The 72,089-nt window shown below is 33.2% G+C and overlaps 1 protein-coding gene across 1 annotated transcript; it reads left to right on the top strand.

Moving 5' to 3' along the window:
- Positions 1-31,482: 31,482 nt before the first annotated feature.
- On the top strand, positions 31,483-45,070 carry LOC133182589 (uncharacterized). The gene is made up of 7 exons (XM_061317438.1): positions 31,483-31,908; positions 36,860-37,031; positions 40,184-40,324; positions 41,326-41,667; positions 42,779-42,919; positions 43,281-43,403; positions 43,686-45,070. The coding sequence occupies exons 1-7, from the start codon at positions 31,819-31,821 to the stop codon at positions 43,907-43,909; spliced, it is 1,233 nt and encodes a 410-aa protein (XP_061173422.1). The 5' UTR covers positions 31,483-31,818; the 3' UTR covers positions 43,910-45,070.
- Positions 45,071-72,089: the final 27,019 nt, after the last annotated feature.

Here is a 72,089-nt window from a genome sequence, read left to right as displayed (position 1 = left end):
ACAGAACTATTACGTAGAATAATTTAGCGTTCGACATTAGCTGGATGTGCTGGTGTGTTATGTTGTGTGTCGATCAAAGTCTAATTCCTGTTAAACTCGTGAATATGAAATATTGCATCATCGTTTCAAAGACCCACATTAACAAAATAAATATTTTTAAAATTATCTTTCAAATACCTTTAAGTTTAAGAGCAACAAAATATAAAATTCAAGTTTAAACAAAAAATGTGCGTAAGTACATTTAGCTCAACGGTACAAGCCCCTTTTATCTAGTTGATATTTGTTCGGGAGACCTTGAAAATTAAGCAAAGACAAAGAGAATATTGTACTAAGATTTTGAGATTAATTGTTGTATATTATCGCACCTTTAATGACCATGACTGATTAAAAATCACGTTATCTGTTATTGTCATTTGAAATATTGGAATTAAAAGGGCGGAATGCACTTCTGTCAAAGCAATGTCAAATCTTCTGTCTGATCAGATAACAATTCATCTTCCTTGGTTAAAAATAAAAATTGCGTAAACAGCTCAACGAGTAATTTAAAGACTACATACAATGGAATGCTACATGCACATGGTTTGCCCCAATGCGTACACACGGGTCGTGCTACCCACATTATAAGTGTTATGTTGATGACGCGAACTTTTATGTTTAGAATGCCCCCCCCCCCCCACCGGTTTTTATATACCATTCTGAAAAGCTGTCTATATGTGCAGGTTTTAAAACATAATTATACTTAGTTGAAAAAATATTAGTATTACATTTTGTTTAATATTTTAGAAGCCGTGGCAACACATTTTATATATTTAAAAAAAAAATTGGACCAAAATTGTCCGAAGCGAAAGGTTTTGAAAGATTCAATGTTTCTCCAAAGTTTTGAATCAGACATGAATTTTAGTCTCTCTGCCAGAGATTACTTGATCTTGCCTATATGACCTTGGTTAAAGATCTTTATTTTAAGTATGAGCTTCAATTTTCTCCATTAAAGGACATGACAAGGACAGGAATTTTACATATTTTTAAAGTAACCTTGAAATTGACTAATTGACCATGACACATCCTCAGGTCCTAAGTTACCTTTGTGTAAAGTATGAACATCCAATGTTTCATCATTAGAACGTTATGGACAAGACATGAGTTTAACATTTTTAGTGACCTTAAACTTTCCAAAATGACTTTGGGTTACGGTCAAGACACACTCTCGGGTTATAAATTATCTTTGGGTCAAGTACGAGCTTTCAATGTTACTTAGTTACAAAGTTATAGCTCGGGCATAATTACACTGATAGACAGACAAACGGAATAAATTATCGCCAAATTAAAAAGCTTCTCTATTAATTTTGCAAACTATGAAGTCCCTAACATTGTCTTCTACGGTTCAAAAGTTGCTATAGGAAGGTTAAAGTTTATGACAGTCATACCGAATAACAGGTCTTTAGACAGTACAGATACTATTATACTCCTTTATCTACGATTTGGGAACATAATAAAGATGAGGAAAAAATTGAAGATAAGTTGTTTTCTATAGATTTTTTTTCAATTAAATGAAAGGGATTTTTTTTAAAGAAATTACAGTCAAACTTCGTTATCTCGAACTCAACGGTATCTAGTTTTAACTTCGAGATCTCTGATGACTCGAGATAACCGAGGTTAAAAACATTTTTAGAAAAATAAGTGGCTGGAACAACCATCTCACGACATATCCTTGCTATTCGAGATATCAGTGTTCAAAATAAATTGTACATAAGTATTTTTCTTAAAATACTTATAGGAATATTGGGAAAGAAAGTGTTTTGGTAGACATCACTTGTTCCATCTCTTCTGCTAAAAAAATCGTATGATTCAATTGTAAAATAAAACTTCCCTGCATGGTTGTTTTGGTAAAATTGATCCATCAATATTTATATGGCATTTGCCGACTGTTTTATCAACTAGGTAAAGTGCATCTTTCGATATTAGTATTAAGATTTTATTCACCTTTTACTATATTGTATCCGAATTAACACTTGACTATCAAAAATAGTCAAATATGTTTATACATGTATTTGGCGTTTTTGCATCAGTTAATCTCATTGAAATTACAAGCATTCTTTGTACTGCCTCATAACTGTAATGTTGTAAACTTGCAGGGTGGCAGCAAATGCAAAATTTACAACATGCACGGAAATGTGACTTGAGTGTTTTGCCACCTCCGAAATGCGAATTCGTGTAGTTTTAATAGCAATTTGTGCCTTAGGAATGGGAATCTACATATAATCATACAAATAAAATGTACTTGTAGAAGGGTTCAAGTATTTGTTACAAGCCAAATCACAAACACGACTTAAAAGAAACATCTGTGCGTGATCGGCATTGTTTTCACATGAATCTTGAACCCGGTTGTAAGCGTGTTAATGGCAATGATCAGGTCCTGCTGGCTTGCAAGTTGCGATTTAAGGTGCATTGACTGTCGTCAATGCAAAAACGTAATAAAGGTTAAGTTTCCTAACATTAATGGATAATATTATAATATTAATGGATAAAATATAATACATATAATATAGTATTATATAATATTATATTATAATAGAGAGAGATATACAGTATTGGTTCAAAGCAGTTCTAGAAAGCATATGATCATATAACTGTGTAGCAGTAAAATTCTTAATTTAAGTGCGGATCGGTGTTTTTTTATTCCTTTTCAAATTTCCTTTCTTTTAATTTCAATTATAAGGTAAATTCTTTCAATTATAGGAAAATCCTTGTTTTTTTTGTTTTTTTATTCACGTGTTGTCAGTTACAAACTGTGATTGAACTTTTTTTTATTTGAATGAATAACGTTTTACATTTGAAATTGTTACTGCAATGATAACAATAAATTAAATTTGACATAATCTTGATTTCGACTCTTATTTCAAATTCGAGGCCACTTTACAAAAACCGTAATCCTGCCAGCGCTAGCGCTATAACCTGGGACTCATGGATATTAATCAGTTTTAAACTTCCTTTGTTGTTGTCCACACCAGGCAAAAAATAATAATAATAAATTCGACATAAATATGTTGAATATAACGAGTCAAATCTTATCCTCAGTTATCTGCAACCTAAAACTGGATATCATTCAGATGATGATCACATCAAGGTGCTTGATTTTAGTAAATATAAGATATCAAGGGCAAGGGGACTTTTAAAGGACTGTGGAGAATTTTCTATTCGCAGAAAAGTTACAATTAGTGCATTAGTTTAATAAAAAAAAAAATCTACTTATATTTTTGTTGATGTTGACAAAAAAATTCTTACTTCACTTTTTTGTATTTGATGAATGCCAGAATAATGTCTAAAAATACCCACCCCAATCGAATGTACAGAAAATTTGTTTAGATATTCACCTTGGATTAAACACTACACAGCCTTGGTCCAGTGCACTCCAGGAATGAAGTGTGAGTCAAGCTTGTCTAAGGGCTTTTTTTGGTTTTTATAAAGAAATGTGCTTTGATTGATTGTATGTTGTTTAACGTCTCATTCGAGAATTTTTTCACTCATAGAGAGACGTCACTATATACCAGTGAAGGGCATCAAATTTAGACCTATCCATGAACTCGGCATTCAGGGCTTTTGAGTAGAGAGGATTATTTATCGTGCCAACGCCTACCGTGACACGGGACCTCGGGTTTTACGGTCTCATCCAAAAGACTCGTGCGGCTTTCTCTTCTAATGCCGGGTGCTTTGCGAAGGAATAGTCACTACCTATGTTTACGTCTTAGGTTTTGGCTTGGCGCAGCGAACGAGAATCGAACCCGTGCCTCCCGATCACGAAGTGAACGCCCTACACTAGGCTACTGTGACATGTCCGGAAATATGTTTTGACCTTCATATCTTACCATATCTTTGATCAAGGTCAGTACAAACCCCTTGTTATATAAAGCACCCTTTAAGTGATGAAATACGAGTAAAATGGGGCCAAGGGGAGTGTTAATATGTTCTGAACAAGAATTTTACAGACACATGTTTTGTCCTTTGACAAAAATGCATTGATCAAGGTCACTGTATAATGTAAAGCAAACTGATCCGACGGTAGAAATTATATACGCCATAAATGAATTTTACACAAACTGCGTTGATGTTGACCTCTGACCTTTAGAAATTTGGTGATTTTGTGTCACTGAATCCGATTTATTTAAGTTAAAGTATAACCATAAGGTCAAAGAGATGGAGAAAAAACTATTCCTTGGAATGGATCTATTATTACCACCCTTTATGTAGAAACTTGAACCATGGTTAGGCTTTACTTCAGGGAATACTGTCTGTGAAGCACTGTAAGCCAGATTGTGCCAAGGGTTCTGATGGCAAATAATGTCATAGTCGACAATAGGCACCTAATCTCACTTCACATATTGTTGATAAACATCCAACCCCAATCTCCCCCCCCCCCCCAAAAAAAGACTCTTAGCTTCAAGAGCACTGTACATCCTTTACCCAAAGGCTCTCTGTGGATTAAGTATGAGTCAGACTGGGCAAAGGGGGAAGGAATTAAAACCTGTATGTTGATAACCGTGGCATAATATGAGGTACGAACGTCATTTGTGTATCACGGGGATATATGAGGAGGATTCATTAGTTTATTTTACTTAACATTAAATTCACTCTTGAGATCAACTTTTGCCTTGAAATGTTTAAGGAATGCGAATGAATCTTACACTTTGAAATTATATTAATGCAAAGTTTACTCGTATAATAAACGAAAAATATTTGTTTGCTTAGCTTATCGGATGAAATGTTATTTACTAACGCAGATAAACCTGAATTTGTCAATGAATCTATTTAATTTGTCATTGATATATCATACAAGGACCTCAATAATACACATTATATTCTGCAATGTATGAGGTTGTTTAACTTCCTAAATAGATGAACATGTGTCCTAAGGAATGAAAATTACAGAAATGCTCTAAGGATTACATGATCCACAGAATGTTATCGTGATGTGGAACTACTTTAATTTGCAATAAAAGTTTTTCAAGTATAAATCAGTTGCAGGTGTCGCCCGCGTGGCGCAGTGGTTAGAGCGTCTGCTCTAGAGTCGCGGAGTAAGGAGTTGATCCTTATGTCGCGGGTTCGAATCCCACTGTGTGACGTGGAGACCGGTCCGTCGGATGAGACCGTATAAACCGAGGTCCCGTGTTTCAGTAGGTGCTGGCACGAAAAAGATCCCTCACTGCTCAATGGCCCTAAGTGCCGAGTATAGGTCAAAATTTGCAGCTCTCCACCGGCAAGTGGTGGCGTCTCCATATGATTGAACAATTCTCGAGAGGAACGTTATATAAGAAACAAAAACAGTTGCAGGTAATGAAAACTTCCGCCAGATTAGGATTAATCCTTGTAAAGATTGCGTCTAACATTGAGCTCCAACATTTTCTAAAAAGGTACATAAATTCATGTAGCACGTTCAGGGCTAAAATCCAGAGTGTGATAAAACTTCACCTCATCAGATATATGTATAAACACGTAAGAAATACTCCTGTTAGGAAAAAAAGCAGTTTCAGAGTACAAAGCATCAGATCTAGATTTGGAATTATCTTCATGTTTAAATTCATTTGTCTACAAAAACATTTATTTCTGCAGTTAAAACACATGTAATATTGAACTTTACAATAAACGTTTTTGAAGGAATAAAAAAGATCATTGCTGATTTTCCAGTATTGTTCGTACAGTAGGTAATAAATAATAAAAATAATTGGTAAAGTAAATATTATTATAAGATTACAACTGTTGAGTATCTGTGTGTTTGTATGTGTGTTAATGTAAAAAATAAAAGTATTAGTACGTATAAAATGCACAAGATTGTTCATGTACATGTAATCCTGACATTGTCTCTACATTTACAGAACATCGGTTGAAAAAAAAAATCCAAATGGAATTTCGAAGCGTTTTTTGATGCATGATTCACAATTTGTCATACAATTTAAATTTTAAAATGTGCAAGTACATTCTAGGCGTTTTTTTTCTATATGTATGATTATAATTTGCTTTACATTTTGTATTAGAAAATGTGCAAGTATATATTCTATAGGTAATTTAAAAATAAGCAGTACATGTACATATAAGAACATATGTCGCCAAGAGCCCCCCCCCCCCCCCCATGCAGTGAGGGTTCTGAAATGCGTGTAACTAAGTAGGTCTGAATCCCATCACACTTTTCGTCAGTCTTTGGTTTAAATTCGTAATATCTTCAAAACACGTATTTTCGATTCAAACATAAACGAACCTTTAAACAGTTACTATATTTAATATCTTAAAAAATTCCAAAATGTACATTTCACTTCAATAGTCAAAACTTTAAAAGAGTAAATGAGAGATTGTTATGAAACTGTCAACTATAAGAATATTTGAATGGCTAGCAGAAGATTTGTACACCGTAATTAAAAGTGCACGTTTTTAACCTATAAATAGAAATATCTTTAATGTAGACATCACAAAGTTACAAGTTAAGGCTGATGTAGACATGGGGTGGGAAAGGCGATTTACGTAGGTGCTATAGCGTTCCTCAACTCCGATAGAATCTCGGAGTAACAAAGGGACCTCCCAACGCTGTTTGATGCATGGATTTTCAAAAGAATTTGACTCTTTTGTTTTAAAGCTTAACATGTTTTCCGTGACTTCCGTGGTTTTTATTTTGTATTGTGAGTAATAGAATCACCTATTAAACCTGGACCAAGTTTTCCCTGAAAGGTGTATGTGAAATCGCAATTTTTTTTCCAGGAAATCATTGAATTCAAAAACTCTAGATCCTTTCAAATGTATACGATTGTTTAGCAATGCTTTGTCATGCGGTGTTAATTTCCGTTTATGTAAGATGTTTATGTTTGGTAAACAAATCCGTAATTGATTTTATACTGTAGATGGCTTTGACCGAAAATGAGAACATCAAATATATAAAACGTGTACATATAAAAAATGCCTTTGATAGGAAACATCTGAACTTGAAAGCATAATTTCAGTTAATGAACCTTGTCTTTTTGTACCAGAGCCCTTTGCTTCAATCAAAGACAATGCATAATCCTAGTACATTCAAATAAACAAATTGCATATAAAATAATTAAAATTACGGAGGTCAAATATTTGCATTTTACGCCCTAAGATGAACTTGTGTATAAAAGTTCCAGACAAAACAGTCGAGTAAATCATTTACACTTGACACCCGTAGCTAGCCTTGTGTAATACACATTTTTAATCTACAACAAGGGAGAAAAGACATAACAACAGTAAAATCCATTTGAAATTTAAAAAAATATTAAAGGGCAAATATTATGTCAAAGAAGATCAAACTATCAAGGACTTGACCTACAAATGAAGTTACTATGCGGAAAACGGGGCCGCAAATTGATAGATGTCAAAACTATATACACGGTAATTAATTGCCAATAATTATTGAACCTGTTCAATATTTCTATACATCCGATGACATTTCCAATCCATACTGTTGGCCAATTGAAGTACTGCCAGGGAACCTGTCTCTTAGTGTGAAGGCCGCTGTTCGAGTTCAAAACAAATCGTTAACATAGAAAAATGATATACATTGTCAAATGAAAACCACAGTTTCCTAGTTCAACAGATCAAATTGCAGGCTCAAAGTCTGATAATAATAATTTGTAGCGGTTGTAAATGATGCTGGCTGCGACATAACAAAAAGCCCATAGCAATGTTTATGAATACATAGACATCTTCCATTGCAATATGACCTTCTAAGGGACACTAACAAAGGAATCCGGAAAATGCTAGACTAGGGTAAATTACCCTGTAGTCTACAAAGAAGACGCCATATCAATAGAAATGTAAAGAAATAAAAGTATAAACTGATGCCAAGTGCCAACATTTTCTTCTTGGTGAATTGTTAATTTGAGTTTCGAGTAACGCGGATGCAAATTTTGTTTGATACTACGTTAAAGTTGCATACATCCATTTCCTCGTGCAGTGTGCCTTAATTATGTGCGCATATCATAATATGGCGTTTTGTCAACAAATGGCATCACCCTGGTACTAGTGTGTGTTTTGGATTACAAATACGCCGAAATAAGGTCATTCAAGAAAAAATTTGAACAGATGCGATAAACATGACCTCTCACTTTATCAAAAATAGTTGAAAACATGAATGAATATGTGGAATTTGCACCATGCTACGTGTAGGTCGTTTCGATCACAAGTGCAGATTTGTTTTTGTGCAGCCTTCACCCATTAAATCATAAAATCATTTGAGAAAAATCATACGATACATTACGTAATGTTTAAGATGAGAATTACGAGTCTGCGAGAACAAATCCCCGTTTTCCGTAAATAGTGTAAAAGATGTCTCTGGTGCTACAGCAAAAGCCTGGAAAAAATATACTATTTTAATAAAATAAAACTATTCCTCATTCTTCGTATATGAAAGTCCGAGTTGATTTTACACCTTAATCCATTTTTATGCCCCCGTAATCGAAGATTCGGGGGCATTTAATTTTTGCTTTGTCTGTTTGTCCGCAAAAACTTTAACCTTGGTCATAACTTTTGAATGGTTAAAGCTATGGCTTTCAGGTTTTACAGGTGTTTTCCCTGGGACAAGACCTTTCTTTTGGTACCAACATATTTGACCTTGGAGTTTCACTAACTTTTGCAAAATTTACCAAACTTTAACCTTGGCCTTAACTTTTCAACAGTTGGTGAGAGGGTTTTCATATACTTCACATTTGTATTCCTTGTGACAAGAAAGACCTCTTTGGTTACAACAATTTTGACCTCGACTTAGGAGTTAGACTTGCTTTTGAAAAAAATTAACTGTGGCCTTAACTTCTTTCACGTGTCACGTGTATTTCTTGTGTAAAGACCTTTCTATGACCTTGAACTTTGAGTTAGACCTACCTTCGAAAAAACTTTTAACCTTGGCCATGCGGTTAGTACTAGGACTTTGATATTTCACATGTACTTGTGTTTTTTCTTGTGACAAGAACTTTCATTGAGTACCAATAACTTTGCCCTTAGAGTTTGACCTACTTTGGAAAAATTTTACCTTTGGACAAAACTTTTTAAAGGTTGGTGCTGGGGCTTTCATACTTCACATGTGTATTCCTTGTGACAAGTGCCAGAGTTTGACCTACCGCTGAAAAAATTTACCCTTTGCCACTTTTGAATGGTTGGTGCTATGGCTGTCATACTTCAAGGGTGTTTCCTTGTGATATGTTCTTATACCAATATTTTTTTTTACCTCATGACGTTTACCTTGGAGTATGATCCACTTTTGGAAATTCTTTAACCCTGACCATAATCTTTTAATAGTTGCTGCAAGGTCTTTCATACTTCACAGATATATTCCTTGTCTGTCTGTCCGTGTTGTGCTTTTATCATAATTTTGTAATGGAGAAACATTGGAGGCTCATACTTGACACAAAGATTGTTCATGATCTATTGGATCGCCATGACCTCGAGCTAAGATCATTCGCACAAGTTCTAGGTCCTTTCTGATAAATGTATCATCATTATCTTGACTATATTCTTGTGATGGAAAAGCACTGGAAACTCATACTTCGCACATAGTTTGCTTATGACTTGATGGAGTGTCATGACCTTTACAAAGAACATTTGGAAAAGATCACTGGCAAAAAAAGCCATAACTTTGTAAGGGATAAACATTGGCTGCAGCAATTAAGAAACCAATTGCAGTAGGAGTGCTCGACCGTACTGCTGGTATTGAAGTATTGTGCCTGAAAAGTTGCAAAATGTTTCAAACCATTAAAATATCGGTACAGTTTGTATATGTATCTTGCGTGATTTTTTCTCTAAGATATCAAGTACATGTCGGTTTACAGCTTAAATATGTCTATAGCCTTTATTGTGGAAACCCGGTTATCATCTGATCTGACTTCTTTTTTTTCGTTAATTACTTCCTATTGTTCAAAGGAAAATAGTTGTTGATACCACTAGCTCGGTAGTAGATATGAAAATGCTTTGAAATAATTCGTGTCCTGTTGTGCCATACCAAAAGTGTCTCCTCCTTTTATTGTATAACCTGTTAAAAAAGGGCGTCAAGTGAACTGTTACTACACGAGAGGCATTATATTTAGAACTACTGTGTTACACATTCATACTCTTACAGCACCGGCCGATGCACCTGCCCCATTTTTTGCGTGCGTGTGCATCTTTGTCACCTCCCTTTGCAACCAGAAATAAAACGGTAATTTAGAACATCTCGAAACGTTTAAATGAAATCTAACATTAATGCAAAAATATCTTAAAATTCTGAGCCAAATGCCCTGGTAAAATTGAGATTTTTTTGCCCCAAAATCAGTTATTATGACTTGCAAACTGCTTATGCAAAAATACCATTATTCAATTCTGTGCCTTTGAAATTTAACTTTTGCCAGGCACTGAACAGCTAGTGACATTTACGTTGAAAGTATGTTACTTAGTTTCGGTCATGACACACCACAAAAAAACTAAATTCTGTTTGCTCTTCTGTCATTTTGTATGTGCGTCTACATACCAATAAATGTGCGGCCTATATGTGTTACTCAAATGATAAAGTCTCATGACTTAGTTGGAGTTTCGATCTTTATGATCATAACAGATCTTAACTGGAGAGTGAAAGTCATTTTTCGGCAAGAGTTGCTTATTCAGGTGATCGTTGGTCTAAGAGGAAATGTGTCAATTGGATGGATACAATTCACTTTTGAATTCACAGATGACTGTCATAGATACCTTACATAATCGTTACATGCTTTTGAGTAACTGATGTATATAGACTTGGCCTAATATATTTTTAAGGACCTTCGCCAGAATGAAACTAGCTGACCTGGTAACACTTTTAAATATTTACACCCACTGAATATTATTTTCTTCTTCATTATTTATGAAAACCACTTTCCTTAGTGAGTCAATTTATTTAACTCTAATCTTGTTAGAACCGATTTTTTGCCACCTGTTTGAAAGATTTCATAAGCAGTTGACTCTTCCATGAATGAAACATACCGTAAGGTACGGATCAATAATAATTAGTGATGTCAATTTTACTCGGACAGCTTAGTCGAATAGTCGGAGGCTTTAGTCAAATGATAGTCGAGTATTCGTTGAATTTTAATTTAATTTTTTGGGCGTCATTTTCACCCTGTCTTTTACATACTGTTTGTACGATAATTAATGTACGCTATCGGCATTATACAACACTTACATATCTTTGATGTTCCACCGCAGAATGCGATCTCAGTTTCAAAAAACATGCTAAACTGTATTTCCATCGTGACGTCATTTAAAGTTACATAATGAGTCAAAATCATGTGTTTCTTTGAAGACAATTGTATCATAAAACAAAAGATTTATGTGAAATATGAATAAAGCGAAATTTTGACAACTCAACTGCACTGTAGAGCAAGAAAAGAACTGCAAAATGTAAGTGCCGGAAAAACAAAGGTTGTATCTATCGCTTAGTTGTTATCGTCAATGTCAAGGTCACGCGTATTATTTTTCTCCATAAAAGTAGATTTTTTAGGTTCTGAAACCCGTAATTTTCTGAAACCTAGTATCTTCAAGAATAGAACAAAATTTGCATGTGTCATGCAAAAATTCTACTTTTGTCAATTTTTCCCTTTTTCCGTCACAGTGTCTCTTTAAAATATATCCATACTGTAGATTTCAAAGGCATTTTGTCGATAAAATTTTTTTCCACACGCCAATTATTTCCTTTGAACAATTAACTCACGAAAACGATGCGTTTTTAAATGAATTTGGCGAATCCATTTTATATTATCTTGAATTTAAGGTTATTTAGGGCGAATTTTAACGAATAACCGAGTAAAAAATATTTAGTCGATAGTCGGTGTGATCAAACGATAATCGAGAACTCGAATATTCGGTGTGCACTATAAACACTCGAAACCTTGTCACTGCGCGGTAGAATACACAGTAGGAACTATATGAATTTTCAATACTCTAGGAACACCAAAATGTATATTGTTGTGGTTCAATTTAATTTAAAAAAATTATCCTATTAAATTATTGTTAAGATATAAAATTGTACATGTAAAATTAATTTCTTGTTCTTTTTTTTCCTCGCAATATTCATTTGCGTTATTTAACCTTCCACGTTACAACAGCTCTTACGTTTATTCTGCACACCAGTTCTGAAAGGCGCTAAATTCCTACTAAAGATTAGTGAAATTAACAATTATGAAGAAAGAAAATAAGAGAATGTTAATATAAGTACTGAATTCTTATTTTTGGATGTCGTCGGTCCTATATTAATTAACATAATATTTGAATTCGCCCTCTTGTTACGGGGGAGAAATTTCCCTTTATACAGTATTTTCTTAAACATGTTAACAGTAAAATGTGTTCTATATCTTTAAGACACTCAAAATATACTTTCTTGTAAATTTCTTAAAAGAAAATTAAAGAAAATGGGCGAACAAGGCGAGCGAAATGCCTATAGTGCGACAAACATGAAGGTAAAAAATTAAATCTCAATTATATAAAGTTTCTTTGATATTTCATCTAACATTAAAGTATACTTTATGTATAATCACCACAATTTCCAAAAATCTCACAAAGATAGAAATTATTTGCTTAGGAAATAGCATACACTTACTAAAGAGGGCAAAAAGGATCATCTTCTCATACTATAACACAATTTTTCGATATGAATGGGTCTTTGCTCCATTTTTTTTTTTTTTTAAAGTTTATCCTCAAAGTTTGCGTAAAAATATACATTAATGGGTTAACAAAAACATGGAGCAAAGACCCACTATATCTTAAAAATACACTTTTATGACACAACATTCGCATATTTCCAAGAAATACTTGTAGTCAATCTAGTCAAGGGTCATATCACAAACATGATTTAAATGCCACTATTCATCAGGAGCTGTGTATCGTAGTGGTTTGTGCGTTAGTCTCAAAGGAAAATCATACTACATAGTTTTTAAATAACAGAATAATTTTTGCCGAAAAATTTCTCGTCAAAAGTTTTATCATCATTTCATAAATTTCAATAATGAGAACTTTACTCTAAATACTAAATTCACGAATTGAATGAGATTTTTAAATATCTGAATCTATATATAGGCACTCTGAACGCCTTCTTCACCCATATCCTTTAAATGCCAAAGAATTTTGAACTTCATGGGTAAGTGTTTCAAGACATTAAATCGTCATCAAAATTATATTTGAAATATATATTGCATAATAACAATTATAAATATTAGCATATAATGTAAATATTAGAATATAATCTGGTCAATTTTTTTTTCAACATTGTGTAATTTGGTGTTAAATTGTTTTAATAATAAATTCCATTTTTAAGATTTAATACGCATGTGTGCGATTTAAAATATTTTTATTTTAAGACAATGATTGTAAGTGGGAGATACTTGAAGTCGAGATATCAAATTTAATAGATAGTAACCTACTCCAGACCTGTCAGGATAGTAACCTACTTCAGACATGATTAGTAACCTATTCAAGACAGGATGATAACCATATCTGGAGTAGGTTTCTTTCCCTTTGCTATCTCGTTATTTTAATTAAACAGAGTTACATGAACGAAACAACGAACTTGTGTAAACGATTGTGTCTACCGGTACTTCTTTCTTTTGGTCAGAATTTTTCTTAATCGGAATTTTTTGTTTGCATCAATGATCATGGTGACTGTTCGGAAATTTACACAACACCTTGTATATGGGTCATGAATTGAGAATTAAGTGATAAATTGACAAATATTTTTATTCACTCTGACATGTTATGTAGCATGAATGTAAATAAATCCTGTCGATGCTGTATTACATTATTTACGGTTCTTCTAACTATCTGTCCATGAAATGGAAAAGAATTGTTGGAACCGAAATTGTGATGCTATATTATTCCTTTAAGTTTATGATGCAAGCTATAATCTTTCATTCGAATCCATACGTCAACAATTGTAGAACAACTACAATATTTAGGCTTCTGCAATCAGTATGTCAAGTTCCGGTCATTTTAGGGCAAAAACAAGTGAAAGTCGATGACAGTTCTCAAGCTTCTTTAGCTTTTTTTGCCAAGTTCTAAATTGTTTACTTTACTGAGTGGTAGTACATCTAGAGCAAACAATTGGTTCGTATTTTACTCCCATCCAGTAATTTATTTGTTTCATAACACTTTTCTAAAATTTTCAGGTTCGCGTTGGTACAAATGCAAGAACGTCCACTAATTCTAGAATAATGATCCGTTTCAAGCTTTAAAATAGTAGATACGCCTGTTGTTGATGTGTATGTTATGCTATCTCATTATGAATGAATAATTTAAGACATGAACAAAAATGTTAATATGTAACGATATATCTTTGAAATATAATCAAATAAATCTGTACATTTGAGAGATAAGATTGATATTATTACACTTTAATTCAGAAGTGAGGATAATGGAGAGATTGTGCCAAAACTTCATATTGAAATATAAATGACATGTACCACTCCCAAATTTAACACAACATACCGTACGGTGGACAATTCCACGGTTCTTTTCTACCCAAGACCACGGACATATTTATACAATATATATTATATTGTTCCTGTAGAAATTTCTTGCCAAAAGCCTATATTCTTACGCAAAATTTATTTAACAAAGAAAAACCTTCTCATGGTAGTTAAATTTCATACAATTAATTAATTACCCCCTTATGAATCGGTGGATCTAACCTGACCGAGGCTAACGGACAAGGATAGGTCACCGATGTGTAAATATCAGTTCTTTATTAACTTTGAGTTTTACAGCTCATCTGTACATATTGAAGGTGAAACGTTCGGTCATTCGATGATTTCTCTGTGTTTGGTGCCCTCATTATAATGATTATTACAGTGAAAACATTGAGTTTATTATAATATCGATGAATTAATGCCGAAAGGGTAACATGAATTGAAATTTCTTAAATATAAGTCTTTATTCATCACAAAGCACGAAGGTGCTGTGCATTTCATATCATATCAAAGATATATTTGGCAAGGATTAGACTCATTTTTCAAGAATTTTCATAATAGTAAACGAAATCAAGTTGCTGAAAAATTTGCTGACCCCACTTGATTGCGAGTTCAGACATTGCAACAAAGATGAAATTAAAGTAAATGGACAAACCAAAGCTATCTTCGTAGGAATAATTGAAACTTTATTCTAGGTCGTTTATATCACAGACTATGGTCTAATTTGCCCATTCTACGATTTTTTTTTCTTTTGTCTAAAGGAAGATTGATTTAATTTGTTTGCAAGCCAATTTATTGTACATAAAGATTTTTTCTCGTGATTTAATCATGACGTTTATGTACGTTGCTAAACGATCCTTGATTTCTACATAAATACAATTAAAAAAACCATCCCATTCACAACGGCTTGAAAAAATCATGAATGAGTGATGAAACCGGAGTTTTATGTCGCTTTCGAGAGCAAGTTTATTTTCCAATTGATAAAGATGCAGAAGAATGCAATATATTTTTAATCTGTCAGGCGGTGTTTCCTGAAGATCATTTATTTTCGATCGCTTTTGAAAAAAAGAATCATCCAAATATACCCATTTTGCCCGAGAGAGAAAAATAAAATCGTTGTATATTTAGATTTTTCCGAGAAACATTGAAAATACTTTTTACATGTACATATTTTTTAAAACCGTAAAAATAAATGCAATCTACAAATCACTTTCACCTGGACATAAAGCACTATTGCATGATTTTAATAAGCAACTTGCCCTTGATAGGAATAGCCCCTTGGGTTTGGGGTTCAAGGAAGCAAATTGTGGGCATGGTTTAAGTATGCAATGTGTCCTCCAAATTCATGACCTTGGGGTCACGGTCCCAGGGAGGGGCTAAACGAGTAATATTTCAAAAGTGCATTGAATATCTTTTAATATAATATTTTACAACTATAATTAGCGCTGAGCAAAATCCGTGCCACCCGGGTCCATGATTTATATGAACTGCCATTTGTTAAAGTGTCAAATGATAGATAGCGGGCTTCAAGCAGTGGTCCTAATCAACTCAAATTTTATCAAGTATAGCTTTAAAAAAAACTTTTGCGGTCTTTAAACCAACGTTAACAAACAGTTAATAACTGGCAAAAAGTTATCGGGCTGTATTATTCGTATGTAATTTCTGCAACTTTTTTTGATATTAGAAGGATCCAGCCTCTATTAGTAATGTATAAATAATGACTTTTAAATATAAACTGTTTTTACTTTAAGTAGTTCTTGACTTTTTGGAAAAAACTTCTAAAAAAAAAACAAAAAAAAAAACAACAACAACAATCGCAGCACGACAGAGGACTGTCAGCTATTCCAAAATATTTGTTGTGATCTGAATTCATTTTTACCCATTAAATGTCAATAGATGTCAGCTTTTTTTTAATCTGTAAGTAGATTAAGATATGTGAATTTCTTGCATGCGCAATATTTTAGCCTGTTGACCTTCATCTTCTAATTCTGGACGGGTCAATGCAAAAAATCCCAAATTTTCACGTCGCATGCCAAAAAACCCAAAATAAACCAAAAAAAAAAAGCTACAACAAAACACCATTTTTTTTAAATACGAGTATATAAGGAAAAACAAAACACATACGTACGTCTTTCCTATGAGGTGTAAGAGTGACAAGAAATCTTAAAATCCACTTTAATCAGTAAGCATCAGTGTTCATTAATCAATTATTATTTCAAACTTTCACCAGAAGTACTTCGATTTGACTTCACATTTACTTTTGCGGAATGCTATTTAGAAAACGAAAATTTCAGTCATTTCAAAGAGGAAAACGTGTTTTGTTTCGAAAGTTTTTGCATTCCTTTTCCAAATTTTAAATAGACGACATGTTTTGATTTCTTTTTCGATTTTGAAAATAATGGATTGCTCGCTAGTAGGGGAGATTAACATTGTTTCGTGCGACGTTTTATTGCAAATGATAAATACAGTATTTATTTGCTGCATGTCAGTCGTACATGTCAAAGCCTGAATATTTTATTAATCTTTTTTCCAGTTGGGATTTCAGTGGCGAGAATTTTTACACTTGATGCTCTTGCATGCTGGAGTAACAAGCTATGCCCTTTACCATGCAGATTTTCGAAATATTATACCCTATGCTGAGGCCTTAGAGTGGGGCCTAGTTGGTCACTCTATTTTTTAAAAATCTTTTCTACTCTGCATTTAACTACCAGGAGAAATCTTCACGAATATAATAGTGAACATGGACTACTCACTGATTGTAATATTCATAGTACATAAAGATTTCGTGTGTCAGGCGAGGCTAATTTTGTCATATTAAGACAAGGGTTACCGTAAAGGCCCCTGAACCTCTAGCTTTTCTTATCAAAGAGTGTCCGGCGTCCGTCAGTCGTCTGTAAACTTTTCATATTTTCGACTTCTTCTCAAGAATCACCTGGCCAATTTCAAGCAAACTTGCCATAAAGCATCCTTGGGTAAAGGGGATTCAAGTTTTTTACAGGAACAGCAGTGTCCTCTTTCAAGAGGAGATAATTAAGAATTCGTGAAAATTTGGTGGCGTCTTTTAAAAATTTTCATCTCAAGAACCACTGGGCAAGAGATGATAAAACATGTGAAAGCTTCACTACATACTCTAGATTCAATTTTTTTCATATCATAACCCCTGGGGTAGGGCGGGGCCACAAAAGGGGGTTGAAGTTTTACATACGGATATATAGGAAATGTTAAAAATCTTCTTCTCGAGAACAGCAAAAACTTGATTAGTCATATTATAATAGAGGTAACCTCAGGTAGTGCAGATTCAAGTTTGTTCTAATAATGACCCCTGGGGGTAGGGCAGGGCCACAACAGGGAGGTCAAAGTTTACCAGAGGAATATATAGGAAATATCTTTAAAAATATTCTTCTCTAGAACAGCTAAGCCATTATTAGTCATATTGATATAGAAGTATCCTCAGGCAGTGTAGATTCAAGTTTGTTCAAATTATGACACCCGGGGAGTAGGGCGGAGCCACAATATTGGGTCAAGGTTTACATAGGAATATATAGTTGTAATAGTTAAGGGGCATTTTAGTAAAACGCATTGAAGACTTCAGATAGTGGAATGACCTGACAACCCTTGGAATGGATTAGCTAAAGGGAATATAAACTAGCTGAAGAAGTTGGATGTGAACCAGCAATAAAGAAGTTTAGGTATTCCATCCCAAAAAGCAAAATGAAGTGAAATTGAATACATAACAGGCCCCAGGATCATGAAACAGACTTAGACTTAAGTAAAATTTTCAATCGCCAGTAAAATGTTTATTTATCGTTGAATTAATCTCTAAATTTACAGATAACAGCACTTTTGTGAAGCAATATATATATATTATTATAACAGTAACTTGATCCGAAGAGCCGTATCACGTCAAGTTGACAGGCGCGGATCATCAGATCTAACGAGACGCGAAGCGTCGAGTTTGATCTGATGATTCGCGCCTGTCAACGAGACGTGATACGGCTCTTCGGATCAAGTTATTGTTATAATGATAAATTTATTATATACCCCTTTATAACTAGCAAAGTAAAATAAAAGGAAACTTTTTGGATCAATTACATAAGTTTTATCCATTAAACAAACCATTTTGTCAAGGAACTTTTTGATGCGCGAGAATAAAAACGTCATTTATCTGTGTACTACGTCATCAGTTTCAGAGAGGGGTGATATGGATTCAGAAAACCACAGTGTGGTGATCCGGAACGTCGGATCACACCGTCACGTGATTGTGTGAATTCAACAGTAAAACTGAGTGACAAACAGTTGGGTATATAATAAAGAAGAATATTTTAATTTTGGTCTGTTTGACTTCTACAACATTGTAGCACAATATAAAAATTTTAACTTAAGCTTAAGACGTTTCATGATCCCGAGGCCAGATGTGTTGGTGTTGAATACTCAGTATATTTAGACGTAATTCCCATTTGTAAGGGTGGGATGCATGTGTCCTAATTTATGACCTTGAATTTGGTAAGAGTTATCGCCCTCTGTTTTAATTAATAAAAAATCAATTTTAAAAAAACTTATCTGGGAAATAATATTTTTAGCTCTACTGGTCAGAGACCAGAAGAACTTATGCGATAGTAAGGTGTCCGTCCGTTTGTCTGTCTAGCTGTCTGTCTGTAAACAATTTTTCAAAATGCTGCTCCTCCTACAGTTTTAGTCTGATTTAAATATAACTTGGCACACAGGTAGACTCTACTAAGATACATAATTTAGAGCATCGGTTTTTTGATTTCGATGAACGATGTTGCCATGCTTACTAAAAATAGAAATTTCTGTGAAATTCCTTTAAAACACTACTCCTCATACAGTATTGGTATGATTTCAATATAACCTGGCACACAGGTAGACTCTACTAAGATACATAATTTAGAGCATCGGTTTTTGATTTAGATGGTGTTGTCATGGTTACTAAAAATAGAAATTTCTGTGAAATTCCTTTAAAACACTACTCCTCATACAGTTTTGGTCCGATTTCAATGAAACTTGTCACACAGGTAGACTACTTTAAGATAAATAATCTAGTGCATCGGTTTTTGATTTTGAGGAACGGTGTTGCCATGGTTACTAAAAAAAAAGAAATTTCTGTAAAATTCCTTTAAAATACTACTTCTCCTACAGTTTTGGTCTGATTTCAGTATAACTTGGCACACAAGTAGACTACACTAAGATACATAATTTATTGTATCTGTTTTGATTTCAATGAACAGTGACGCCATGGTTACTAAAAATAGAAATTTCTGTAAAATTCCTTTCAATCGGAACTCCTCCTAAAGTTTTGGTCTGATTTAAATATAATTTGGCACACAAGTACACTACACTAAGATACATGATTTAGTGCATCGGTTTTTGATTTCGATGAACGGTATTGCCATTGATACTAAAATTAGAAATATCTATGAAAATCCTTTAAAACGCTGCTCCTCCTAAAGTTTTCGTTTGATTTCGAAATAACTTGACACACAAGTAGACTATACTAAGGTACATAATTTAGTGCATCGGTTTTTTATTTCGACAAAAGGTGTTGCCATGGTTACTAAAAGTAAAAAATTTATGTGAAATTCCTTAAAAATGCTACTCATGCTACAGATTTGGTCTGATTTTTATGTATTTTGTCATACAAGAAGACTAAAATAAGATACATAATTTATTGCATCTGTATTTGATTTCGATGAACAGTGTTGCCATGGTTACTAAAAATAGAAATATCTGTGAAATTTCTTGAAAACGCAATTCCTCCTTCAGTTTTAGTCTGATTTTAATATAACTTAGCACACAAGTTACACTTAGATACATAATTTGATGAAGTGTTTTTTTTATTTTGATGAATGGTTTAACCATGGTTACTAAATATAAAAATTTCTCTAAATATCCTTTAAAACATTATTCCTGCTACAGTTTTGGTCTGATTGCAATCTAATTTGGAACACAATTAGACTACACAACGATACATAATAGTGTATCGGTTTTTGATTTCAGTGAATGGTGTTGCCATGGTTACTTGAAATAGATACTTCTGTGAAATACTTTCAAAATGCAACTCCTCCTACAGTTTTTGTTTGATTTTAATATAACTTGGCACACAAGTAGAATACATTAAGATTCATAATTCTATTTATTGCTGCATGTTGCAAAGATTCAAATCCAAGTGCTACTTTTCCTTTGTTATACGTACAAACCAGTAGAGCTACAGTCTCATCAGAGACTTCTGGTTTCAATTGTCATTCTATTTCTAATGTGTTTTAATGCATCTTTCGACCACAGTATTAATTGATGTTCATATTATTTGAATTTTTATTTAAAAAAAATGGCTTGTCCCCATAGACTTCAATGCAATCTTTTTTAAATTAATATACTGCTTAGTTGATTACATTTTTCAAACTTTCTCTTGGTAAATCCTTGTCCACTGTAAAATGCTTTAAATCAATATCAGAGTATTTTGTAAGTGTTGGCCATTTAAAGATAGAGGATGGAAAACCTTAAGGGTAAGAGCAAAATAAAAGTTATAAACACCGGTGGCAAGTATCCCAGGGAATTGATGTTAAGTTCTTGATCATACACGTTACATAGAAACTATCTTTGAAATCTTCTTCTCAAGAACAACTAAGCCCCAGGTGTAGGGGGCACAACAGAGGGTCAAAGTTTTGCATAAGAATATATAGGAACCATCTTGAAAAAATCTTCTACTCAAGAACAGCAAAGCCATGATTAGTCATATTATTATAGAAGCATCTTCGCCCCGTTCAATACTGAACTGGCTCCGGGGCCATAAAACTTGGATGATCTCACTTTTGATCTCAGTCTCACTTTCCCCTTATATATTTCTTTAGTAAAAGTGAGACCGAGATCAAAAGTTAGCTTGTCTAAGTTTTATGGCCCCGGAGCCTGGTTACTGCTTCTTGATAGCCAGTGTGCTCAGGTGAGCGATGTGGCCCACGGACCTGTTTTTAAAACTATTTGTCTTAGAGTTGGAAAACGGACATGACCCTCAAAATGAATTTGAATTCCCATCATTTACCAGAACTTTGTGACATGTTTGTTTAGAATTGGTAAAATTGAAAAAAAAATTAAAAGCTTTCACAAAATAATGGTCAAAAGAACATGTCAAATAGATAACCTGGGTGGCTTACTTGACCCCCAAAAATGAAAAGTGCTGCTTAGCTTATATCAGCGCGGAAGAAAATATGTAGATGTAGCTTTAAGTGCATTTTATGTAGGCCAAGTGTAATCAGAGGGTTTTGATGATAGATTATCAACACTGAATGTCAAGATGAACTTTTGATTTATTTTTTTTACACTAACACGCCTATATTTTTCTTAAAAAGTGAAGAGAATCATTGTGATAAAGAATATCAGGCCAACCATCGCCCTTCCTATCACGTGGTCAAGGAATGGTGATTATTTCTGGTGAAAGACTGATATCCTCAAGGTATCATTAAATTATCAGAGATGAAGTTGTAAACAGGCGTATTATATATTGCAGAACATCGTTTATAAAGCAGGGTAGCGACTGTCAAAATTCACGCCTGTTAATAGGCTATCTTGGGTTTTTCTTTGGAATATTATCGAAGTTTGCTTTTGCAATCAAGGACAGAAAAGTTAATAATCATGCTCTTTTGAAAAATGCAAATTCGGACATTTTGCGATAGAATTATAAAATTTGTAAACATATTCTATTTATAATGATTCTGCGACACTGTCTAGTATCATTCAATCCGTCTCAATGCGTTGATATATAACAAATAACACATAGTGGGAAAAATGATAATTATTTTTTCTTATGATTGATATCTACCTTTTTTAATTAAGACTGTATATACATGTAACACGCTCACGTTGGGCGTTCTTTCTGGTGCAAGGTTATGTAGCATGTCATGATACTCTGGTCCACAACTCATTCTTTCTGTCTGTCAGACTTAAAGAATTAAGAGTTTATAAATTTTCAACACTGCGGGTCAAAATAAACTTTAAGTAATACTTTCTTGCTCCAAACGCCCATATTTTCTTAAAAAGTGAAGGGAATAATTGTGATAAGGAAATCAAGCCAACCGTCATCCTACCTATCACGTGGTTGAGGAATGGTGATAATTTCAGATGAGAGTAGATATTGCATTAATATCCTTAAATTATACAGTATTGAAGATATATAAATACTACACGTGGTACACACATGTATTAAAAGAGAAATCGATTCGGTTTAAATTCGTAACCAGTTGTTAAGATACGTAAGTCAGTTTATCGGTTTTTAATTTTCGACGAACGATGATGCCATAATTGTTGAAAACTATAATATTAATTAATACAATAATTATTGAAAATAAACTATTGAAAACTATTGTTTCTTAGGAACTCTTTCAAAAAGCTACTTCTCCTATAGATTTGTTTTATTTTCGATTAAAGTCGGAAAGTAGGTGTAATACATGGTTCATGGTTATATTATTCATGTTGGAATTTTTGTATATGCTATTCCTGCTGATAACAAGGTAAATTTTTTGTAATTTTTTTTGTTTTGTTTTTGTTTTTTGTTTTGATTTGTTTGTTTGTTTTTTGTGACCAAAAAATTGTCCTGGTGTACATACATTTAATCAATACAATGACGCTGTGGTAGTCCTTGATGAATTCCGTGGGGATTGAATTCGTGATTTTGACAAAAATGAAATTTCGTTGATATGTAAATTCGTGAACAAGCTTTACTTGTTTTATTCTTTGTAAAATTTTTAATATGTTGATTACGTTTTTTTTCAATGAAATATATGGAGATAACGAACAGTATTCAAGCTCAAAAGTCCATTAATCAATAAAAAATAGGAGCAGAGCAAACACGGACCTCCAAACCTCAGAGGTGGGATCATGTGCCATGGAGGAGTGAGCATCCCTTGTCGACCGGTCACACCCGTCGTGTGCTCCTTTTCATGATCTGAAAATAACGGAAAAATCCGTCGACAATTCAGTGTGTAAATAATGGCCTAACAATTAGTGTGAAAAACGTCAGTCAGCATTTGACTCAATGATAAATTGTATTTGCTGACAAGGTCATTGTATCGACCATAGAACTTACGAAATGATGACTTTAAACGAGACAGCTGATATTCTTGTTTCATCAACTTATTTGTCAATAATTTACCTCGTTTTAGAAATTGTACATACGTAGAGCATGCTCTTGCGTATCGAATCAACTGAGAGAGATATACCCCGTATGCAGGTGATGAAGGTATATTGCTGCATAAGTAAGGGAAGTTGACGATTGAAAAGTTAAAGTCATCACGTTTATCATAAAGCTTGGTTGTTAGATTACCATTAACGTCTTTTTCAAGTAAAATATCCAAATATGAAACAGATGTGTCAGACTCTGTGGTATCTTTTATCTCAAGTTCACAAGGATATATCGTATCGACATAAGAATGGAAATAGCCATTGTTAATTGACAATAGGTTGATCAGACTCAACTAAGAAATAACGAAAATTGATGTTCAACAAAAAAAGGATAAAACCATAGTACCTTCTTGTTATTCTGAAATTAAGGCCATTTTTGCTGTATTTGAGGAAACTCAACCATCTGGTGAAATATGTGATAGTTACAATCAAATTGGATTTCTTTCCAATACAGTTCTCTCCATAATCAAAGGGGTCCTGCTGATTTTCTTTACATTGACCTTTTTTCTATAGACGATCTCCGACGTCCAAAATTATATTAAGAGATATGTACTCGCAAACATTTCCTAAAAAAGCACGGACATTACTATAAATAGATTTATTACATATATACGGAAATCCAAATGATAGCCCGGATTCCCTGTCTTGGTACATGTATATGACCGGACTCGACGATTTGAAGGACAACTTGACACTTCATAATTCATTTAATGATTCCAAAAATAGACGTAAACCTACATATATTTAGCATGATTTCATCCCAAGGAGGTCAAGCTATCTATTCTTAAAAAGTTTCTCAACACTGTATTTAGAGAATTAACTAAGTTGTCGTATACTGTTCCATTCAAAAAACTTTCGGATAATTTCTAAAACATGAAATGGTTTGCGTTTGGGTCTTTTTTTTGTATACAAGTTGATAGTAAAAAATTGATTATAAGTAAGAAGATTATATTCATTATCTTTCTTAAAAAGATACGACTATTTGTCATTTAAATTAAAATTATGTGGAGGAATGATATACACCAATTCCTCTTTATTCCTTTCCTTGAAACTAGAGATATAGCGCATACTTTGTCCGTGACAGTGATAACGTTTGTCTTAAATATTCGAAGTCCCTGTTGATTTGAATGACTTTCTTATTTCTGTTGTTCTGTTATTTTTTTTTAACACATCGAACTTGGAAGACCTTTTTTTCTATAATTGTAGCCATCCTTTTGCGTTGATGTCAACACTAAGTACGCCTCACCCAAGAAACGATAAAACGAGCATTGTCATCCTTCCCAATCTAGGAGATCATTTTATTACTAGTATTCATTCCATTCCAAAAGAAATAGTTAAAAATATATGTTGTATGTTAATAAAATATGTGTTATATAACTATTTATTTATTCACAGCGATGAAAAATGAAGCTCCTCGATTAAATTTCACAAAAATAGCCAAATTTTGTGTCTGATAACCTTTGTTGTTAACAGCTGGTATTAAATTAGTCAATTAAACGCATATACCCTATCACATAGATCTAACTGCACTATTATAACAATTCTGGGCATAATTTATTGTGTTTGCATTTAGTTCCACATAATTCTTTCAGTTTAAAAGATATGAAATTCTACATGTAGAGTACATTTTTTGGTTATCAAAATTTTATGGCTTCGGGGTAATCGACTTTAAAATAAGCTAACTCCCGTAAAAGTACAATACAAAATTAGATTTAAATGTTGTCATTGAAAATGTCATTTGAATTCAAGCACAAGAATTATTTTGTGCTACTTCCATCATTGCTGTGTTCAGTGTTACTTAAATTATGGGAATTCATGAACAGATTAAGCAAAGGAAGTCGCCATACTTTTAAAGTGCACTTAGGCAATCTATAAAATGTCGATGTTTTCAACAACGAAAACGAAGTCTTTAAGGAATTCAAAAGCTTCCTCATTCATTTCGTACAATATTGATTTTTATTAAGCCATTTTCTTAAAAATCGTGTTTCCGGAGCGTTTGATTTTTCCTTTTAAAGGGTATCAATGGTAAATAAAGCAAGAGGCGTATAAAAGAGCAAATATTTCCCATCAAAAGGACAGGAGTTGTTTGTACCACCCGCACCCGGAACTGATCTGATCATTTCTTTTGCCTTGAAGAAAGTCGTAATCTTGTGGTGGGATATCGCCCTGAATATCCAATATATGGTAGGTGGAATATAGTCGGCAGCGAATCGGGGAAAAAAATCGTCTTTCTGCTTATGAAATATTTCCCTTATTTGGTCACGTAAACGAGTCCCATGAATGAGATAACAGGCAATTTTGATGAATGAAAATATCTTGACCAAATTGATAAGAATTGTTAGCAATCATATAATAACTGAGCTTTACTGATGATTTTTTGATCATTTCTTTGGAGCGCTTCGTGTTGTAATGACGGAAGTGATGGATTTACTACGGGCATTGTCTGTACACGGATTTGCTGTTATCATTCTGAACAAGAGACATGTTTAAAATTATAGCACAAATCACGACGGGTGTGACCGGTTGCCAGGGGATGTTTACACCTCCTAGGCACCTGATCCCACCTCTGATGCTTCCAGGGGGTCCGTATTTTTTCCATATTCACACTTTGTATTGTATAAACAATTTCTGAGATCGATCACTGTTATCTCCACCTTTTTCATGTTAAAGTAAGCACTTTGATCAACATATATATATATATATATATATATATATATATATATATATATATATATATATATATATATATATATATATATATAATTTTACATTAATAAAAACTACTTACTAACAATGTTGGTCATGATTCACCTTCTTAAACTGGCTGGAGAATTTGGCAGTTAATCAAAATACGAGACTTGTGACTTAACACGTTTTCTTAATGTGCACATTTTACGATATACAGATTCGAAAATGTTTTTCTCATGTGCGCAAACTGACAGCAATATGTCTTTAGTAATTTTCTCTCCAATTCGATGAAATCCCATTGCGTGGTTTTCTTTTTCTGTTTCCAGATTCGTACCATGACATATCATGACTTTAAAAATGGTTTTCGCTGGACGTATGGCTAATTAGCAATAAAAAGAAATTACTGGTAATAATTGTACAAAGTTAGATCTGTTATAGAATGCTCCCATTCAATTGATGCAATCTATGATGTCTCGCTCTAGTATAAATTCCAAAATAGGTGAGTTTCATCTGCAAAGTAAAATTTAAAACTGTTGATAAAATTAAAAATGCGTTAACAAAAAGACTAATTAGGAAAAATACAAATAATCGTAATAAAATTCATCTAATTTCTAATAATATATTAAATGAAACCGACATTTATATTCAATACTCGAAGATATTTTAAGGACATACGCAACGTAGTTTGAACTTAATTGTTTTTTCCCTGGAATTGGAGAGTTCCAATACTAAAGGAACTGTGTGCTACATTTTAATGTCTATATATGCTGTTGTGCGCTTCTTCTAAAGCAAGTTTAGATAAACAAAACATATCGGATATATGTTTAGTAATTTTTGTATATTTTTCTTTGAATTATACAAGAATTTTCATCAATTGATATCTTTTCAAAACCCCTGGTAATGCATGCTGATTTTTTTGTCTACGAACATCTGATGGCATTGTAATCTTAAATTAAGAATATCTTGAAAAATTATCAGTAGGTAAGATACGCTGCGTATGTCCTTACGGCGAATTTGAATTCATATACTAAATAATTTGAATTTATCGTCGTATTTTTTTTTTCCCTATGTGTAATGATTTTTGTGTCAATAACTGTTACTTTTACTGAACAATGCTCAAGTTATATACAAGATACCTCTGCGTCTTATCACGGAAATACCTTTTATTTTCGTGAAGTTTAAAGAATATTTAGAATAAACTCTGGTTATGAGGATTTAATATCCACGGTCATGTACTTTTTTCCCAAAATGAATGAGTAAGAAGACAGATTTTCTCTCATTGAAAGTAAAAAAGTGATGACCAGATTAAAAAAAAACCCCTCACTTCATTAACGTTTTTGCTTGTAGGGATCTAAAAATATATTACATGTACCGGCTGAAATGACGCCAAGCAATATATTTTGGGGAAAAGGAAAACGGAAAAAATAGAAATCTTAACCATGTGTACTTTCAGTTGGGAGGTAATGCAACACGAGCGGAACGACCTAAATCCTTGGTGCCGTAATCGTATGTAGACATAATGTATCTGAAGCGTATCACAGCGGATTAAAGGATTTACTCAGCATCTAGATTGGACTAGATTAATGAAGTGTAATCTCCATTACTGAAATTTAAATCGTCAAGTCACGATCATAAATCAAAATCTCTGTCAAAGGAATCTTTATAAAATGAATATTTAAGTAAGGAAAAGAGTTTTTTCTCAACCAAGAAAAATTAACAGTATCAGAAAGAAGGTTTGTGTGCCTAGCTTAAATGACCAGGTTATGAAATTTACTTTATCGTTTTAAGTCTAATCATTTTCTCCTATTCTGTTCATCAAAGTGTTAAAAAGCCATATCAAAGAGAAGAATTCGTATTATGATGGAAAAAAAGTTTAAGAGAGTTCAAATGCACTGACATCTGAATAAGTATATTATATCGAGCAAATTAAAGGAGGGAAGAATTCTTTTATCCTATAATTGTCTTTGTAAATATATAGTCTGTCTCTTGTTGCACTTCTTAATAGATGAATAAATTTCCAAAGTAATGTTTTACTAATTATAAAGGAATCTCTTTGATATTTATCTTATTCAGAGGAAAAACTGTGTGTGTGAAATAATAAAGTTCAACAAGTGTTAGTTTTCATTTTCTGTGCTGTAGACTATAAATTTTAAAATCCTTAAAACAGACATATTAATTTTCTTCTTTATTATTATTCTAGTCATAACAATATGCTATATATACGTATGCACAATCTGTATTTTATTTCACAAAACATTGGTAAAATTAACAAGATATAATTTGAGCTTGTTGTATAGTAGAGCATAACTTTCAAATTTCCACGCTCACAACACTCAATCAATTTTCAATGTACTGCCTATGGTATAAGTTAGGCGGATACGTTGCATTCTAGCCAATAAAGGGGGGTTGAAAAATGTCAAGGTCATAACTTTAAGTTTTCCTTGGATAAGTTGGCGATATCTAGCTCTTCTTAGTAGGCATGAATCCCCATGTAAACTTTTCTCTTGTCATTCTTCTCAGTTTTTATCTACCGTTCCATAGACTCTTTGACAATTAGCCTTCATAAAAGTCATACCTTGGGCAGAAATACACGCTGACCGATTTTTGTGAATTTCCGACATGTTTTATTTTTAACACTCGATTTACAAACATTTAATGTTAACACGAGTCAATAAAACAGAATTGATATTAAGTACAGCTAAGGACTCTCGCTTTAAAATATTCAAGATATCGTATGTGAAGACAGAAAATTAACAATTATTTTCATTTGTAAAAATAACTATATGTCATTATCATTATCAGTAAGGAGTGGTATCAACTAACATTTGAATAAAAAATAATCAGCTTTCGCATGAGCGCTGATAATTTAAAACTCAAAACATAAAACTGAATGTTCTTAAAACATATTTTTTCAAAAATAATAAAGAAATGACATAAACATCATTTTAATGGGGTATCACTCATCTCCTATCACGTGTAGACATGTGAATAAAAATAGCAGCATAGGTATGTCGGAAGCAAATTTAAAAAAAAGGGGGGCTAAACCAACTAACGTTTGGGGGCTAAGCCCCAAATTACAATGCCTATATTATCTCTATCTTTGCAAAAAAAGTTGGATGGGGTGGGGGCTAAGCCCCCTATCACACCCCCCCTTTTCCAACGCCTATGAGCAGTACAAGGGAATATTTGTTTGGACACTTAGGAATCTGGCTGTTCCTCATACCATCTATAGATGTACCTGCTTGAATTGAAGGTCGATCACTCTTAAAGTCATGGTAAGCAAAAAATGCACTCCTTCAGTAAGGAAAATAGCTGGATGTTTTATCATACTATGTTATAACAGCAAAGTGTTGACAGTGCAGATAACCAATCTAGCATTTCTTGGGAATGAATTGGGTCAAAGAAGCACACCCGAAATTGTCCAGATTGTCATTAAAATCTACGATCCTGAATTCATACAGTTGACGTGTTGTGCTAATTACTGTTTTAAACTGCAAGCATCATTAAAAAATGTTATGGGGGCTGTAGCTCACCGATATTTGCGTGATTCACGACAAGACAAAAACACAAACTTGAGTTACCTAGTTTTCGTTTTTCTCTGCCATTTACATTCATTTGCATTGGTATAACGATTAGCTTTCTTTTCCTTTAACTTAAAGCCCTAGATACGAATACATGTTGACCGAATTTTCCGTAAATTTAACCCGACGTGTTTTATATTCTCATTTGATTGTCGATTTTGGACGCGATTTTGTGCCAGCTTTGAGCATGCAGATAAACATCAGTGGCACGCGATGCACAAATTCATATTCTGCCGTCAGCAAACATGGACAGTGTACAGACTAAGATGTGCTCGAGTTACCGATTTATTTCTTATGGAACACTACATGTATGTTTATTAACGAATGCCATAGTTATTGTTTATGCATTAGTTATGCGAGAGAAAAAAATACTCTCGAAAGAGTGATAATTTCGCAGAAAACTATGTTTTGACATTTTATCGGTTGTTATCATTTTAGCGTGTTAATACGTTAAAAGAAATTTAGTGAAGTAAAATCCATTTGTGAAGTGAATTTTGTTTTGAAGAAAAGTAATATATTACTTTGAATTTTAAAAAAATCATAAAAATGAACAGCGTATTGACATGAACTTTTCTACACCTCAATCCGTGTTTTAATCAAGTAAATTTTTATTTCATAAAATTCTATAACCAAACTACCAAGAACAGAACTATAACGAAAATATTGAATATTAGTTAATGTTTTGTCGAGAACTGATATTAAAGAGAATTGTTGAAAATAAACAAAATTAAATTCATCCCATAGCCCAGTATACAGGCACGTTATCCACGGGTATATGTAAACCTCTGATATGTTAATAAGATACATGCATACTGGGACAAAATCGTCAAGGTTATGACAATTGATACACATCTTAATTTAAAAAAAAAGACTGCAGAACCTGCGCAGATTGTATCTATTGGATAATAAATCTGTGTACATAGTGTCAGCTTTTATCAAAATTCAACAAAGACCTGTCAGCAACTGAATTTTCCTTCACGCACATGTTGCTGCACATGTACGAATTTTGAGAGGACATTCCAAGTCCCGAAAGGTCGTAGGGGTCAGTCGGCTCCACCCCCCATCACGTGGTATTAATTTTAAACCTTCTGTCCAGTAATCATTGGTAAATTTGTTGTTATGTAATACTCCTATGGAGATGGTTTCCAAAAGTTTAGCATATATTAACAGAATTCAAAAGTTCACAAAAAGGTCATGAGATGATTCTAATTTTCGCCCTCAGCATATTGTAAATTTAATTAATTCAAGAAAGTGATTGTGGCAGAGCTAAAATGATTGAAAATCATGACTTGTAATTAAAACGTGAAAAGTTGATGTTGAAATTCTTCAATTTGATATTTTATATTCATCACATGCGCTTTGTTTTTACTTGTTGATGATGCGTTAAATTAATCGTAAAATGTTCGCATGTTTTGACATTTATATATTACGAAAAAGAGTTCCGAAAGAGCTATTTTGTATTTATATATAGTATACACGATGTGTATATATAGACCACTATGACAGGGAACCTGCAGGTCTAAGCTAATATATCAGGTCACTGACTCTCGTGGTAAAATTCGGCTAAATGGACTACGAGAGAAAAGGGGCGTGAGCTTGCATTTATATAGCTGCGTTCTGGGAGTATAAGACTATTGTTAGCGAACTCGGTGGATATATGCATAAGTATTTAAAATCAATACTACGTCTATTGTGGGAACTCTACACTTGAATGAGAGACACAAACAGCTGATTGGTTCAATTCTGGGTAAAAGGGTACCCTTTCCCTTATAAGGGAGTTCATGACCTAATTTCACTACTATTATAAATGAACGATCAGCTGTTTCACTGAGCTATCAGACTCCTCACGCGAAAGCACCTCTTCTGTATTATCAGTTTTGTGTGTACTACTGTACTACAGTACCAGCATGACAGAAGCGATGACCAGTTTGGACGCTCATTCAGACCCCTCTGCAGATCCCATTATGGACATAATTGCAGGGGCCACTCGATACAAGGTAGGCCTTTTTTGTTAAAAGCTTGAAAAATTTAAATGGGTAATTTTGTTTTATTTGCATAAAAAACTTTGAAGGGTTACACGTGCCATGCGTGCGTGTGCGTTACACCTGTCGCGTATGTTTTTGCAAAGTTCGTACAGATTTATATATATCTTGACTTCATACCTAAGAAGAATCGAGATGTTATGTGCAGAGCAGATCTTGCACATGTGTCCCTGAACAAATTGCTGGTATTAGCTCTATGCATTCAATTTTTTATTCATTTTTTTAGGTGGGGGTTCATTTCTGAAAATATTGATTCTATTTTTTTATTTTTAAAATAAATACAGCACATCAAAATCCTTATTAAAATCCTCTAGATTTGCAAATACCCGAAGAACGTGATTTTCATCGAAAAACAAATATCATAACATGCTATTATAAAGGGATATAAAAGAGCGTTTCTATCAGGGTATTATCCACATTTGATTAATTATTTTTTGCTTTAAAAACTCTCTGAGACAAAGTTCTCAACTGAATTTGTGCATGCTCACACACCTGTCTCAATAATTTGGAATGAAATAAAAAGCATTGAATGTCAAAATTAAGCCATTCGAGGTCTAAAAAAATTGTACTGGGATACATTTAGTGCGTTAAAATTTGATAAGTAACAGAGCAGTAATAATTCCCAAGTGTTTCAGCGAATGGAAAAAAGAGAGATCTGTGCATTAATTTATTGAATAAAGTTTTGAGGTGTCAGATTTAGTAGCAAATTTTCCAACACATTTTTTTTTCTATTTTTTATTTTTTTTTGGTTGGCTAAATCTGCGTCATACCTATTGTTTAAGTGTTAGAAAAATCTACATGGAATGGTTGTTTTAATTCATGTCATAAAAACATTTTCTGTCTAAATTCGATATTCATTATAGAGTATACAGTGTATGCTAAAATGCTTTCATTTAAAAAAAATAAGTATCTAGTTTAATGCAAACTATTTTACTACTATTTTACAGCTAATTAAGTGCACTCATAAAACATGCTATACATTGTGAGCGTCTTTGAAGATTTGTGGTTGCAATTTTGGGCAATTTTAAATAAAAAAAACAAAAACAGTTTTCACACCTTTGAAATTTCATGCCAGCTTAAAGCTTTGAAAATAATTAAGAAAAAAGGTTCTTATTTTTTTTTTATAAAGATATTGAAAATGAGAAATGTCAATTTTCTTTTCATTTCAGAAATCTGAAGAGTAGGGTAATTATTTTAGTCAACTATGGATGAAAAAAAAAATGTTTGAAATCTTCAGTTGTTTAGCCATCATATGGTTACCATTTATCTACTTTGATGAAATGCAGACATTTTTTAGCATCAGAAGAAATTCATATTTGGAACAAGGCCGTGCGTCAGAATCGAGTTTCGTTTTGAGAATATGGTAAATAAGAGATAAAGCTCTTACTGGCCGTACTGAAAGTTGAAGGTCGATGTCCTTCCGTATCTGTTGATTCAGCAATGACAATACTTAAAATTGAAAAACAACGAACTCCTGTATTGCGGGTTGAAGGTAAAGTGTTTAAATCTTTCGATGTACGACCTTGAAAGGGAATTATTGGGGAATAAAGTCCCGGTTTATGTCCGCCTTTTGTTTTTCTGACGATGCACCGCACTGTCTGACAACAAAATCAGTCTGCATTGATATGTATACTGAATTGCCTAAAGTGCACTCATATGCAGAGGATCTGTTTACTTTTGTCAGGAATCTAAATAAACTTTCATAGTTCATCAAATTTAATGGTGATCTAAATTTGACAGTAAATCTGTAAATATACTGCCACTGAGCATCAGTTTTCGAAAAACCTCTTATTCGGCAGGACATGTACAGATCGCAGATATCAATCGTATTAAATTTAGAGAGTCTTATATGTATATTCCTACTCCAATAGGCTGTTTTATCGCTAGTTTGTTGATATAAACTCGGTAATCTTTTGCCAAGGTTGTACTGTTCGTTATTTATTCGACATTCGCCGAATTCTTCCTGGTGATAACATAAATGACACGAGTTTTGTCGTTTGTTTAAATATGACGTCACTTCGGACAATGAGAGACCAAGAGTAACAGTACATTCACGTGATGATCTAGTCTTATTAATTCAGTACACCCAATTACAAAAATGTTTTCGGTGTGGATTAAGCTTAAATTCTAAAAACACTCGAACTTTGCTTGAGTGTAGTAACAGCACCGGGGGAGGTTTAAATATGACCCACGGTGTGACTTAAGACCATATAAATTACCACGGGTTTTCTTAAAATAATTCCATGGGCCACAAATTTGTAAAAAGACCGGCAATTGCATGTCTCCTGATTACGGACGGTGATAAAGACTGTGCCGGTGCTAAAAGTAATTTTGTTAATAATTCTTTCCTACAAAAGGCGATAAACTAGATACATATGTAGTGGTAGGTGTATTTCGAACCTTAGTTTCAGAATTTCAAGGATTTTGTCTTTAGCGTAATCGGTTTAGAGTTTCCTGGTGAGAATACCTCATTGCAAAATATACCTCCCTGTCAGATTTGTTATAATTTATTCATTTTCAGCTTAAAATACCTCGACGCATCAATTTTTACTCGTTAACAGTGTTACGGGTAACACTATATCTCTGCACCAGTAATGCTTAACAACGAAAAACCGATTTTCTTGTTAATTATTGACAGGACATGACAGAGAAAAAAAATCTCTAATTGGAAGCTTAGAAACATATCCCAGCATCCCGTAAAGTGTGCCATAGGCATGTTACTGAAAGTGTAAACGTTATATATACTGGATTTTCCATTATTATTTTTGACAAATAACGAACGATGTATGTTTTTGCGCAAATTCTTTACGTCCGTTAAGCGCTAATTTAAAGGGTCACAAAACTGTCTTGTTCGCAAAATGAAACAACCCCGCAACTAACATCCTATAAATTTTAAGTAAGAAATGTCTTTTTTTCATATTTTTTGCTTTCAGTATGCAGAGAAATTTGCAAAGACTTCAGTAAATGTACATTTTTAGAAATATGCTAGCTTGCTTAAGGCTCTCTGCCTCCTAAGTTGCTGCTTAACAACATACACTGGTATTCAAACACAGATGTGTGACATTTATTGAATCTGATAAACTCCTCTGTTTGCGAAAAAGAATTTGAAATTTTTATTAGTAAATTTGCGTCACTTTTCTTTATTATTATCTTTTTTTATTTAGCTAAAAATAAAAATAATCTGTTAAATATTTATAAATTATTTCATTTTTTATATATGCGAATAAAGAATTTAGAATTATGATAAGAAAAAGGTGCGAGAGGATTGTGTTTAAGAATGATTTTCTTTCACGTCAATGCGCTTTCTAGACGAAAACATTAATCAGTTCATCAGATAGATTGATCATTTGATAGGCACTGCGCGTAACTTTGAATACAAGGATCGTGCGTTAACTAATCTTGTTATGTTATATTTATGTTTTTGAAATTGTAGATTCTAACACATTGATCTTTTTATAACCATAGGAATTACAAGCATCACCCTGTTCCTCGCCGTAAACCGTTAATTACCATTCTAACAGGAAAATCACGATTTGCAGGAATTGGGCTAAATATATAATCGGGGACGTGTATATTCAATTTTACGCGAACGATTCTAGTAAATTTCTGACGGGGTAATAAATTCCATCCAAAATACATATATATTTCACATTCAAAACCATAACAAAGAAAAAATACAGATGTTCAAGGTCATGTAAATTACACATCTCCTACCGACGTCAATGCATTCAACGCCGTGTTAGTTTCACGTAAGGAATTATTCTGACGTCACAAAATTGACATCATTATTTATGACAGAATCTGACACATAAACTATTTTGACAACCCCTGTTTTATTAATAGGTTAATTTTCTTTTCTTTTCTTTTAACATGAATTGGCCAATTGATTCGATACAATAACTGTCAAAGATTGGGTGCGATAACTGGATTAACTAAAACGGCGAAAAAGAAAATAATAGAATACGTTTACCCCTCGTGTTATTTTTACTCACTTTTCACACAAATGTTGATATAATTTAAGCATGGATTATTTCCGTTTCTATTTTTCATTAACTTTGTGTCAATTATTTTATTTTTGGTTGCCAGTAATAGATAAGTTCCTTTATAGCACTCAAATAGACTTCTGTAATTGGAAATTTGAAATATAATAAAATATTGCCAAGAAAGTGTATTGAAGACAAGAAATAACAAATTTTATATTCATTTTAGAAATATCAAAAAGCTACATATAGAAACCAACGGGCGACATGAAGTGCCATTTATTAAATCTTATTCTAAATAAAATATAAAGCCGTTTGCACGGATTGATTGTTATAAATCCCAGTGTTTCATCAGTACTCCAGTGCCGAGACATTTTTGGCCCTATAGTACGATGCAATATATAATTTACAAGCCCAGAGGGTAGCATATTCGTTGATGAGCAAATCGTCATGTACGACTCTTCGGTCATCAAGCACAAGTACATAGCTCATATATAACTATGACCTGCGTGGGTGTCTCGTTAATTAATGAGAGATGTATAAGTTCATTGATGACAAAAATCATCTATTATTTAACAAACACATCTCCATATCAAGAAACTTCAGATTATCTTAATCTTAGCACTGGCATAATCGATAAAATTTTATAAATAACGCTATTGGAGACCATCTTTTGCCTCGATCAAGCGATAGCGCTAAGCACGGAAGTGAGTCCTCCTCAACCTTCTCAAGTTTCTGTGTACCCGTTCCGGTCGATCGAGAAAAAAAATTCAAATAGTTTTTGATCCCACTCCCAGTTAACAAATTTATATTTCAAAATACGATATCATATAGGGCATCCAATTCTAGTGTTGGCCATCTGTCATGTTTCGTAGTGTGAAGAAATATGATTAATTTTTAAAGAATAAGTTTATTTTATTTTGTAGATAATGATGCAATGTTTAGAAATTGGCTTGTTTGATGAAATTGAATCCCTTGGTGAAACCTGCACAGCAGAAACCATCGCCAAGAAATGCGGGTATGACGTATCTGTTTTGGAGCGATTACTTAGTACCCTTGCAAGTTACAACCTTTTGCAGAAGGACTGCAATAGAAAAGGTACAAACAAATACATTTGTTCTCCCTATTTTATTTATTTATTTTGCATTGTCAAGTTAATGTGTGATACATTTGTGCGAGTGTGTGATGTAATATAAGGATGTCACATGTAGATTATTTTTATTGTATTAACCACCCGAAAGTTTACACAACCTCAAATACAGAGTGTTTGTGAAACATGAGAATATATAAAAAGATGCTTGTGTCACCGGCCTTGATTCCTTGTCAAGGTCACTTCTAGGACACTGTATTTTTACAACTGTCTTCATAAAAGAGCAGTGAAATTTTGGTATAGCACATTTTAAATCTGCTTCAAAGAAAATACGCTTTTTTTTTAAAAAAAAGGTCTTTTTAGATATATTCTTTATAGCTACCATCAACAAAATAACAAATTTTAATGTCTACAAATTGAAAATATTATGTAAAAAAATTATTTAGCCAACATTTCCTCAGATTTTTAAATAAAATTTATTTAATCATTTATTTTACAATGTTTGCTAATTTAATGATTTTTTTCACTCTTGTATTACAAAGTACCTCATATTTCTAATACTAATAGTTTAAGCTATTGTGTGGAGCAACATTTGATAGTCCAAACATATTGTATTGAATAAATTCAGTAAAGTTTGGGAAACAGGAATATTTTGATACAAGTAATAGCGCAATTAAGAAAAAATAACAAATCATGTTATTATCCATCAGGGATTTTTTTAGGGTCTCTCTGGGGCCGAAATTCGGCCCCATTCCCAATGCTGAAAAGTGCATGTTTTTCCCAAAATCATACCTAAAAATTCCCAATATGAAAAAAAGTATTAAGTTGTAAATTATTAAAATAAAATAATGACAAAAAGGTGTTTATGTTCACTATGTGCGATGTACGAGCCATCCGAGGACTTCCGAGAAGTTATTCGGAATACTACGGATGTTTGCATGCATACTTTTTAAAGTGGGATCGATGTTTAAAAATTAATGTCGGGATCGTTATCTAAAAAATAAACGTGCATCATGTCAGTCTCTCCAGTTTGCCTAGAACGGTAATTTTCAGGCTGGGTTGAATCGCTCTTATTCTTATAAATTGGTCAAACAATACCGATTAACCACTCATCTGGAACAAATCCCTATCAAATGTTATTTTAAAGAACTTCTTACATAAAGGTAAAAAAGATGACAACGTATGAATATGTTCATTTACAATGTTATCATACCCTGCGGCTTTGCCATTTTTAAGCTTCTGAATTTCAACAGCCGCTATTATTTCATATCACTAAAGCTGGTTTTAGCCAGCTTCATACTATAAAAAATAAGAAAAATGATTAAATATTTGACTTTTGCTTGTTTTTTCCTATTTATTTGTATGAAGATATTTTTCCCAATTTCAACCAAATATCGCTATTTTTCCCAATCTTGACGGCCCCGGCCCCTGGAATCAAAGGGTGAAAAAATCCCTGTCCATCATGGAAAAGATAGGTGAGGTTTACAGAAGAGAACCGGATTGAAATAAACTTGTAAAAAAAAAAAAGGCACGGATTTAATTTCCTATTCGAAATTGATTTGAAATTAATACAGTATGATACTGTTATACCGGGGTATTTCTTAGTAGCAAAGAATGCACTGGTACATTGTATTTCATTGCGTTCACGATTGACAAAAAAATATTGTTCCCATTTTTAGAAGAACCACGTGGCCATCCTCATAGTCAAACAATCCGAAACATTGCCCTACAACGTGCTTTTTGAACTTGCAGCGCTTAGGAACAAAATGTATCTTAAGTCTCTTTATTTTGCTGAAATACTTAACAAGAATTCAATTCTTGAGTTGCGGCTAAGAAAATTGTATGTTGGCAACCCATGAAAATTATCGCCAGATATTGAGTGTTTTGAAGTATTCTCAATTTGGAGTTGATAGTTCCCTGATGTACCGTATGCTTTATCTTTCTGTCATTAGAGTGGGAGGATGGTTACTCTAGACATTGACATTAAGTTTAATTGGATAATGAATCTGTTTACCCGTTAAGAAAAGTGTCAAGTAATCCATGTTTGCAATATTTTTGCGACTTTCATGCAAGTGTCTGAACGGTTGACGCTAATTACAACTGACGCTTTTGTCAGTGATAAAGTTTTTTTCTTATCATCTTGCATCGCAGTCCTACCGAAACAATTTTTATTACAGTTTCACGAAACACACGACATTTAATTAGAATCAAACTATCCTAAAATAATCCTAGTTTTTGTCTCGACTGTTTTTGGCTTTTTTATGACCGTCTAATGTCCAGAGGGCATTTCTGTGTCCTTTGCATCAGAGGAGGCCCAAATCCGTCATTGACGATATTTACAGTGTTGTAAGCACAAGTCCCTGACAGGGGCGTTCATTAATTAAATAACCATTTCATTAGTGCGTGGGATGAACAACAATTGTCCAGATAGGGAGGAGGGTTCATTATCAAGTTCCTTTACGAGACGCAAATGGTACACAATTTGGCCTTATCAAGCCTTGCCATCTGTATCTCTTAACCCGTATCTGTCATATCTGCCATGATAAATGAAACACGGGGGATATATAGTTGTATGAATGAACTATTCTCTGGATGAATGCTAAGATGTGACCCCTCATCTTCAAGGTCAAGTTAGCGGAAATGCCCATCCCTTGAGATGTATGAAGTTCAAAATAGGGGCCAATATATTACACATGATTTATATTTCAACATTAAATGCACCCATTAAGTAGTAGGAGAGAAACTATGAATGAAAGTCCCATAAAAACTTATTTCTCTGGGATCAATGAACGTAATAGTCTACACTGGCATACTAGTAAATCATTCAAACGCGCGTTCTCACTCAGTTAATATAATATATTTTCTATATCTGTCGGTTTCTTCATTTATTTTTCATTGAAACAAAAATAAATAAAATTTGAGAATTATGAAGAAAGCAGCATAGAATTTAGATGAGGAATAACAAGTCTAGAACATACATGTATAGTCCAACAAAATGTACACTTATATATGAGGATGATATTTAAAATTCGTACGCACATAACTTTGTACATATGAAGCTTTTACTAAGCAATATGTTGCGTCTTTAAAGCTTTCTGGATTTAATGAAAATATGCTCATGCTTTCTCCTGAAAACTGCATTGCTTATTTTTGTCTTCAGGTATGCCTTCCTACAGGAACTCGTCAGGGACATCTAAATATCTTACCAGATCACGAAGACCAACAATGATAGGCCTTGCAATGTCAGTAGATGCAATGATCAATCCATTGCTTGATAATCTCCCTGTGCTTCTGAAATCAGGTAATTAGTCTTATCTTCAGTAGTAAACATACCGAGCTTTCCATATCTTATATTTTATTTATAACACGAGGAGGAAGATAATCGTCCAGAAGTCTTTGATGAATTCTGAGAAAATGTTTGGCATTGGAGATTCATTGTAACCAAATCATTCATCGTGGGCAGCAATACATGATTGAATTAAACATGTAGAAAGCTGTATATTCCTATCTTCTCTCGTATTTGATCTTTATTTCCCGTATGTATTAAATTTTGAAAAAAATAAAAACATGGACGAGAAAAATTTCGGTGTATCTTGTATATGTTGGTTCGTTACTACATACACTCTCTAAGTACGAGGTCAGAAGAAGGTGTGAAACAAGCGGAAATGTCTAAAACCAAGTTGATAATTGCCTTGTTAATTTTGTTAAAACACTTATTCTTAAACTGTCAACATGTGCCCGAAGGCAGCAAATGATAAACTCGACTATTTGACATGAAGCTGTTTATTTGAAGATTTAATGATGCCGGAAGAAAAGTGTTGGTTTCTGAATCATTTAAAACAAATTTGGTAAACGCGTTGCCCCTGTAAAATTGCAGTGGACTAAACGTTTCATCTTCATTACTCAAGAAATACCTATCCATTAAAAGCATCTAATAAGCATACATATATAAAAATATTTTCCTGCGAAAGTTCCTTCATAAGTACATTCTATATATAGACAAGTTTATAATACAGAAAGAATGGACTCCTCATTTGAAAGTACAATTGAGAATAAATATATTCAGCCGTTCTAAAACATCAAAACAGTTTTCCTTGTAATGTTTGTTTGAATTTTCATATGAAAATTGTTTATCAACTTAAGAACATTATGAGACCACTTTCAAATTATAATATTAGCATGACTAGTTATATATTTTATTGATTTCTAATGAGTTTCTTAAACAAATTTTATTTTTAAATGCACGAGGAAACCTTGATCGGAAAATGGGAATAACCCATTGTTGAATTTCTTTTTATCCAGGTAAACCAAAACTCGACATTAATAAAAACGTAGCCGATAATGGCAATATACTGAGTTCCTCACCAAACCACCAAAAGACACCAAACAACATAATGGATAAAGAAAATAACATGGGCCCAGGCTCTCCCATCAAGCAGAACATGTCTAGTATGCCTCATATTCCAAAAATGCCCTGCATGCCCAAAATGCCCCCAAACTCTACCAAAATGCCCATGGAGAAAAACGGCATCGATTACCAGGCCAAATTCCTCATGGCAATGGAGGGGTTCTCTGCCTCGTGTGCATCATCTATTGTCAAAGCCTTCGACCTCAGTCAGCACAGATCTGCAGTAGATCTTGGGGGTAGGTATCCTTATCTAGATTTTTTTTTCCTATAAAAAATATATTTTTGATATAGTGCAAACGGAATATATTCGAAGTTTTAGCATTTGGAAGTTTTAAAGTTGAATTAATGGCTGATTTTGGCTTACTAAAAAAGACATTTTGGATGGATATTTAATTATTGGTCAAGGTCCCTATGTAATATTCGATCAAGGTAAAATTAAAAGTACCAGGGCACTTAAAAATTTTATTTCAGTTATGGGAAAATTGTACATTGATAATAAAAGGATTAACAAAAGTGCGAGAAGTTAAAAAAAACGTTTTCCGTGTCAAAATGCAATATTTATTAACAGAAATTTTGTATAATATTGCACATAAATATTTATTAAATTATCATTAGCTGTACGATATTTAAATATCAAACACAGTCTTCCCACACATCAAACATCTTTGTGATCTAAAAATGTGTGTCAATTAAATTACTTCAATTATAAGAAATATTACAGAAATTCATATTGTTCGTTTTCGATTTTCGCAAACCACAAATATAGTATTAAGCGTAATGTAAATATAAGCAGTGGTTTGCAATTGCGAATTCGCGTTCACAAAACGCACTTTGAATCGTAAAGAGGATTGATGTTACGGAAACAAGGAAGTAAATTCTCTCTTGATGGCCCACTGACCCTTTGCGTGCACAAAGTGCCACAGAAAAAAGAAATCTCATTGGTCAGATATTAGAAACCCAATTTTTGTGCACGTTTTATAAATAGCATGTCTAATTATCAAATTTATTGCCAAGACATTGTTTGGTGTTAAACCACATCGTCTGTCATCTCTGTTTTTCGACTTTCATGTGTGGCGGGGGAGAATGAATCGTATGGTTGCTCTTCCAAAGACAATTTAACATCAGCCATAAATTTGAACAATCTTGACCTTACCTTACCTATATACTAAATCTAAGTATTTAGCATAGTAAACATAACTTATTAAAATTAAAAAACAGATCCAAGTGAATTAAAAATCAAATAAAAATACAGGAAAATATGCAATAATTTTGAAATTTGTGAGTATTGAAGAATCTTTGAATGTCATTCGTGCCATCATGTCTTATATCTGTATGACTTCTATTTAGGTGGACCTGGTAGAATCTCATATGAAATGGCCAATACTTATCCTCATATGAAGATCACCGTCTTCGACCTTCCTCCAGTGATTCAGGTGGCGCAGAAGATGCAGCAGCCATGTTCTCAGGGACAAATCTTCTTCAAAACTGGTGAGTGTAATCGTCTGCTTAAGAATCCTTATTGTTCTGAAGAGTTTCATGTAAAAAATTAAAACACATAACATTTTGAGAATTTTAAGAACATTTACTATGAGTTGTAATAGAGGAAAAGGATGGAAATCAATACCTATGTCGTGCATTTCCTGAATACCATATAGTTAAACATAAAAGAGGCTTGGTTTCTTTCATTAGAAGAAAAAGAATTTAAGATATTGCATTATTCTGCTAAGTTTTAAAGCAGCACAGAAAATGAACCCTGTATATTTCATTTCATTTTTAGCTAAATGATACTAGTATTAAATTAATCACAATTTCTGTTTTAAATCAAAGTTTTTAACTGTTCACCATTCAGGAAACTTCTTTGAAGATGAAATACCATCTGCAGACCTCTATCTTTTGGGCCATGTCATTCATGGTTTTGACCTAAAAGGAATTGACAGACTTCTTCAGAAGGTGTACTCTAAACTTCCACCAGGTGAGAAACAAAAACAGCTTTTCTGTGCGTTGTAAGCATTCCAAGTTTTTATTGTGTGGCCTCATGATCAACTCCTGCATAGCAAATTAAACCGTTTATTTATTGCCATTCATGAATTTTGTTTTTGACAGATAATATGCATATCAAATAAAGTGGCTTGCAAATAACAAAAAAACACACACATACACTAAAACACACCTTGCATTGTCTTATTTAAATCAAATTCTGTATTTAAAAAATTTGTCATCAGATAATTTGTAAGCATCTGTCCTTATTTTATAGGTGGATCTGTTCTAGTCATGGAAAAGATTCTTGCAGAAAACAGAATGGAACCAGAACTTGCTGTCACCAATGACTTTGTGATGACCCTTCTTTCACAAGGTCAGGAGAGAACCTTTTCCGACTACCAGAAACTCTTTTCTAAACATGGTTTCGTCAATGTGCAATTCAAACACATAGATGGTCTGAATTATTATGACGTCATGCTCCTGAAGAAACCATTTTAGTTTTTTTTTGTACTTGGAGACTTGGAATCCACACTGCATTCAGCCAATTTTTTAGCAGATCTGTTCTTTGTATCCCCTAACTGATGGATTGTCCCAAACAATATGCAGGCCAGGAATTTGTACCAAAGATATGGGTTTATGTAGTCTTGTTTCTTTTTTAAGGAAGACAAATAAACCCTATCAATTGTAATCGCTCCCTTTTTAATCGATGAGCGCATATTTATGTCACCAGTTATAAATTACGTGTGACACTGAAGTAAAATTTAAATTTCTTGACAATTTTGTTTTCGTGCAAATTTTTTTTATTGTCTGTGAAGTACAGCTGTTTTTTAAACAGTCATCATGTCGACTGTGTGAAGATTGTAATGTAATATACTTTTTACGCAAACTGAATATTTTTATTACTGATCTCATATCACGGCACTGTAACTTGCAATGTAAGTAACACTATCATTTAACCTTAATAGCGACAGATCACACAGTTCTTGGTTTCCATTTGCCACGTGTATCATAAATCAAGTCACGTGATTTTAGGGGTGGGTGGTTGGGAAATAATTTTCAATCAAAAGAATTTATCGACTAGTTTTTTTAGCAAGATTTTTTTTACGAAATTGCTGTGAAATGACAAGGCTTGTTCCAAACACTACATGCTTTATTAGTGGACATCTCGCAACAATAACTCATTATAAGTCAAGGAAACCCCAGGTCCCAGTGACTTTGAATCTCAAAATTCTAAATCAATTTTTTGGCGGTCTCTTGTCATGAGATTTTCATTTAATCAGTAATGCAGTATTTATGAACGATTTTTATCACTTATGTGGTGATATCTTACTTAAATTGCATTTAACCATGTTGTTTAATATTGTGATATTGTCTGTTTGAAATACTTTCATCACATATTGGCAAAGATTTTGTAAATACTTACAGACGCCTTTTGCAAGAGGTGATTTAATTAAAGGGATATACACATAGTATCTCTGATTGTTTTTTTCCATACTCATGTTAAAATTAATCTGTTATGTGTTGATGGACCAATTGTAAGTGTTTAATATTAATGTAGATCACTGTTTTGTTAATTATTTATATTTATCTGTTTCAATTTATTGTTATGATATATGATAATTAACTAACTTATATCCAAATAAATGATTAAACCTTGTAGTAAGTTTCTTTCTGTCTTCAAAATTCGGCATAAAAATAAAAATATATTCTAGAACTGGATTTACAGGAACAGAACTTATGACTTAGTGTTTTATAAAAGCAAAAGACGTATGTGGAATATAATGCTTGACTGCAATGTACTGCTTGTTTCAAAAATCGATTTAGAATAGATACTGTGCTGCCCCTTATATTTTTCATTGTAAGAAAAAATGGGGTTGAAAATTACTTTTGACCCCCTTCCCCCATTCAAAAAGTGGACCTCCTAAAGCTTTATGAAAATAGATGTATAAAGTCGCTTTCCTCCTAGGAAATGTTAAGGAATGACGAGTCATGCAGCTAGCATGGTTTGTCCTTGCAGCTGAGGAACAGTGGGCCTTAATAGGTCTTATTTTCCTGGTAATACTTTCATATTGTTGTCGGTGAGTTTCAATACTGAACAAACAAGCAAACTCAAGAAATGAGATACTATGTGAGCTCAGAACGTATACCATACATGTGTCTACCGACTGAACAACTGAGATGTCTCGTGAGAACAAGATGTGTTTGTGAAACACTGACGCCCCCGTATGGCAGCGTAAGGCGAAGGTTAAAGTTTCTCAAATGCAAGTCAAACTCCAAAGTCAAGGTCAAGAGATAAAAAATGTTACCCAAAGAAAGGACTCTTGTCAATGGATATACCTAGTAAATATGAAAGCCCAAGCACCAACCATTCCAAAGTTATTGTCAAGGTTAATGTTTTCTAAAAGTGGATCAAACTTCAAGGTCAGGGTCAAAATTTATGGTACGCAGGGGAATACCTTGTCATAAGAAATACACATGCAAAATATAAAAACCCTAGCACCAACTGTTCAAAAGCTATGGCAAAGGTTAAAGTTTTCAAAAGTAGGTCAAACTCCAAGGTCAAGGTCAAAAGGTCAAAATTGTTGGTACCCAAAGGAAGGTCTTGTCAAAAGGAATATATCTGTGAAATTTGAAAGCCCTAGTGCTAACACTTCAAAATTTATGGCCAAGGTTTAAAAGTGGGTCAAACTCTAAGGTCAAGGTCAAAAATATTTTCACCCATGGAAAGTTTTTGTCATGATGAATACACGGGTGAAATATGAAATCCCTAGCACCAACTGTTCGAAAGTTATGGCCAAGGTTAAAGTTGGGTATTTTTTTTTTTTGCAAAAGTGGGTCAAATTCCAAGGTCAAGGTCAAGAGGTCAAATATGTTGAAGCCCAAGGTAGGTCTAGTCACAAGGAATACACATGTGAAATATGAAAGCCATAGCTTCAAGCAATCAAAAGTTATGGGCAAGGTTAAAGTTTTTGCGGACAAACAGACAGGCGGACGGACAGGGCAAAAACTATGTACCCTCGAATCTTCGATTACGGGGGGCATAAAAACGTGTGTGCCATATAGTTGGTGTCTATGCCGACTGAAAAACTGAGATAACATACGAGAACTATCTATACAGAATGAAGAACCGATATAGCGTATGCGAGCAACACGTACATGTATGCTATATAACTGGTGTATGTACCGAGTGAAGAACTGAGATATTGCATAATAACAACATTTATGCCATAATGTTGGTGTTTGAAACAACTGAAGGAACTGAGAAATCGTATGAGAGCAACATATATTTATGCCCTATCGTTGGTGTCTATACCGATTGAAGAACTAAGATATCGTATGAGAACAAAACGAATGCCATGTAGTTGGTGTCTTTACCGACTGAAAGACTGAGATATCGTATGAGAGCAACACGTATATACCATATAGTTGGTGTCTATAGCGAATGAAGAATAATACAGATACACCTTGCAAATATTGATTGATTGTATAGAGACGTCACTATATATCGGTGAAGGGCTTCAAATTTAGACCTATCCTCGGCACTTGGGGTCATTGAGCAGTGAGGGTTCTTTATCGTGCCAACGCCTACCGTGACACAGGACCTCGGTTTTTAAGGTCTTATCTAAACGATCTGGGACTTTCATTTACAGTGCCGGGCGCTTGGAGAAGGAACTGTCATTACCTATTTTTACGTCTTAGGTCTGACGAGGCGCAGCGAACGAGAATCGAACACGGGCCTCCTCATCTCGGAGCGAACGCCCTACCACTAGTCTACCGTTACCGGTCACCTTGCAAATACTATGTATTTACCAGTGCATTAACTTATAGTAAACCATATTTTATTATTTGTGCGAGAAATATCAGGGAGTTTTGCAACCCTCTTTTCACTAAATCGCCGCTAATCATTTATTCTATTGTTTGTTTATGTTGAATGCTTTATCATTTGCAAAAATTTAGAGATGGATTTCGATTGCGATATTCAATGAACATTGTCGCGAGCAATAGTTGATTTGCAATACTTTTTGTCTTGTCATAAAAGTTTACTTTGCACCCCCTCCCCTCCCCATAAGAGAGTTGACCTAAGACTTAAGAGAAAAATGACTTGTATAAAGAATAGTCGCTATGATTATATGATTAAAATATGATTAAAACTATAAGATTAGACACAGTACGGCGTCAAAAAGTACAAAGTTATCTGGCATGACGATAATATGCACAATTGCAGAAGTTGTGTTACATGGAAGAAACATCTTTACTCCCTTCAAGTTCTTGTAACCTTTTAGTCCCATTTTAAAACATCTTACTGCCTTCTTGCTAATTTATCGATATAAAAATCAGGGTAATATGCAAAGGGCAAAAAAAAAATTAAATTGATTACTGAACAATTTGTCATCATGTCTATTTTAATATTGCTATATTTATGCGTTTTTACACACAACATTTTGATTTATTCGAAAACTGATTATCATATTCACATTTTGTTTAATATTGTCTAGAATGACCTTAGTTTTATAGATAGCAGGTTTGATGCATATTATGAATTGTCTAATCACATATTTCAAAGGATTAAATATTTATATCGAGAAATGCTTTAGTATCATGACTGGAGACAATCAGACTCTCGCATAATGCTACACTGTACTATAGACAGTCTTTTTACCAAATTCTGCATTGATCATGGAGATTTCTGAAATTCTAAAATCTGGAAAATTTTCTTGAAATAAGTAATTATATGTAACACTGCATGCAGTGGTACATTTGTTCGTTGATTTGAAATTTATTAATAAAAAAAGAACTTTTTACAATTGATTTTTGGCAATTTTGTACATTTTTTTCGAAGAGCAATATACAGTATTTTCGTCTAAATTCCAGTATGTTAAAGACTACTTTACAGAAATTATCACATGTATGTTTTACACACATGTATATAGTCAAACAGAAAGGTCTATCTTTTAACACGGAAGCTTGTTTGAGTTAGATTCAATTATTAGTCTCAGCAGGGGACTACCGGTTTCCTATCTCCCTAACTGTTTGTCTGTCCGTCAGTCAATCTGACCCATTTGGTTTTCTAGACACTCGCGTATTTTGAGCTGATTTTTTCATGGTCTGTAAGTCCATTTTAATGAGTTCCGCTTCGATGATTTTTAACCAAATAACGGTCCACACCGGTCGGGGACTCAATGATGATTATGCTTCTTAGAATACCTATAAATAGTTTATTGTTTTGAGTGCACTTTTAAAAGTAGACAATGTCATTAAGTAGGTCCCAAACTTTAATATCTTTTAATATACTGTGCGTGAACATAAATTGGCGTATTCAAAAATTTAGCGCAATCACTGGGTATGGAGTTGTTGGCGAAACCATGAATTAGCGCTATTCATGTCCGTGCCGTATATTGTATTTATAAATGATTTCTTAGAGGTATTCATGAATTGGCGCATCGTTGTCTGCGCCAAAGCCGCTAAAATATGAAGCCCGCTTTTTTTAAGTACACATACAGTAGATCAAAATACATAAATGTTGCTTTCTACTGAAGTTTCAAGGTGAAACATTAAACGAATTAAAAATCCTTGGTTTCATCTCAGAAGTAGTATAATACGCCTTTGGTTTAAGAAATAAAGTAAACAGTATTTTGAAGTTCCGTCTAAAATCAGGTTGACATACATGTAATTGTGCAAGATTCTGTTGCGTAGTTCGACCGACAACATTCTAATAAATTTTCATTTCAAATTCGGTCAAATAAGAGGGGGTTTTGTCTCGGAACAATCAAAATGCATGCAATTTCTTGATATTTATTTTTTTTTTTCCCTGGTAACAAGATTGCATTGATATTCCGTAAAGGTCGATAGGATTTTTTTTAAGAAAAGCGGTCGCTTGTATTGCGGAAAAAACCCATGAGTATCGCTTTTATCACACGAGGTTGATTGCTTTGTAACAATGGTCTTGAGGTACTCTGAATTCAATTAGAAAGTATTTTAAATTAATATGCATGAATCAGTTACATCACAGATTAGCTTGTTACGAAGTTCCGTCAAATTTCTGTAGGCCTATCGTTAACTATAATCTTCACCGGCAACAAAGTGTGAAACAAATGTCTTTTCCTTGAAAGATTGAAGGTGTTTTGTTACCATATATAAAATTGCTGTTAATGCCAGCGTTTAAGATGGACTTTTTACGTCCTGATGATAATAACGAAAGCAATTAGAGTGACGTGAGTCTACTTTTATTGGTTGTATGGTTATCCGAGAGTTTTATGTCACTGCTGCCTTAATAACTCGCTATTACGATGACGCTAATTAGCATATCTTAAATGGTAGAACCATTTTAGGAAGCTTGATACTCATTGTGTTTATTTGACAGTTATAGATTTATCCTAATACTTCTGTTACTATGTGACAATTTCAGTGCATAGGTTTTATACACAGAATAAGCTGAGAATACAATAATGCCATAAATAACCCACAGAACACATCCTTTTAGATAATCACTATCGAAAAGTGTTAGAGAATTGACTTTTTGGAATGAGAAAAAAGAGATAAGGGAAATTCGAGAGAATATAGCTTAAAATGTCTAACATTCCTCAATTTATTAAGTCATTTTTTTTTACAAGTAAAATTCGGGGGGTTTTTTTACCAAATGTTTTAATACCCTCATTTTTGGGAGTTGAACTATGTTCAATCTCCCTTGGTCATCACGGGCTTTCTAAGCGCAGTAATTTGTATTGATTATATAGTGGCCGTCCGTGGGGCTTCTGTGTCGACCAATTTACTCCTGTGATATTCAATGTAAACTTGCATAAACGTCCGCCATAAAATAGTCCATTTTCTGAATTTATCTAACTTTGATAAATGACATGAAACTAAATGCAATTGAATTTCATTTAACTTAATTTGAATACTATATTTTGATTAAATTAAAATTGGTCTATACAGAACTAATAAAAAATGTTGAAAATTGTCGTCACGAACCTCCCTTGCAGCACACACAGCGGCACCTATAAACAATGAAATGGAAGTATTAACGACAACTCTGCACATGTAACTACATGACTGCGCGAAACCTCTTTGCATTGACTAACGCGTGGTAAAAATTATTTCACAATCAATATTATACCTATTTTTTAGCCATAAATATTCGAAGTTTTCAACAATATTTATTTGGTAATACAATAAACATCAAAAGAATAAACAAATTACATGTTCATTGATTTGGATATAAATGTACAATTGTTCATTTAATATTGAATACTAATACGTTTAACATCGAAGAGGAAGAAAATCGAAGAGAAGGTGATTAACGTAAACAGAAAGGTGAAACTTTAAGATAAATTACTAGAGTAAGCTTTTTGAGTTTTCAAGTTGTTTTCATGCTGTGGCATAAAATTTATAAGCATTTCACATATATGAAATTCTTGATAAAATAAATCGGAACAGCCGATTCAGGCATTTGAACTACATGTACATGTAAATTTTAAGTGGGAAAACAACAAATTATAACCGTTTACGTTAGATTCGTATAACAAACTGAAACTGCTTTTTTTATTGTTATTTTTCAAACTTCCAAACAATTAATAGTCATGTGAAGAAGGAAATAAACCATGGCAAAATCTCGCAAATATTTCACCTATACTTCTAAGTACATTAGGACAGAATACAACTGTAAAGTCTACACAACTGTAAATGAATTTACCGTGCAGTGATTTTCAGGGCAGAGTTGTCAAAATTTTTGAATCACTGTCAGACATTTGGTATGACAAAGTCAAATGATCTGTTAGACTGGACAAAGTTTTGTCAGACATGAATCTTATTTTGTACGCTGAATCGCTGATAAAGGGAAAAAATAATAGCACTAAAATAAGATGTCTTTTAAAATTTATGATATTCGCTCTCACAAAAAATCCAATCTTATGATACAGAGTCTCTAATCAGAGACCTGCTTTAACAATTTTGATCGACAATCGGCACCATACGTGCGTTTTCGGCGTTTTGTGGCCCTTACCTAGGCACAGCGTTTTAGAAATTTGCATCACGTTCAATGTTTTAATTAAAGGGTCGTTTGGACCACAGTTTTCTTGTACGTTATCGGTCCAGAAAATTCCTTTCCGACCTTGCCGACAAGACTGAGTGTTTTTGACCACTCTGCAGATAAGAATTACTTATAAAGAAAGAAGTAAATTTGTGACAATTTCAGATCTCATTAATTTTTAATCTTAAATTTCATGAATTTATCAACATTTAGTGGGTCACGTGTACAACACTAGTATTGAACTTGAAAAACGTGTGTTACATTAATTAATGCATTTCAACATGTCTGCATATAAAAGTGTATTGCAGTAATACGTTATCATTAAAAGTTTCATTTGATTTTATTAATAAAACAATTAAAATGAATGAATACATGCGTGTGCGGACACAATGGCTTATTAAGACCAGTGATCGATGTGTGAGAGAGATCGATCCTCATTATTACAACAGTTTTATTTCTTGCAGTAGCTCGTTAAACTACATCTGATTTTTAAAAAATCAAAACAGATTCAAGTCGATCGTTTTAATTCATTGAAAGTTTGAAAAACTTGTCCAGCTCAGCTGTATAGTATACCTGAAATTCAATTACACTGAAATTTGTATCAAATCAAAATCACAAATAGTAAATGTCACTCGCGTTGCACAGTTGTTCAAATCGTTTGCTCTAGAGATTCAAAGTAATGTGTTTATCATTACGTCGTGGGTTCGAATCCCACTGCGGTATGCATTTAGAAACGGACCCTTCGGATGAGACCGTATAAATCGAGATTCCATTTCGCAGGAGATGCTGGCACCAATAAAAAAAATCCCTCACTGCTCAATGGTTTTGTGTGTCCTGTATAGGTAAAAATTTGCAGCCCTAGCCTCCATTGGCAAGTGGTAGTGTCTCTTTATGAGTAAAAATTCTCGAAGAGATGTAAAACAAACAAAGAAAAGGCAAAGTATTCAGAGATACTTACTTTTATATAGAAATTTCTTCGCATGAAATTAAAAATTATGGGATGTTAAAAAAATACATAATGATTGAGTTATAAAGAAAAAAAAAACATTTTGATAGAAAAATTAAATACAAAAATTCTATAAAAATTAATTATTGTGTCCGAAAAGAACCAGTTATACCCAAAAGATAATATCAACTGCTTGTTCCAATCAGAGGAAAAAAAATGACGATTTAGTGTCTGGTGATGGTAACATTGAAAATAAAAAGTGCCAGTTGGTTGTTGGCACCAAGGATCTTCTACATATTCAGAAGAGAGTAGGGAGGGCGTCGTGCTTCAGATGCTTTCATAGGTATTTGAAATAAATTATCAATGCTCGAAAAATTAAAGAAAGGAGCCCAGAAGATAAAGATTTTATTTTCAGAAATTGGGATGAGCTGTATCAGCATGTCCATTAATATTTTGCTGATTCATATATTACATCCAAATGACTTAAAAAGTTACGCTTGTTTTGAGAGAACTTTGCTGCAATAGAACCATTAGAATGCAAGCGATTCAAAGTTGTGTTGATTCAGTTTGCTTAACAAATTAAGACCGCGGAACAATTTGGGTGGGTACAATTTGACACGGACATCCAAGAAAACATTGGATTGAAATTCTAGTTTGAAATTCATTTTCAATCCACCTCAGCTACGCAAGAACGTACGATGTTACTGATTGACCAAGAAGACAAATAATTTCAATTTTGGAATAGTTTGAAATTTATATAAATCAGAATTTTCTGTCCAGTGTATTTAAAGAAATATAAATGGACAAATATTTGATTTCTGTATGGTATGTGTATGTGTGTGCTGGGAGGGAGGCGGCCTGAACGATCTTGGAATAAATATGAAAATTTTCTTTTAAATTGACAACCCCTCCCTGCTTTTGTTTATCAAACAGTTTTCAGTGAAGACAAAACTAAAAAAAAGCTTTTGTCATCCTAGAAATAAATATATTCTATCATGTGAAGGCATGATCTGACTCGACAATTTTTGACCCCCCCCCCTTCTAGAATCAAATGGCCGTTCCCTGAAAAAGTAATCCCCGTCTTCTTTTACTTTTACGTATCCTTAAAATTATATGCTAAAGTAGTCATAAATATGAATGTCAAACAACATGTATTTGGGAATTGAAATTATTTGTCTTTCGGATCATACATTCACACTTTAGGTTTGAAATCAGCTCAGGTGGATTGAAAATGAATTTCAAACTAGAATTTTAATCCAATGTTTTCTCGGACGTCCATGTTGATTGTACCTGCCCATTTCATTGTCTCTCTTTAAACATTATGATTGTAACAGATGAAAATTTAAATAACGTAAGCTGCATATTTCTAATTTCGCCAGTTAATGTTCTGTGCTCTTATATTATATGGATCCTATGCATGTGAAATTGGCTAAAAATGAATTTTGGATATTTAATAAATGAAATAAATTAGGATTTAAGTTGAATGTATGTGCACAGGAAAAAAATCTTCATAATTGCAAAACATTGTTGTTAATATTGTGTAGATTTAGAGACCCCTAAGAGTTTGATATCGCCATATTAATTTATGCGGACACATTTTTTTCATGACAGGCACGTAGCATCGGGGAGGGGAGAGGGGTCTGCCCCCCCCCCCCACTTTTTTCCAAACATGAAATTTTATAAAATTTTAATATTGTAAATGTTCATTGAAAGTCCGCCCCCCCCCCCCCCGTTTGTTGCAGAATATTCAAATAAGGGTGATGTAGTAGTGTATGAGTAAAATTTGATACTGAAAGAAGTTTAAGACCTATCCCCACACCCAAAAAATAGAATTTTCGAGTTAATTTTCGAGCCCCCCCCCCTTTCAAAAACGATGCTACGTCCCTGCATGGGAATATTAAGTGGTAAAAGTTTTTGAAAATCTGAATAAGAACAGCACGGTTAAAGTCATTAAAGTTACTCAGGTGAGTATTGTGGCACATGATCTTCGTTATTCAAATGTTTTTGAAATTATTTCTAATGTTTGGTGTTGTACATGTATCTCTGTCAAATCTGCAATAGTTGACTTATATCTAAAGCATGAAAAAATGTTCCGACACTATAGCTCCTTTACTTCCTATTAAATCTTTCACATTACTATGTTCAACTCCCATGAGTACTTTCAGTACTTTGATTCTTCACTAGATCTTCTTAGACTTAAGCTTTAAACATAATCACCCCTAAAGTTCATACATGGGCCACAATACTCACCTGAGTCACTTGCTTGCCTTCCTGTTCTTCAACAGATTTTTCCCTATATATATATATATATATATATATATATATATATATATATATATATATATATATATATATATATATATATATATATATATATATATATATATATATATATATATATACATGTATATATATATATATATTCCTTCGTAAAACCATGGCCGTAGGAACCGGGGGTGGGGGGGGGGGCAAAAAAAAAAAAAAATTGCCAATATATAAGATACTATAGAAAACATAGCTACTATATGCTTGTGCCCCCTCAGTAATAACGTCTGATGACCTTTTTTTTTTTTGCTTGTCAAGGAATTTTGGTAGTTGATAGTCCCCCCCCCAACTGAAAATGTATGGTTGTGCCCCCTCAAAATGAAATTGTTTCCTACGGGCTTGAAAACTTTGACCATTAGTACCTCACCTTTTCCCTTGGTCATGATTTGAACATACTTAAATCTGCTCTACCCGAGGATGCTCCATTTCAATAGGACTACGTGTAATCATGCACTTATGTTCCTGAAAAGATTTCAAGATTTTTTCCCTATGTATTCCTATTTAAAGCTTCGATCGTCCATTGTGGCCCTATCCCTGTAGGTCATGAATTTAAATAAACTTGAATCTGTACTACTTCTGAGGATGTTTTCATATCAGTTTGACTAATCATGCCTTTGTTGCTCTTGAGAAAAGATTTTTTCCAGTATATTCCTTTGTAAAACTTTGTTGTCCATTGTGACCCTATGGGGGTCACAATTTAAACAAACTTGAATCAACACCATGGAATGAAGCTTTCGTATAACTTTCAACTTTTCCTGGTCCAGGGGCTCTTGAGAAGAAGATTTTAAAGATTTTTTTCCTAGTATACATTCCCATGTGAAACTTTGATCGCCTATTGTGGCCCCATCCTACCCCGGGGTCTTGATTTGAATAAATTTAACGCTACACTATGTAATAAGGCTTTCACATGAGTTTCAACTTATCTAGCCGAGTGGTTCTTGAGAAGATTTTTGAAAGATGCCGTTAAATTTTATTACTCATTCTTAATTATCACCACTTGAAAGAGGGCGTGGCTCTTCATTTGAATAAACATGAATCCCCTTCAATCAAGGATGCTTTGTGGCGAATTGGCCCAAGAGTTCTTAAAAGAAGATGAAGTTGTGAAAAGTTTAAGACAACGACAGATGAGCTAAAAAGTCCAAACCTCATCTGCTTAACTAGCATCTTTGACTATGGCGAACATTTGCTGAATGGAAGAATTCACACTGAATTTGTTCTATATATGAAACAGTCGCCCGCGTGGCGCAGTGGTTAGAGCGTTTGCTCTAGAGTCGCGGAGTAAGGAGTTGATCCTTACGTCGCGGGTTCGACTCCCACTGTGGGACGAGGAGACCGGTCCTTTGGATGAGACCGTATAAGCCGAGGTCCCGTGTCGCAGTAGGCGATGGCACGGAAAAGATCCCGAGCATAGGTCAAAAAATTTGCAGCTTTCCACCGGCATGTGGTGGCGTCTCTGTATGAGTGAAAAATTCTCGAGAGGGACGTTAAACATCAAACAAACTAAATATAAAACCATTAATTAAGGGTGTTACATTAGCATAGTGACACACATTTCCCCTAACCATTAGGTTGAAAAGTGACAAGGTGCGTAAAAGGGTGAGGGCGATAAGGAGCGAGTGCGTGAATGCGAGGAATCACTTTCAACTATTAACTGATATCACTTTTATATCTTCATTCATCGAGGACCAGAAAAACTTGATGTTTTAAATCTTGGGATTAAAAAATCCGACAGATGCAGCAATATTTATCATGGTGATGTACTGTCTATTTTGGCTAAATCTGAATGAATAGAAATTTTTTAGATAAGCTTTTGTGAAGGGGGAGGCAAAGCACCTGAAAGCTCGTTTTTGTGTTTTCAAGGGGGATGGGGTGGGGGTGACTTAAAATACACATTCACCAATGTCCCATTTACATCCACCAATATTTGTTGCTTTCATGTTGTCGGTCCCTGTTCTAAAGTTGAAGCGTAGAAAAAAATGACACTATCATTACAGGATAGCCGAAAAAACATTTTACTAGCAGTTACAAGTCAACTTACTATGCAGTTTTTCTGTACAACTATATGATAGGACATATCGAAGATATGATTGACACTTATTCAAAGGTTTTCAAATCTTCAATCTTTAATTCACATTAATTGATTAATCAATTCCTTTGTTGTAGCATTGGTATCTTTAGACTTTAGACTGTGTTTTTGTCATTTACATTCGATTCAACCGTTTTTTTTAAAATAAGTGTAACTTTTGATTCCTTCATAGTAGAGAATTGATATCTTTACCATGAAGGTCAAGGTCATATTTAGAGGTCAAATATTATGACATCATCTATTGATTCTTTCAATTTTTTTGCTTTGAAAATCACCAAAATATCTGAAACCGCTGGTTAAATTTTCCTCAATTTGACATATACTAATATTTGTTCCATTTCAATCATTCTTCTTATTTTTTGTAAAATTTGAATGATACATGGTTATCTTAAAGTGTAGCATATGTACATGTGAAATTGCAATACCCGAGCTATGTATGTTCAATTTTTTACATCATAGTGTACTCATATTTACTGGTATCAATACATTTTAATGAAACTAAGTAGCCAAAAGGTTACTTTTATAAACAGCATCACAAACATGTGTTATATATTAAATGGTATTTTTGAAATACCGTTCAATTTGACTCATGTAGAATGTTTGATTTCACCGTCTTCTTATATGGGTCTGATAGGATATATTTCAAACCATGTGGGCAAAAAATGTGTGGTTGAATTTCTTATTACGCTTAAAGGGAAATTTTGTATCTTAGAAAAAAACTCTCGAAGTTTTAAAAAATGAATATGAGGGAAAAATTGGCCAGTCTGTTTGTGTAATTCCTGAAAGCAACAGATGATACAGATATTCGCAAGGAATTTCGTTCGCTTTCAGTAATCCCACCCAATTCAAGAAATGCATATAATTTTTTTTACGGTTGTCTGCAAGGTTCGTTGAAAGTTAAGACTTTCAAAGAATTAATTTCAATAAACATTTGAATTTAGTTCACAAAATATATTTTTATGAAATTCTTTTTGCATACCATAGTTTGACTTCATTACTTTTATGAATTGTGCTAGACGTTGGGCGAAATATGAAGAGGAAAACCTGAACACTTTGTCAGAATGAATTAAGTGTTTAAGAACTATTAGCATATTGAAGAATCGTTTTTGAAAGTTTAAAGACAATATGAAAACCGAAAAACCATCTATCCTTCCGTTTTCACTAAATCGGAGGTGATAAAAGAATATTAAGAAGGACTACATGAGCAGTATGTTATGGCTTCAGCGGACAAGGCTTGTAACAATATATTGTCCTTGTTTGTAATTAAGACTCATTATTTTAACTGTATTTTGAAGAACTTGCTTTTAATTCTACATGTGGAAATCCAGCTTATACGCACAGTTCACTTGTAAAGGATGGAATTCTTCAAAATCACATTTCAGTCTTGAATACTTTTAACATTCCAGTAATAAGGGTGAGTTCGATCCACCCTACCTATACTAGATTCCTAAACGTCATAAAATCCCTACAAACGTGCATTGACAGGTCCAGCAAATGCTCTACAAAGCACCTATCTTTACTCTTTACAAAAATATCAACTGCTGTAAAGGAGAAAATTCAGACGTACAGTGCAACAGCATATTCTAGAAGTGGTGTAAATCAAGCGTGGATTCTCAAAAACTAAAATGAACTTTTAAAAAATTAAATTAAAAATCATCATTTTTTTTAATAGTCAATAACAAAAACAAAATTTCTATACTTGTGATTGGTTGATTGATTGATTGATTATACTCAACATTCAGTTATATCGTCGACGTTTTATCTATTAACAATAATGACTTCCATTCATATATCCCAGTAAACTCGAAATAAAAGACACCGCCACTTAAGTTTCATATTTGGATATTTACTGACTAAAGACGAGAAGGGCCAACTAACAACTAAACTGTAAGACAAATAAAATGACTTCAGCTTTTCCATCATCAACTTTCCTTATTCATTTAGAAATATTCCGCTATCAGATGCATATGGTATTATGTCTGCCAATTTATTCGATATTAAACAGCATATTCTAAGTAAGTAGATTGATTTTAAAACGATGCAGGCTTCTGTCAAATAAATTGATGTTACAGAGATTTCAGCAACCTCGTTTAAAATCTGTATTTTGTAAATTCTATGGTCGCTATAATGACATTGTTATCAAATTTAACCGATCATTGGGTCATATATTGACTGTCATATTTACAAATTGTTAGGTCTTTGGTTTTTTTTTACTTTATTTGACTACTGAATATTCCGTCTACCTGATCAATATTTAGTGCTCACGGCAGTTGTGGCCGGTCATCAGGGGAGCCTACTCCTTCAATGCATCTGATCCCACCTCTTGAATATCCGGGGTTCTGGACGTGATTTATGCCCTGTTCACAGATTTGTATTGTTTGTAATTTTTTTTAGATCGATCACTATTCGTAACATCACCTTTTTCATTTGAATAAAATCTACAATAAGGGTCTCCCAATGTGTCAAGAGAGAGAGAGAGAGAGAGAGAGCTAATGGGGCATATCAAATTTTCAAAATAAAAAAGGCGACTTACTTCTTAAATTAGATAGAGAATGCAAAGAAAAGTGAATGAGAGTAGTATGATACCGTACGTTGGAGGTGCAAATTTATTTAATTATTTGGTCGCTAATTGATTATTTACACTACAAGAAGATGCTTGAAAATGTGATTTTAAGGACATAAGGAATTTTAAGAATATAAATTTTAAGGGCATTTCCGACATATTCTTATGTAAAAATCTGACACCCTCTTTTGGCTTCACCCTAACACATAATTTGCACAGTTTTAAATATACACTTCATCAAGAAAATTTTACTTAAAGTTTGTCTTTTGGGCTGATTAGTTCTTATGAAGCTTGGTTTTTGAATGACTCCACCATATTTCCGTATTTCTTCACTGTCTCCCATTGATAAAGGCTCCGTCCAATTCTCTCAAGGATACTTCGTGACAAGTTTGGTTGAAATTGGCCTAGTGGAACTGGTGAGGAGGACTGAATTTAAAAAATTTAGAGAGGATAAACGACAGGGCAACCTATGTAGGATAGATTTAAATTTGTTCAGACGAAGACTTCATAGGGCCCCATTTCTCATGGGGGAAGGGGGGTCTGTCAAAGATTTCAGTGGGAATATGTAGGATTTTTTTTTTTACAAACTTTCCTAAAAGAACAGAAGGGATATAATTAGTCCAAAGTACAAGCATTTTCTTGCTGTGAGAATTCAATTTTGTTCACAGCATGACCATTGGTCTTAATGGGTCACAACAGGGGGTAAAAATTCCACATAGGGATGTATAGAAAATACATTCTTAAAAATCTTCTGAAGAGCAAAAATTGTCATATTGACAAACAATAATCTTGAAGCAAAGAGTTAAAGTAGTTCTCCTTGGGCAAGTGTGCAGTCACAATATAGGAAAACAAAGTTTGACCAACGAAAATCTAGTCAAACAGGGACAACATTATTCGGATTACCCGGTAGTGTTGTGGCTCGTCGACCTTTTCTTGCTGGCTTTTGAAATAATTTTATTTGTTTCTTAAATTTTGAACAGTAACAAGTTAACCCCTACCCCCATCCCCACCAAAATAAAAAAAAAATCTTTATGGACAACCCTTGCATATCTGAGAAATTTATTCACTGGTGATTTCATGCGTTTGTTTCATTTTCTCGTTAAAAATAAAGGGAAATACCTGTACATCATATTATTCCTGCATATTACATGTATTTTTTGCAGTTTTTTAAAGGACCCTCTTTACACCATTAAAAAGTTGTGGACTTTACGAAATTTGCATGATATAAAGGTCGAAATGTTGATTTGATTTATTTCATTTTCAACCTGCCAGTTTGCCAGAGGAAAAATTTTGAAAGACAACAAAGTATTGATGAACAGAATTCACTATTGCTTACTTGAATGGGAAAAAACTTGCAAATGAAGGATTTAACTACGTCATCTTGGTCTAGTATAATGTTAAGAATACTTGAATTGATTATAAACTCTTTATTTCACTGTAGATTTCAGTTTATTCAATTTTAAATCAAAGGGCAGAGCACTCCAGCTGCATAAGATTACCATGAAACTGGAACACTTCAGTGTGAAGTGTATAGAGGGTCCTTAATATACTGCTATCTCGCCAAATTAAAGTTCGGTAAAATTTGAGATTTGCAGTAGTCAAGCAAATCAGAACCCAGGTAGCACAAAACGTTTTCATAACATTGTATTCCCGTTGTAATGATGTTATCTGAAAACGTTTTTAATAAAACGTTTATAAAATGTTTTTAAAACGTTTTATTTTGGTTGTAAAGACGTTATTAGAAAGCATTCTTAACAATCATTTTAAAAATGTTTTTCATAACATTTTGTTCCTGTTGCAAGGAGGTTTTCAGAAAACATTTAGCATTTAACATTAATTTCTATAATGAGGAAATATCGTGTAGCTATAAATTGAATAGCATGATTAAAAAAAATCATACCTTTTGTAATAATATTATTATAAATTTCATGAAATACAAATGTTACCAAACAACATGAATACAACATTGTCTTAAAATGTTTGCAAAACATTGTAAAAACGTTACAGAAATACCAACTCCAAGCACCAGAAGTTTTTAACTATTTAGTGTAAGACGTTACATGTATATATATATAAAACTGTTTTCTTATAAATAGCTCCAAAGTTATGATTGATTTTGAGTTGTAAAAATAAAATTTAGACCCCCCCCCCCAAAAAAAAAAAAACGGAAATGTGTTCATATTTATCTCTTATACCATTGTAAAAAAATATTTATATATAACAAGGAGAGTAAAAAAAATTCTAAAAAATTATTTGTTCAACAAAGTTACTGAATTAAATAATTCAGTGGAGTCATTTATTTGACTTCCCCATTCGATAATGTGTTTATCGAGAGTTAATTGAGTGACACAGCGGGATGCCATGGCCAGGGCTGATGCAGCCGATCCTTGTTGCAAGCTATTTCCATGTGATCTATATAGGTCAACAGAATCACAATTTTGAAAAACCCGGCGGCATTCTTGTAAGACAAAGAAAAGGAATAGGAGAATATCTTACAAATGTCAACGTATGGTATGTTAAATTTTAAATAGTATTCATTCTGTATAGTTAGCAATCATATTGTAGCTGTATAAATACATATGCATTTAGAATCTTAGATCTTTCATTCTCATAGACTTAGGTGTATATATGTTTGTTGAGTTGAATTTATAAAGTTCATATTGGCATTTGAATTAGGCGGGCGATTTATTGTTTGAAAACTTGGGTTTATTTACATGTATTAAAAATGTGTGACGGGTTTCAAAACATAATTAAAACATAGTTGGGAATAGGAATGGGTGTGGGAAGGGGTCTTAACAAGACAGGGTTAAATAATTCTTAAGAGATGTAAAATGATTTGTTAGATTTTTCCGAATTTGTGTTATGTTTTACAGATCGAATACGATGCCACGTTAAAGCTATTTTCTTTTTGAAGGGAAAGGAGAGGAATTAATTAATCAATCTTAGGCTTGATTATATATTTGCTAGCAATCAAAGATTTTGAAATCCACATTCTTCATGATAAAATATAACACTCATTTTAGATGAATGCAATGGTTTCAATGCAGGGCAGAGATATGAGGACAATGATACAAACAAATTGCATGGGTCAGTTCACTGAGGCTGGACAGAGAGTTGAAAAGTGCACCCTTTTAAAGAATTATTAAAAGTAAGTTTTATTACCATTAATGCTAAGAAAATGCATCAAGATTCAGTTAACATATTAACTTATAAATCATTGGAAATGTATACAGCAAACAGAAAACGATCTAAATACTAGTAATGTTGTTTTATTTTCATTTAACTATTAAACATAGGCGTCGGAACCGGGTCTAGGGGTTGGGTGCTTAGCCCCCCCCCCCTTTTTTTTTTGCAAAGTTTGACATAATAGAGTTAGTGAAAATTCGGGCTTACCCCCCCCCCCTCCCCCCGAAAAAAAAGTTTTTGTTGATTTAGCCCCCAACCCCCACTTTTAATTTGCTTCCGACGCATTTATTAAATATGTTTATAGTTTATACATTTACTTATTTACATTTCTTATAATTAATTTCACATTACATTTTAATAGCTGCTGCTTACAAGGCTTACAAAGCATCAAAGACAATCTCTTACGATTTAATGAGAGGTGGGACGAAGAGGTTTGATCCATACCTTCCTGGAGGAATTTATTAAATATGATAAGGTATGTTTGAAATTGGTTGTCAGAAATATATAGATATATTTACACGTAAATTTTTGTTCATTAATGCAACTGTATACCAAAACATACTTTCTTTGTGTTTATCAGATTTTTATACACTAGTATGTGTTGTTAGTTGTCAGATGTCCTAATACATGGATATGTTTAACTTAAAAGAAATGTACGAGTAAGAATGGGTAATTATTTAGTCAAAGTTTTATGTCCCAATCTTTGTTTTTCAGAAGAAAATAGAGAAGTCCAAGTGTACAACAGATTAATTTCTAATGGAATAAGGATGCTGTGATCTTTTCGTATTTCAAACAATACAAATTTCATTTGAAAGAAGACTGTAATTTTATTGTGCAGGTGTTAAAAAACAGTGTTAGACAACATTAATGAATGGATTTAGATTTATTAAATTATAATAAATATATTGTTTATTATGTTGTAAAATTGATGTTTTAAATGTTTTAAAAACGTTTTAAGAAATGTTCTCAAAACGTTTTTAAAAATGTTTTCAAAACGTTTTTAAAAATGTTTTTAAAACATTACAGTACAATGTTTTTGCAAAACGTTATAATAACGTTTAAAAAACCACACAAAATAACGTTGTAATAACGTTTTAGAAAATGTTTTCATAACATTTTCATAACGTTTTTATAACGTTTTAATAACGTTGTTGTGCTAACTGGGAATGCAATCACTGATCACATAATGAATCTGCTGATGTCTTTGAAGGTCAGGTAGCTTCCTCCAGCTTCCGGGAACATTATGTACAAAAACTGGTTAGCTAAAATGCTGGAGTTTTAACCTTTTCTCCTCGGTTGCTCACATAGGCGATATCAAAACAATCTAAATCCATTGCCTTTTGCTATCGTTGCACACCGGAAGAAGGAAAACAATGTTTAATGTGGACCCCTTTGATAATCAGGTTGTTCACACGAATTATTTAATCCCTTCTCAAGCCCACAGGGATATTTCTTAGAGGCAGGTGTAGTTTGTTCAGCGATTTTTGCAAGTCAAAGATGCCATAACCTCTCGTGACACCAATATACATCGAATAATTTGGTTCCAGAGGTATAGTTTGAATACTTGAATTACATATACATATATTATTGATAGAGATAGGATAAATGAAATAGTATATTGTAAAGAAACGCGTTTTAGCGATCTCTAAACGGGCAATTTACGGCAGTAAAAGGATTAACCGAGTTGTTTACGGGAAAATGTTGATGATTATATCAAAAGGATAAAGTGTCTCTGTGGATAATAAAATAAAAGTAAAATAAAACATAAAACGCTATGAAATGCGAACAGGATTAAGTGTGAACGAGTTACTAGGTGAGAAAAAGATTAAATATACATAGGTGGATCTGCACGTTTATTATAGGATAATAAAGTTTCAGTAACAATATATAGAAATTCTGTGCCCAGCCTTGATAAAGACAGAATATAATTTAAAATATATATATATATATTTCAATGGATTTGACTCTTATACAGTAAAATACATGACGATGACTAACCATATATTTTCATTTTTATAATAATTATGCTAAATGGAAACACAAATCAAATCTGCAATTTTGGATGTCGGTGGTTTCAAGTTTCTTTATTTTCTTAAGCCAACTGACTCATTATAGATGTAGTAATAAGTAAATGTAATTAAGAAAAAAAAACTACAGAGCGAGTGAACGTAAAAATACATGCATGAAAATAGTGTTATACATCAATGTTGTTTTTTTTCTTAACAATGTGACAGTATTCTATTAGGATAAAATAAAAAATTTAAAAAGGCGTATTAACGCGAAAAAGACGTCATAACGCGAAGTGAAAAGGTCTTATTACGCCAATAAAGGTGTAATAAGACAAAAAGGCGTAATAACTTCATTCCAAAAGGCGTAATTACACCATTCTAAAAGGCGTTATTACGCCTTTTCAAAAAGGCGTTAATTTGCCTTTTGACAGGCCCGTGTTTTTGAAAATGGGAGGGAGCAGCCTCCCAAAACAAGCAAAAAAAAAAATTCTTAAACTCGGAAAACCTATAACGCCTTTTGGGGGTTAGGGGGGAATCTTTTTCTAACTTTTCGGAAAAATCGTTTTTAAAAAATCCAATAATTTGCAAGAGTTTGGCCATACTGCAACAAAGTTTGCAGGGACCAAGCAGCCATTAAATGATTTTTTATACTAAAACTACAGCAAGACTTATCTCAGAAAGTGTGGTGGGGGTGAGGTTCCCCCACTTGTACTACCGGCTGTTTGAAAAGGCGTTATAACGAAAAAAGGAAAGGCGTTATTTTGTGTTAATCATATGAATTATTGACTCAAAGCAATCTTTATTCAAGCAATATTTAAAAATATTTTTCTATACTCCTGCGCATCTCGCAGACAACTGTTTGCATGAGTATTAAAAGAAGTCAACACTCTACTTGTGAAAATCCAGGATTTAGGCAGATGCAGAGTGGGGCTTTGCTGGTCATGTATTAGAGCAATTAGACTTCAACCAAAATTGTGAAATCCATGACCCTTGGTAGAGGTGTCTTGCATCAGAGGACTAAGTTGGTTTAACATTGAAAATACTAGTATAGTAAGCACTTAAAAACCTTTTTTTTTTTAAAGATATGTAACTGCAACCTGTTAAAATTATTTTTTGAGACATTAGCCCTATACCAAATTGTGAAATTAATGCCCCGAGGGTCAGCATTTCAACCCCCGGGGTGGGCTAAGTTAGTCATGTATTGAAAGTAAAAGGTATAATATCGTCTTTGGAAAATGCATTTTCCTTTTGGAAAGGCGTAATAACGTCTTTTTCGTGTTATAATGAAAAGACGTAATAACGCTTTTTTAGCGTTATTACGCCTTTTCAAAAGGCGTTATAACGTCTTTTAATTTTTTTCTCCATAGATTGATCAAAACAGGCTTTCGTATTCAAAATTTTGCCTAAATTTAAAAGATCCTTAACACTATTAGAACTAAGCAACTGAATTAATTTAGAGACACTAGGCTCAGTATAATAATACTTTTTGAAAAATTTCTTTCTTAGGTCGTTATACAAAGGGCCTTTCAAAACAAGCATTCTGAGAGTATTGCATTAGCAATATTAGTCCCCTACCGGCAAGTGTAATCTGGTTCCCGTTAAAAATTGAAAATGCCATAATTTCGTCAAAAATCAATGAAGTGGAACGAAATGCAAACTTGCAGATATTGAGCTGATTTTTGGTATGTGAGTGTATCTTGATGAGTTACAGATCAAGTTTGCATTTCGTTCCGCTTCATTGATTTTTGACGGAATTACAGCCTTTTCAATTTTTAAGGGTTTTCCGCAATTTTCTTCTAAACGCTTGTAGATATTGAGGTGATTTTTGGTATGTAGCTTTACTTTGATTAGTTATAGATCAAGTTTGCATTTCGTCCCGCTTTATTAATTTTTGACGGAATTATGGCATTTTCAATTCTTAACGGGAACCAGATTACACTTGCCGGTAGGGGACTAGTATTGCTAATGCAATACTCTCAGAATGCTTGTTATCTTAGTTATGTTACTGTGTCGGCCTGTCTCAAAATTCAATGTAGGATTTGATAACCTAAATTTTGTTAATAATTGTCTAAATTTTTTGTCAATAGGTTTTGTTTAATATGATTGCAAGCAGATATTATCAATTAAATGTAAATAAGCCTTTGGAGAATGATATACTTTGTTATATTTTGCAGAGAAACATCTAATAGTCGTTGTTTTATAGTGCTATATACTTTTTTTCTGTTTTTCTCAATTTGATCCAATATTTAAATATTCTTAAGTTTGGTGGTATAACAGCACCTGGTCGTGCCGACAAATTATCATACCGCGCTAACGCGCGCCAATCGTTTCAATGCGCGAATATTAAGTGCGCAGAAACGGTCACACACTGGACTTTGAGTATCTTAACATTGATCATTCATAATACATATAAATCCCATCCTTAAAGTTACTTCCGAATCGATAGACAATGATCTAATACTGAAACCATTTATAGTATAACTTTATTTCATTTTGATGTCAACATATACACACAGGATTCAGAAACAAGTTGTTGCAACCTTATATCATTTATCAATCCGTTTGCTTGAATAAACTGTAAATTAAAAATGTTTATTTTCCCTTGTTGCACGACAAATATGATTAATGAAAAGAGTAAAGAAAAATTAAAAGAAAAAAAACTGAACAAGTAAATGAAGAAATATTGGAAGAGTACAATGTAATGTATGTGCTACAGGGTCTTCAAGATAGTGATATAAATTTGGCAGTTTCGATCACCCATGCCTTTCCACGCAACATTAACCACAACTAAGCAACCATCATATTTATTTTATTTTTTTAATAATTTTACAATAGCTATAATCTTTTTACGTACGTTCAACTATTTTTATTGTTTCTCTTTACCGTTGATGTTTAAATATGGTCATGTAACTCCTATTACTAGTAAATACTGAACGTTTTTCAGCATGTAAAATGTTTACCAAATGTAGACATGATTACTTCTTACCGTGTATATATTTCTTTACATTGAAAGTGGCAAATTGGTATAATGATTTCGTGTAAGTGGTTAACTTTGTTTTTTTAATTTTTGTTAAGGCCTAATAAAATTCACAGTAGCTGAAAATCTCAATTATTGAAAGTTTCCCATCTGTTACCATGGCAACCAAGATGCAAAGCAACCAGATTTTGGCTGTTTTATGTTTCTGATGTCAAACTTTAATAATGAGCAAAGTTTCATCAAAATTGGTGACCATGCGTGAAAAAAGTTTAAATGGTTACAGACTTATACAGAGAATTGCTCTTAATTGTGTGTGTTGATTGAATATAGTTGGCATTGTAGAAGTGAAGCTGATAGAAGTTTACATGTAAGAAGTGAAGGAAAGCAGATCAAAACACCCCCTCCTCCCCCCATGATTTTTTTTTTTTTTTTTTGCGTTTGGAAAAAGTAGATTAGGTTTATTTTTGCCTTTTCTTGCCAGCAAATTTCTGGGTTGGATTTTGGGGGTGGGGAGGGGGACTAGGACCTGCCATTTGGAAAAAATTCCTGGATTCGGACTTGAAATACATTCTAGATCTAGAATTTTGAGACTAGAGCTCCAGACAAAAATCTGCCCAAAGCTGAGGATCGAACCTCGTTAAGGTTAAGAAAAATTGCAATTGTAATTATTTTGCAGAATACATGTATTTCATTTAATTTTTCGAAAATTAATTTAATAATATAAAATACTATTGTTATGTGTGCAAAAAAGTCGATTGAACATGTTTTTATGATTTTACCTGAAATACTTTACTTTATTAACGTCTCTAGAATTATTTTCAAAGGGTAAAGCTCTTGTAAAGTTATGACAAATTTCATGCTTGGTACTCTTCAGAATTTTCTTAAAAAGGAACAAAATTGTCACTTTCCTCTTACGACGGAAATTACTTGTAAGATTAATGAATTATTTTATTATTATTACTATTACCATCATCATCATCGTCGTTGTTCTGAAGAGGGGCTACTCGCTTTAGAAAACACTTCTCATTGTTGTGTTAGCAATAGATCGGAGTAGGAGCTGCTCAGAACACGTTATAATCGCCTTTGAAAAATGCTCAATTTCAGAAATTAAAATTGCAGCAAATCATTTGATCTCCTATTACTTTCAATCAAAAGAAAGAGATAGATTCTTTAGAATTTGTAGCAAAAACTCAAGTTATAATATATTTGTTTAAAAAAGAAATTCAAAATGTTGGAAGGATAGCTACTTAGGACACACTATAATCTCCTTTGAAAAATGCGCAGTTTCAGAGGCTAAAATTGCGTTGAATCATCACCCAAAATGCGTAATATTCAAAAATATCTCTTACTTTCAACCAAAAGAGCTAGATAGAGTCTTTAGATTCGTGTCAAAATCTCAAATTATAGTATATATATTTTTTAAATAATCCCTTTAAAAAATCAGCAATATAACAGATTATTTTTTTAAGTTACAAAAAGAGCTTAATTCCACTGTTTTCTTAAAACCCACGCAAGTGATGTGTTATGTTGTATTTTGAGATCTGACTGGAATTTGCTAAGTTTAGAATAAAGGTATTATCTTCTTATGATCAATTTTAAGAGGAGTTTTTTAATACCGAACCATCTGTTTTTTTCACGTGGAAAATGTTTACTGGAACCATAAACTTTGCCTCGGGTCTATTCTTCAGGTCTATGTTGGAACATAATTCACACAAAACTCCGTCACTGTGTACATACAACATACGAATTAAATTAAGACATATTAATTAATTAGATACTCCTATATGCTCTTGTGGATTTCGTGAAGACACTTTTTTGGGTGAGAAATAAATAAACGCATGAAAGCAGAGTCTTAAATTTTATAATTAAATTGAATTGTATGCTAATGGATGAATATTTAGATAAGATTTTCTCTTTTAAATTCCTCTGAATGAATTCTACAGTTTACATTCTCAGTGACTACTGTAACAAACGATGTGCAATCGTGCAGCTCTGCTTCAAATTTTGATAAGACAGTTAATCTTAAACATTTAGTCAATTTCTTTGCATTTAAATGAAATTAATGAATAGTTGTGTATAACAATTTAATTAAATGTGGTGCAGGAGGATGAGATCTGTTACTCGTCCTCAGGGCAAAAATAAAATCAAAGTACTGATACAGTACTGAAAGACGGGGTCAAAATAATAAATGTTACGATTTTTATCAATTTCATTACTGCATGGGGAATTTTTTTTTAAATAGAGATTTAATACCAACTTCATTTTTTTTTAATTTCATTTTTAAAAAAAAGACGTTGTAATATTTCACCTTTTTCGTTTACTCGGTAATAGATTAATCAGTAATTACTAATCAAGAAACATTTTTTTTGTATTGTCCGATTTTCACAGGGTCCGAATTTATATATTTCCGGAAGTAAACGATCGATGACGCATACGCAGTCTAATATTACGCAGTCGATTTTGTATGCTAATGTGGTTCAATATTATAATAATGTTTTCACGTTTAATATTTTCAAAATGCTTCTTTAATTTGTGTAAGAAAATCTTCATATCACTCTCTTAAGTTTGATATAGCGTGTTTGTATTTTGATCAAAACAATTTCTGCACTCTTTCATTTAGCGTAGATTCAATTCATGTGTTCTACGCATGGCTTCCATTTTGAGGCTTCGACTGGCAGTAAACTAATAGACGGGGTCAGGTGACCCGTCTAAAAACACAAGAGAGTGATGGAGACAAAGAAAGCAAGGGGAATACAATAAGATGAGAAGGGAGAGCGTGGGGAAGGGCTAATCTTGCGTTGTCAACATTAATTTCTCGCGCTCTCTCCTTGTCTTCCGCGCATTCCAGCTCCTTAACGAGGTTCGCTCCTGAGCTTTTGGGCAGATTTATATCTTAACCCTTTATTTCAAAAATTCTGCATAAAGTTTTAATTCTTACAATAATTTTGGATTCTACAATGCCAATTAAACTATATTCAGTTAAAACTCCATGATTTAATTCCATACAAAAAGCATTAAGTGAGGAACTATATTTTGTGGCGGAAGGTTTTTTAGAAGAAAATGATCATTTTTTTCTCTTTCGAAGTAATTAGAGTATGTTAAGTTTGGGCTCCTATTTTTAAATGCAGTCTGCACACAGAGTTATTTTGTGCAGTGAACTGTTTTATACTGGTCTTCAATTATATATTAAATAAACTGTCATGAATTCTATCATCATATTTGATAAATATAGCAAATATATTGTGAAAATCAAGAAAAAAATATCCCTATTTTAAGCTTAAAATTAGCACTATTTTAGTAATATATAAAAATTAACATCACAGACCCCCACTTTTTATTTTATGTTCTGAATATATAAGATACTTTTAACCATTCTTCTTAAATTCAGTAAAATGTCATTACTTTCAAATGATATTTTTGCTTGTTAAATTTTTAATGCCAGAAAAATGAAATTTGTTGAGTGCAAAAAGGTCAAATAATTGAACATGCGGAGCAATTTGAAAATTTTTTCGTTTCCACAAATTTTAATGTGTCTATTCAAGATGAAATAAGATTGTGTTTGTTCCCATAATTTATTTGAATAAAAAATATTAGAGGAAAAACTTTAAAAATTGATTTATGTGAAAGACGTTTTTACAGTGCAAAAAGGTCAAACTAAATGCTCTGTAGCGCCAAAAGAAGCGCATTGACTAGCATTTTTTGTTTTGAATTTTCATTAAGCTATGTGTATAAATTCTAAAAATATACTTGATAAAAAATCCTCATTACTTTTGATGGCAGGATCCAACCTCCTTAATTGATAAGACTAATATTGATAAAGCTAAAGTAACGCGCTCCAAATTCAATGCATTCATGGCACCTGATCCACCTCTGATATCGATGTCTTTTGCTCTGCTCCTATTTTGTAATGTTAAATGGACATTTGAGCTCGAATACTGTTCGTTATCTCCACATATTTCATTCTAGACATAACCTTAATATAAAATGACTTTCAACCGCAAACCTTTTCTCTGTACCTATCGCTCGGTGATTAGACATGAGACAAAGTGGAAAATGAAATCCAACCATATCCGCCCTTGATTGACATAATGCAAATTGTTAGATGAAATCTTGCAATATCCGCCCTTTCTCAGATCAAGAGTTTAGTTATACATCATGAAGGTATGAAAACTAGATTCAAAGGTTATAAATGAACCAGTGTAGGTAAGACTTGTTTTGCGCAATACATGTAGGTCACAAAATTTTCAACGCTGAATTGATCTCACCGATATGTTGTATGATAGAATTCTTCACAATTTGACAACCTTTTTTCTAAATTTTGCATTATTTTACTCCCACCCACTAAATTCAAAGTTTAGAACATAACAGAGGGTTGTTCAGATAAACACTTTGCACACAGGCCATATACATGACGTCATTAAGATATATATATACATGTACTTCCTAGCTCATGGCCGTAGGAACCGGGGGACGAGGAGGACGTGCCCAAATAATTTTGCCTATCTATAGTATATCATTGAAAACATAGCTACTTTATGCTTGTGTCCCCTCTGTAATGAC

Source organism: Saccostrea echinata, unplaced genomic scaffold, assembly GCF_033153115.1.
Source record: "Saccostrea echinata isolate AGI-Se365-2 ecotype Australia unplaced genomic scaffold, CSIRO_AGI_Sech_v1 ptg000009l, whole genome shotgun sequence".
Lineage (NCBI taxonomy): Eukaryota > Metazoa > Mollusca > Bivalvia > Ostreida > Ostreidae > Saccostrea > Saccostrea echinata.
The sequence above is the reverse complement of the archived record's forward strand: the minus strand, read 5'-3'. Positions and strand labels throughout refer to the sequence as shown.

Bases quoted from the DNA above. Each gene is read 5' to 3' on its own strand.
- LOC133182589 (XM_061317438.1), top strand. From the start codon at position 31,819: ATGACAGAAGCGATGACCAGTTTGGACGCTCATTCAGACCCCTCTGCA. The intron at 40,325-41,325 runs GTAATTAGTCTT...CTTTTTATCCAG, and splicing joins CCCTGTGCTTCTGAAATCAG to GTAAACCAAAACTCGACATT. The intron at 43,404-43,685 runs GTGAGAAACAAA...CTTATTTTATAG, and splicing joins GTACTCTAAACTTCCACCAG to GTGGATCTGTTCTAGTCATG.